Consider the following 58,360-nt stretch of genomic DNA (forward strand, 5'->3'; position numbering starts at 1 on the left):
ACCAAAAAAAAAAAAAAAAAAAAAAAAAAGAGCAGGTGTGCAGGCTACAGAAGCTCATGGATACCGTAAGTAGAGCTTATTGTGCAAATTCAGTGGTGTTCTCAAGACCAGCACGCCGACAGACGTGCACACTGTGTTTACAGCCTTCAGATGGGAGCACAGACACCACTGGAAACGGAACCAGAAGCTATTCATGTGACATTCTGACAAAGAATCTGCCTGTAATCTAAACATTGGAGCAAGGCTGGATTCAAAAGTAAAAATCTAATTTATCCGGTCGATCAAACTGCACGGCCGCATAGCACCCAGGCTGGGGCAGGGTTGGGATTGCTGTTAGTGAGATTTACCATGAGATCCAGAGCAAAGAATGTGGAAAACATAGTTGGAAGCGTGTTTACAGCGTGGGCTATTAAGAGAGTTCAGCACCATACAGAAGCCCCGTGTTGGGTAGCTCACAATTGCCTGGAGCTGCAGCTGCAGTGGGGTCCGGTGCCACTGGCTTCTTCTCATGCATACATCAACCTACATGCACACGAACGTCATCAAAGATAAAAAAATCAACATTGCCGGGCGGTGGTGGCGCACGCCTTTAATCCCAGCACTCGGGAGGCAGAGGTAGGCGGATCTCTGTGAGTTCGAGACCAGCCTGGTCTACAGAGCTAGTTCCAGGACAGGCTCCAAAGCCACAGAGAAACCCTGTCTCGAAAAACAAAACAAAAAAAAAAAAAAAAAAAAAAAAACAAAAAAAGAAAAAAGCCCCGAGCATCACCTGAACAATAAGAAAGGGCCTTGAGGTCTCACCCATCAACGGGCTTGGGAGAAAAATTGCAAACAGCACATGAAAGACTCTCCACACAGAATTCCTGGAAACAGAGGGCACCAGGGATGTCCTGTTTGTAGAGAGCCTTCTAGGGTTGCTTGCTCAGGTGTAACTGTGCGGGCTTTCAAAGGCCACCGCAGTCGTGGTCCAAAGGTACCAAGCTACGTCTTGGGCTGTGGTGATGGCTCTAGTTTCCATCTAGCTCTTACTGTTTCTTAATGTCCTGAGATGTGAGTCTTGGCCACTACCGCGGCGAGCACAGCTGCGCCTTCTCAGCCATGGCAGACTGAAGTGCCTCTGAGACCGCAAGCTCAAATGAATAGTTCCTCATTTGAGCTGTGTCTGTTGGGTCACCTGTCACCGCAGCACAGAAAATAACTGATGTGATGTGGGAATGAAGCCAAGGAGAGAGAGTTAGGGAGAGGGCTGGGCCCCAGGGGACTCATGAGGTCAGCAGCGTTGGGCCTGGTGCTCCTGCCTCTGCCCCCAAAACTCACTGTGACTGGCTGCTGTATGCATGGCTGTGGTCTCTGACAGTGTCCACGAGGGCTGGGCTGGTGATGTGACTGGCCTGAAGTCCTCTCCAGTGCCTTCTTGGGCATCTTTCGTATCCTTCTTCCTCTGAAAAGAAAGATCTCCTAGAGCATGGCAGCCTCCTCTTTACTCACAGCCCTGCCCTGATCAGAACCTTTTTTTTATTTATTATGTATACAATATTCTGTCTGCATGCAGGCCTGAAGAGGGCACCAGACCTTATCACAGATGGTTGTGAGCCACCATGTGGTTGCTGGGAATTGAACTCAGTACCTCTGGAAGAGCAGGCAATGCTCTTAATCACTGAGCCATCTCTCCAGCCCCCTCAGAACCGTTTTTGAACAAACTAGGAGACCGATCCCAAAGAGCCTAGCTCTGTGGTTCCCTCTCCTTCCTGTCCACTCTGGTGTGCCAACCAAGTTCCTGCCAGTAGCACACAGGATAATCGGTTGGCTGGTCAACAGGGTCCCTGTCGCAGGGGAGAAGCAGATATCTACCTCAGGGGACTGCTTCTGCATGATGAGGCTCTTTCAAGTCCTTTCTGATGACACGGTGACCCTTTCCCCATCTATTTTTTGTTCTTATTTTTAAGAATAATTTTACTTTTTGTGTATGAACATTTTGTCTGAATGTATATCTGTTTACCACATGTGTGTGCCTGGTGCCTGTGGAGGTCGGAAGAAGGTGTTGTATCCCCCGGAACTGGAGTTAAAGGCGTTTGTGAGCCACCATGTGGGTGCTGGCAATGAACCTTGATCCTCCTCAAGAGCAGCCAATGCTCTTAACCACTGAGCCTCTCTCCAGCCCTACCCATTTATTTCTTTGTTAGTATAGGGCTACTTTATAATCCTTCTAAAATCTCATTTCCTTTTTTTTTGGATTAGATTTCTTCTTGATTTTCCCATAATTAAATAATTTTTGTTAACAACAATATTAGCCCGTGTACTAATTGGGCAATTTTCATACATTATATGTAATCCACACCACAGCCTGACTAATTTTATGGACGAGGGGAGAGGAGCTCAGAGAGACCAGTAATAGGCTATCATCAACACACTGCAGAGATTTTTTTTTCCTGACATTACCTCAGGAGGATGGGAATTTTCCTTACCATTGGAAATGAAAAGGAAAATATTTCCATTTACCTTTTGCTTTTTAAACTTTCAAAGCAGGCTCTCTCCACCCCCTTTTTGAGACGATAGGTGGGAAAACCAAATATTTGGATTCTCACAAGCCTACGTTCTGAAAGGCAATGTGACAGCTACTCTTGGTTTTCAACTTGACTACAGTCAGAAGTAACTAAAGGCCAAGAAGCTGGGTGCATTTGGGAGGGACTTCTCTTGGTTGGATTATTGTAGGTGGGAGACCCACTTTAAATCTTTAATACACCCCTTACTGATGTTTAGCTGTGTTAGTTCATCCTATCAGTTCTGTTTCTTCAAGAATACTGCCTTGTTTGTATGCCTGGTGTGTCAGAAAGCAGAGCCCTTTATGTGAAAAGGCTCACAGTTTATCCATCACGAAAGGAGGTTAAGAAAGGGTTTGTGTGCCGGGTCATGGTGGTGTTTAATCCCAGCACCCTTGGGAGGCAGAGGCAGGCGGACTGTGTGAGTTTGAGACCAGCATGGTCTACAGAGCGAGTTCCAGGGCAGCCAAGGCTACACACACACACACACACACACACACACACACACACACACCCTGTGTCAAAAACAAGGCAAAACAAAATCAAGAAAAAAAAAGCCAAAACAACAACAAAAGTTGTGGACCCTCCCCAGGGAAGAGCAACTGGGGTGTAGATTATTAGGGGGAGAGGGGACTGCTCTGGAAGGCGGGAGGGGGAGACTGAGGACCTGACCATTGCTTGTACCAGGAGTATCATCTTATTTATTTATTTAGAGAACGAGACTCACACAACCCAGGCTGGCCTTGAATTTGCTGTATAGCAAAGGACAGTCTTGAACCTCTGTGTCTTCTGCTTTGACCTCTCGTGTGCTGGGACTAGAGGTGAGCATTTTCATCCACAGGGATGAGTTTGGAACCCAGGACTTCCTGCTGCACACTAGCCAAGCACTCCATCGATCGTTTCACTCCCAGAGATATGATTTAACATGCTTCTTTCATTTTTCTTATGTAGCTAGCCACACAAGTCCATGTGACATCCGTGGCTTTTATCCCTGGAGCCTGGACTAGCCCTCCACTGCTGGCTAACCGGAAAGGATATATACAATTAAGTAGTGTTATCAGTATTATCAAATGAGAACCCAGATGGGCTGATGGGCTGATGGCACAGAGGTAGGCAATGCCTTAGTGAGAGATGAAGACCTGAGTAGCCAAGGATCGGCAGGACAGAGAGAAAGAGATGGGATCAATAGGACGTGATTGGTTGATATGGGCTGAAGTCCAAATACCTCCCCCAGGTACTGGCTCTGGCCTAAGTCTTGCCACTGTCCTTGCCAGTGTCTGCCTCGGTTCTAGAAGGTTCTTGCTTTGTCTAGGCTCTTCCCTGGCCCCATGTTTTTGGTTGGAAGTATTATGCTGGCTTCTGCTTGGAGGGACATTCTCTCGCTCTAGTAATCGGCTTTCTTTGTCTCCTTGGCTTGAGAAGGAGCCACTTGAGGGGAGGCTCTGGGTCTCCTGAATGCCAGTTCCCGGCACAGAGTCTGGTGCTTACATGGGTTCACCGAACCAAGCAAGCAATCAATTGAAAAAAAAAAAGGAATGGAGTTCAGGGGAAGGAGGTGAAGAGAGAAAGATGGGGATGTTGGTACCCAAGTCAGACCTTGTTATAATCACTCCTCTCTCTGATGTTACAAGAAAAATCCTCACTGGAGAGCAGCTGTAGGCTGATCAGAGCAGCAGTGACCGAAACAACCAGGTCTCAGAACATTCTAAGTTCCATGCTTGGCATTGTCCATCGGCCATCTGCAGTCGACTGGGGTGTAGGGTGGAGCTTCTACTTGAGAGAGGGAAAGACTATACTGCTTAGTCTAGGGTTGCCTATCCCAAGCCCTGTGCTCTAGCCCACTTGTGAGCTGTGCCTTCCTGCCTGCTCCTGCTGATTTGCATTCTAAATTCTCTTCATCTTGACTTTGACCTTTTATTTTACTGTTCTTCCTTTGCTGTTTCCATTTCCTTATCCACCAGGTCCTCAGGAGAGCGAGGCGTGAGCCCAGGGCAGAAGTCTGGGCTTGCATTCCTATCAGCTCCTTTGTGGCTTGCAGGGAAAGAAAATCTTGCATTGTGCTTCCTTTTGTGTTGAGTTGTATTTTTAGGTCCCCATCCTCACCCTCTTCTGTTTTTGTTTTAATTTTTGAAGAAATGACTTGTTTTCGGCAATGTTCAAATATCTGATGTCAAGCTTGGGAGAGTTAAGAGCAGGAGTTTGGGAGTCAGGCAGATTTCACTCCGTGTGGCATGACCTTGGGCAAAGTCCTGTTAGGGCTGCTGTGTGGCATGACATTTGGCAAGGTCCTTTTAGGACTCCCTACAAAGCTCCCTCTCTGACCCAGTGATAGGTATGAGCTGGAAATCCCGCTTCTCTGCTTCAATGGTACTTCATGTTCCTCAAGCCTCCTCGAGGACAGCTCCAGTCACTAAGATGCACCCACTATACAGGTGGGGCAGCTAGGGAGCCTGTCTCGTTCAGCCTGTCACCTCTGAAGTCACTGTGGTTTAGGATGGAAGCACCTCCCCTCTGCAGTAAGTCACTTGAGTAGCCTTTTTTGATACTTTGTTATTGGCGGTGATCTGGAAAACACTAACAGATGCTGGCCTTCCTACAGTCTTACTATCTATTCCTTGGAGCAAGCAGTGAGCCAGGAAGCTGGGCATGGGGTCTGCAGTTAATACACAAGAAGCCCTCTTTCAAAGGAGAGGAGAGCGCCGTGGTACAGTCGAGGAGGACATCAGCTCATTTGCTGTGGGCTGGAGTGAGCACCGCAGCTGGTTAGGCCGACCATCTCATGCTGATCACAAGCTCCGATGGGCAATTATAAATGTCTTTGATTAATAAAAAATGGGGTGATGAATGAATAGTTAATCAACGCAGTCTGGCAGGAAGCCTTTCTCAGAACCTGGGAGGCAGCTGGGGGTGTGTGTGGGGGGGTGCGTTTGTTCCTAAAGGGTTGGGGGAGCAAGGAAAGGGGTTCTTGGGGTAAAAGGCAACCCATGACGGTTTCTGTCCTGATCCCAGCTCCCTGATTTTATGGTGGGGTTTTCTTGGCAGCTCTGACTATGAGCTTGGAGCGGGCGTGAGCTGATGAGTGAGTGGGAAACTGTTCTGTGCCCACCCAAGTGGGCAGTGTAAAGAGCCGGAAACACGATGTGCATGCATCCAAGAGCTCTGAGCTGTGCCCCTTGATACCCACGGCTGGACCAGTGCCTGGGACCTGTGTTAAAACTGTCTTGGTTAGAGGTGGCCGAGACAGGGTAGCCTAAAGGCTACCCCGTCAAAACAGAGCAAATGAGACCCTGTCTGGATCCTAGACAGCTGTTGAGGAAGGAAAAAGAAGACACACACACACACACACACACACACAGAAGTGGTGGAGACAGGGGGCGGGTCCCAAGCCCTTCCGGGAGGGGGCGAGCGAGAGGCGACAAGCAGAGGACTGGGAGGGGCGACGACGGCAGGGAAGCCCAGTTTTGGCGCGCGTTCGGAAAGAACTGTCTTGACTAGCAAACTGAGGAGCGTGAGTACGACCACGAGTAGGACCGGGTAGGAGGGCAGGCCGGGTCAGGGCTGCCTGGGCTGGGCAGGGCAGCGGTCTGGTGGCGGTAGGGCTTTGGGGACAGCGATCTGCGGGAGAGCGGCTGCGGGATGGGGCCCAGACCTCTGGGCCTGGTGGAAGTTGATGGATGTTAGCAGAGGCAGCAGGGAATGGGCTTGTGATCCTAGACAAGGTTCTTGTTGGGATATTTTTACGTAGTGACCAACTAACTAGCCTGGCGACCTTGAGACAAGTACACAAAACCTTGAGAAGTTTCTATTTCACTTTGGCACACTGAAGAGATCCAGCTGCTACACCGAGCATTTGTATGATATACCATGCCTGCTCTTGTAGCAGACTGTGTTCAGATGTTCAGGTTACTGGTTTCTACTTTAGCTATTGATAGCCTCTCTCCCCCATACTTTGGGCAGAATAGTCTTTTCCTCTACGGCATGCTTTGCCATCGAGACCTACCTTTCTTCGCCTCTTCTTACTCATGCATGGTTTCACAGATGCCTTGAATTAGAGGGGACGTGAACAGTATTGGTTTTGTTGTCATTTGATTTTTGTTTTTCCATGTTTGGGAATGAACTCCAGATACAAGCCACATTCCCTTGTCATGTATGAAAGTTTTCACTTCCCAAAGCATCGTGCCCTTCTCCTGAGGACCACTTCCCACCGCTTTTCCACAAGCTTCCAGTACCAGGCTGTTTCTGCCTTCTTTTCCAGGATCCAGACGTTTAAACCATTCCATGGTTCTCCTGGCTCAACCCAGAGACAGCTGGAGCAAGAGGCCTCTTTGGACTTGAGGGCTTGCCAGAGGAATTTTCCACACATCACTACCAGCGGCCTGTCTCAGAAGTTAAGGGGAGGCTTTGTGGATCCACTTCACCTCAGACCATGGCAAACCAGGGCCTGCCCCTTTACTTGGCCACTCTCTTGACTGGGCTGCTGGAATGCATCGGTTTCGCTGGTGTCCTCTTTGGCTGGACTTCACTGGTGTTTGTGTTCAAACAAGAAGGGTATTTTGCAGAGCCCTGTGAACAGGACTGCACGCTCAGGAGCAATGCAACCGGGCCCCCTGGTAAGGACAGCGATGGTTTCTTAAAGGAAGTTGAAGAAACTGGTTCCTGGGAGGTGGAAGAGCGTGGGGAGGACCCCATTCCCAATTCATCTTGCCAGCCTTTCTATGAGGGAGGGGCTGTCAGAATCCTCTGTGCAGAGGGTGTCAAGGAAGGAAGTATCGGATTTTGAAGGGGCCCTTAGAGACCACTACATTGTAACACAACCTGATAGCTAGTTTTCTGATCAGCAAAGCAGTTCAAGAGGAGGGGAGCGTTGTGTGGGAACTAACCTGGTGGGAAAGTTAGGCGATTCTGATTTTGGCTCACGTTCCTTTCCCAGGCTCCAAAGCTCAGGATGAGAAGTTCTCACTCATCTTCACCCTGGCATCCTTCATGAACAACTTCATGACCTTCCCCACTGGCTACATCTTTGACCGCTTCAAGACAACTGTGGCCCGCCTGATAGCTATGTAAGTCTAAAACTCCAGCCTGGGCAGACGTGAAGAAGGGCCTCCCTCTTCCTACACCCTTGGTTCCCTTTTCTTTGCGCCTTCCCCTATAGGCAGTAATGTATTATCCTGTTACATGCTCCACTTCCTGAGAGGCCAGGCTTACAAAATTAACAATATGTTCAGCGATGCTATCAGCTTTCCTTGTCTTATCTGATTTCCTTATCTGATTTCCTGGAATCTTTCCCAGTCTCTTTTCCAGCAGGGCCTCACGTCTGGGTAGCTCAGGCTGTGTATTTATTCTCCCCTGTGCATCATTTTCTGGGTAACCCCAAAGGTGGAACTTCAGGTTGCCTCTGACTAAGATGACTCTTGCCATGGGGGTTTCCCTTGCAGATGAGCCAAAAACCTCAAGCTGCTTTTGCAGGGTCCTGCTGCCTCCTGATTACTCTAATGCTCCTGGCCAAGTTCACTGATAAGCAGGGGCTGCTGATCTCTGGTGTAGCCTAAAGCAGGGGTACAGATGTGAAGAGCCGTCAGCTGGGAAAACAGAGCAAAGCAAGGTCCTTATACTTCAAGCTTTCTGGAGAATAGCGAGCTAAGTCAGACAAGCTTGAATTTTTGTCTCCTTTTGCCTCTTCCCCACCATGCATCCTTTGAACTTCTTTTTTATGGTACGGCTTTCGTTATCTATGTTTACAAAGTCCTCCACCTCTCAGAGGGCCCTGGAACCTTAGGATTTTTTTTTTTCCAAGAATCACTTGAACTTGGCTGTTTTTTTATACTGCTGGAAGTGGAACCCAGGGCTCCATGCCAGCCAGGGAAGTGTCTGCTTCTGTCCTGGTTACTTTTCTATTGCTGTGGTCAAATAATACAAAAACCAAAAAATAAACAACAACAACAAAAAAAATGACCAAGGAGATTTATAAAAGAAAGCATTTCATTGGGCATCTGGTTCCAGAGTCTATGATGGTGAGGGAGGGCATGACCTTAGGTAACTGCACAGCAGATAAATGCTCACATCTGGATCCACAAGCAGGAAGAGGGAGTACAATTGGGGTGGCTACAGGCTTTTGAAGTGCCACAGCCAGGCACCCATGACACCTCCTCCAACAAGGCTGTGCGCGTGTCCTTTCCACCAACTGGGAACCAAGGGACATAAATGTGAACCTATGGGGGGCATTTTCTTTGAAGCCACCACAACTTCTAAGCCACACCCCAGCTGTGAACTCAGCTGCTTTGCGTTTGGAATCTACATCAGTCTGATCCAGGTACATCCAGCCTTTCTCTCATTGCAACACCAAGTTGTCACCTGAACTCTCAACGACCAGAAAGTCCAGTCACACACACACACACACACACACACACACACACACACACACACACACAATCTTGAAAACATTTTTGCTCTGTCTATGATTTTGTGAGTTCAAATGCGTAGTAGAAGTTCTTGGTTGCATGTGGTCACTAACCATTTCCTTCTCCAGAAAAGAACCACCGAGGCCCAGAGAAAGGCAGCGCCTCGTCCAAAGTCCTCTGTGGAGGAGGAATTAGAATCCAAGGTTTCGATTTGCAGATTAGGCATCAGCCCCTTTCCCAAGTGGTTGGCCTCAGGACAAGGGGGCCTGCTTGGGCTTTGCCCACCGTGCTCCTGAGTCTTGTACACATCACATCGTTGTCAGCTGAGCTTATTAGCCAGCACTTCCCGGTTTAGCCCTAGAGCCTGGGGGGAGCAAAATCCATGTCTTTATGACTTTCCTGTGACGAGGAAAAAAATACCGTGATAAAAGCAATTTAAGGGAGGAAGCCCTTTCTCATGGTTCCAGGCTCCAGTCCATCATGGTAGGGAGGTCCCAACAGCAGGAGTCCAAGGGAGCTGTTGACATGCATCTGTGGCCATGCAGAGGACGAATGCTGAGCTCACTTTCCTTGTTTTATGTAGTCCGGGATCCCCTGCCATGGGAATGGTTCACCCAAGTCAAGATGGGTCTTCCCATATCAGTTAATGTAATCGCCTCAATGCCAGGCGGTTCTAGGTTCTTACCAAGTCTACAATTGAGATTTACTCTCAAACCATCTGTGGAGACAAGTCCACAACTCAGTCTACCAGGACTGACTTCTCCGGTGCTGAGAGGCCTCTTAGAAGTGTCTGTGTCTCTGGAGTTCCTTGGCTGAGAATGCAGTCGAGTTCTATCCAATGTTGGAGGTCGAGCAGGTTCCTGGTTGATCCTTAAGTTTCTTCTTTTAATTGGATGCTTCTGTATTCCAGATTTTTCTACACTTGTGCCACACTCATCATTGCTTTCACCTCTGCGGGTGAGTGCCCACAGGTGGGTGGGAGAGACAGGCTGGGGGAGGGGGTGAGCAGAACAGGTGCCGAAGGCAGAGGGCCTGTGGTATTTTCAGAGATGCACGATTTGAAAGAGTCCCTAAGAGTTGCCGGGTTGTTGCTTGTCTGTGAGACGTTTATTCTACTGAAAAAAGAATTGTATCTACATGGCATTAAAATGCTTTCTTGTTGTTTTGTAACCTGCCAGGTAATTCTGAACATATCTTCAATTAGCAGAATCAAAATTGACAACCCTGTTGCACACACACACACACAAAAAAAAAAAAGAAAAAGAAAAATACCTCCAATGATTACTATAAAAGTCTGGAAATGCCAGTTGTCTGTCTTCTTCCCTTTGTTATGGGGAACAGAAACTGACATGAGAGAGAGAGAGAGAGAGAGAGAGAGAGAGAGAGAGAGAGACTGGGCCTAGCTTGGGCTTCTGAAACCCCAAAGCCCACCTCCCTAGTGACCACTTCCTTTAGCAAGGCCACACCTCCTAGTTCCTGTCAAGTAACCCCACTCCCTAATGACCTAGCATTCAAATATATGAGCCTATAAGGGCCATCCTTATTCAAACCGTTACACCAGCCCAGCCCAGCCCAGCCCAGCAAAAGTCGCTCTTCCTCCAAAAATCAGGACTTTTATTCTGGAGTCAGTATTGAGGCTACGGTGATTTTATCGTGAAACTGGTCCCCAGTCTTTAGCTCATTAGGAGATGTACATTTGTTAACGGCAGAAAGTGAATGGCAAAAAGCGTGAGTCATCTCTAGAATCATCTCTTTCCAGAGCTTCCCTAGACTGAGGACAATGGTTTCGTAAAGGATGCTAAGGGTGTCCTAGTGGGCAAAGGTGCTTGCCACCAAGTCTGATTCCCAGGACCCACATGGTAGAAGGAGAGAACCAACTTCCAAAAGTTGTCCCCTGGCCTTCGCAGATATACCAGTGTGTGTGCACATCACACACACACACACACACACACACACAAATGTAGACCTGCTGCCAAAAAAATCCAAAAACAAACAAACAAACCCCCAAACTGAGATTGCTAGCACAGACCTAATATACCAACAAGCTTTGGATTACCTGGTGCAACAGGGTTTCTCTGTGTAGCCCTGGCTGTCCTGGAACTCTCTCTATATATCAGGTTGGCCTTAAATGCAGAGAGATTCACACACCTCTGCCTCCTGAGTGCTGGGATTAAAGGTACAGGACGCCCCTGCCCGGCCAAATTTGTTCCTCTTCAAAGTCATGTTTTCAGTGATTTTGAGTCGTGTAGAGATGACTGCAGAACACTAACATGTTGCTCACATGTCAGTTTTGCTGACTTGTTGGGTTTTGTTGTTGTGTTGTTTAGAACCAGGAGCACACTTAATTCCATGCAGCATCTCTAATGCCAGTCTTGCCACAAAGGCAGCGCTCAAAGTTTCACAGAGGGAAAGGTCACAGGCATCTCTCTCAGTTTCACAGGCCCCAGTGAGGCAGGGCAGAGTCTCTTGTGTCTGTGCAGCAGGGAGGAGAGTGGGGCAGATTCAGAAGGTAGCCCAAGGTTATTGTCCTGCATGGTTTTGAGGCTGGACTTGGGGGACCGATTCCCGCAGTGATGGAGCAGGCGTCTGTGGTATAGCAGAGACCCAGGACCATCTTTGGTGAGGAGAAGAGGGTCTCAGGACATCTCAGCAGGCACGACTGGGTAGTCTGTTGACCATTCCTTAAAGCCCTCAAAGGATACCAGCAGGCTGCTGAAATGAACTCCAAGTATTTCTGAGAATCTAAACCTGGTAGGAGCTGGAGCCTCCTGGAGCAGGGAGGAGTGTGTACAACTTCAGGGGCTCTGGGCTGCAATGAGATCACCACTCCTATGACTTTTATGGTTCCAGACACTGCCCTGCTGCTCTTCCTGGCCATGCCCATGCTCGCGGTGGGAGGGATCCTGTTTCTCATCACCAACCTACAGGTGTGAGCTTGTTCCCCTTATCCCAGGAACCTGGGAGGGATGGGGACATCATTTGTTTCCAGAGGGGTTGACCCAAACCAGGGTGGGAGGAACTGGGGAGAAAGTGGTTGGGATATTAATCATGTCTGGCCCAAACTGGGTGCCAAGGAGGGAAAATAACTGTTCCGTGATTAAATAAATCAGCTTGATTTGTCCTTCCCAGATCGGGAATCTCTTTGGAAAACACCGCTCAACTATCATCACCCTGTACAATGGAGCGTTTGACTCCTCCTCCGTAGTCTTTCTCATCATTAAGGTAAAAATACCCATAGCTGGGCTCAGGGGACAGTCCAGGGACTGACTCCTGTGTGAGCACAAGCACCCACGTTAGAGTTCCAGAGCCCGCGTGAAAAAGCAGAGTGTATGGATGTGTGCTTGTAATCCCGGCGTGGGTGTCGGCAACAGGCGATTCTCTGGGCTAGCTTCGTTCACGTGGCAAATCACAAGGTCAGCGAGAGACCCTGTCCCCTGAGGAATGGTGCCTGAGGCTGTCCTCTGGTTTCTGTACACTGTCACCTACATCGTCACACCTGTAATACTATCACTCAACACTTATTGAGCCCCCGAGCCCTTATTTATTCTACATCCTGTCCTGCAATGGTGTCTGCCAGCTTTCAAGGCATAATTTAACTCCCATTCCTCAGGTGACACAGTTGAGTCTCAGGTACCGCGCTGGTAACCATGGGATTTGAACTTGCACCAAGGCCTGTCTTTTTCTGGGGGTGAGCTGTGATCACTGAGCTCCCCTCTTTACGTTAAGACTATACTCTCTTAGCTAGGAAGGAAAATGTGATCATGATATCCTTGAGTCAGGGAAGGACAGAAACTGGGGACTCTGTCGGAGGGGGCATTTCCTGAGTGAGCTGCAGCTTTGGGAAGGGGTAGGAAGGGCCAGTGGGGACCTTGGAAACCACACAAAGGTCTTTCTAGTTCTTCCAAGGGCTAGCCATGAATGTCAGAGAACAAACAGTTGGCAAGGATGTTAGTAGCCCATTAACAATCATTCTGCTAATGGTTTTGTTTTTATTAAATTAAATTAATTAATTGTTGTTATTATTTAAGACAAGGCCTCTTCAGCTGGCCCAAGACTCACTGTGGAGTCCACTTTTTTCTCAAACTCGTGATCATTCTTCCTCAGCCTTCCAAGTGCTGAGATTATAGTCATGTGTCACGATACCTAGCTTCGAGTAATTTGGTTTTGAGACAGCATCTGACTGTGTAGGGCAGGCTGGATGGAATCTTGGAGCCCAGGCTAGCCTCAAGCTCTCTGTCTTTCTGCCTTAGGCTCTCCGGTGCTGAGGTTACAGGCAGGAACCACAGACCTGGCTTTGCTAATGATTTTAGTGTTTGTCATTGCTAACAGCTTTATCTTGCTACTACCTTATGTCACCCATGGGATGGGTTCTGATTGGGCTAAGGTAACCACGGCAAGCTCTGTCTCTGCCACCAGTGACGGATGGAGCTGGGCTTGTCATGAAACCCCTGCAAATGAGATGAAGCGGGTGTATAGTGCCTAACTTGAGGGGACGTTTCCTCCTTGAGGAAGGGTGAGGGCAGAGTAGAAAGAAAACCTTGAGGCTGGGACTAACCCAGTAGTTAGAATGCCTGCCTCGCATGCACAAAGCCTGGTTCAACTCCCAGCACTGTACAATCAGGCTGGGTATCACGCCTGCAGTCCCAGCACAAGGCAGAGGAAGGCTAGAGGACCAGAAGTTCAAGGTCATTTTATGCAGTGAGCTTCGAGCCTACCTGGCCTATCCAAGACCTTTTCGCAACAACAAAAGCCTTCTTCCCCTCTTTCTCTGCTCTTCCTCTTTGAAGGCTGCAGTGGGATGGAGGGTGTGGGAGGTGACACTGCCATAACCCTTTGATTACGAGGTGACCAGTGGGGATGCAGTGACCCAGTGGGGAGCAATAGGAGGGAAAGCGGTGGACCCCAAACTGCTCAGGCTGGCACTCTCTCTGGGCTTCGGTCAGACCACCCCTGGGCTCAGGAACCTCACTTAGTCCCGTGAGCACCTTGGGCAGAGTCTGAGTTGCCCGGGGCTCGCTAGACCCTCTGTGGCTGGTGCAAGAGCCACGTCCCAGGTTCCCTTGCCTTGATGTATCTCCTCTTCAGAGCGGGGAGGGAAGAGCTGGGGCAGGAGTGGGAGTCTTAGTTCAATAGGTCTCAGCTGCTTTCTCTGTGGCCTCTGAGGTTTGTCTCACTTCGCGGTTTCAAACCTGGAAGTTGAGGAATTTAGAGGTTCCCTTTGTTGTGTGAGTCACTCCGGGGAACCCAGGGAGAGTGGCCCTGTGGCTTCCCACAGATGTCTTTTATAAGCTGAATTCCTTTTTTTTTTAAATAGTCTTTTTATTATTATTTTCTACTAAAACTTTCTTTTCATTTACATACCAACCACACTTCCCCTTCCCTGACCTCCTCCCACCCCCTACTACCTTCCACCAACCCTCTTCCCATCTCCCCATCCACTCCTCAGAAAGGGTAAGGCTTCCCCTGGGGAGTCAACAAAGTTTGGCATATCAAGTTGAGGCAGAACCCTGCACCCCTTCGAGACTGAGCAAGGTATTTCTCCATAGGAAATGGGCTCCAAAAAGCCAGTTCATGCCCTAGGGATAAATCCTGGTCCCCTGCCAGTGGCCCCACAGACTGCCCAAGCTGCACAACTGTAGCCCACATTCAGAGGGCCTAATTCTGTCCTATGCAGGCTGCAGGCTCCTAGCTGTCAGTCCAGAGTCCCTGAGCTCCCACTAGCTCAGGTCAGCTGTCTCTGTGGATTTCCCCACCGTGGCCTTGACCCGTTTGCTCATTTAATCCCTTCTCCCTCTCTTCGACTGGCCTCTGCGAGCTCAGCCCAGTGACAAGCTGGACTCTTGTGTGAAGGGTTGGCCGGAAGGACGTCTTGCAATTGGAGAGGAATAGCATTACACTAAAAGATCTCAGAGAGTCATGTGAGGAGGTGCCACAAGGCTGCTTCCTGGGCCCTAGGGGAAGGATGGTGAGGACCAGGAGTCCTTGGGCAGCTCCGGGAGGGCAGGAAGGAGGCTGTGCTGGAGCTTTTTAGAAATGCAGCTTCCAGCTTCTGCCGCCTACACTTTTCACATGTGATAAAATACATATAGCATAAAATATGCTATCAGGATTTTAAAAAACTATCTATTGATGTGTGTGATGTGTGTGTGTGTGTGTGTGTGTGTGTGTGTGTGTGTGTGTGTGTGTGTTGGGGGGTGGGAAGAGCATGTTGGCGGAGGTCAGAAGACATCTTGAGGGAGTCCATCCATCGTGTGGGTTGTGGGCGATAAACTCAGATCACCAAGCTTGATAGCAAGCACCTTCACCCAATAAACCATCCTGCTGACCCATAACCAGTTTTTAAGTGCTCAAGTTAGTAGTATTAAGTATATTTATGCTGCTGAGCAACAAGCCAGCACCATCCTTCATCTCCAGAAATTTTTATATTATAAAATTGGAACCCTGTACCTGTTAACACAAGTTCCTCATTACTCCCACCCCCGTTCCAACCTCTAACAATTGCATTCTACTTTCTATATGAGACTGACTATTCCAGGAATCTCTTGTAGGTAGAATGATACAGAATTTGTCTTTCTGTGACTGGCTATCTTCACTTGATGTCTTGTTCTCAAGGTTTATCCGTATTGTGCCATGATAGCCTTCCCCCTTTAAAGGCCAAATAATACTCTGTCAAGTAGCCGTATGACATTTTGTTCATTCATTCGCTTACCCACAGACACTTTTTCTCTCCACCTTTGACCATGGTCTATAACACTCTTGTGAGCCCTAGTGTTATTCTGATGAGTTGTTCCTCTCTCCATAGCTCCTTCATGAACGCGACATCAGCCTCAGGGCTTCCTTCCTCTTCCTGTCTGTCTGCAGTGTCTGGCATGTTGGGCGCACTTTTCTCCTGATGCCTCGGGAACATATCCCCTACCCACTGCCTCCCAACTACTGTTATGGGTAAGCATGATTGGCCAAGGCCTCACCTCATCTGAGGCAGGAAAAAGGAACGATTGTGTGTGTTATAGAAGAGTGTATTAGTTAGCTACTCATGCATGACAAGGATACCATGCAGTTATTTTTCCTTTCTTCCTTCCTTCTTAAAAGAAATCACTAATTTTTATTTTATGTGTATGAGAGCTCTGCCTGTGTAAATGAATGTGTCTCATGTGTGTGTTTGGTGCCCACGGAGGTCATAAGTAAGTATCAGGTCCCCTAGAATTAGAGTTACAGATAGACGTGAGCTGCTGTGTGTGCTGGGAACCAAGCCTGGATCCTCTGAAAGAGCAGAAAGTTCTTCTAATGACTGAATCATCTCTCCAGATCCTAAGAATTTATTTCTTACATCAGAGCCAGACTTGGATGAACTTATCATTCATGCCTTTGATCATCTGATTTGTTAGCTGGGAGTTGGCTGGTCTGCCATGCCCTAACTGACATTGGGTTTGGAGTGACAGGTATGGAGGTGTCATAGTCTAATGCTCCAGCAGGCTTGCTTGGGTGTGCACACACAGTGGTTCCAGGGTTCAGAGAGGGGGCAGAAATGCCCACGGTTCTTTGGAGCTTCAACTTGGAATTGATGTGTCACTTGTATGCTATATTGATGTGTCACTTGTATGCTATGTTGATGTGTCACTTGTATGCTACATTGATGTGTCACTTGTATGCTACATTGATGTGTCACTTGTATGCTACATTGATGTGTACTTGTATGCTACGTTGATGTGTCACTTGTATGCTATGTTGATGTGTCACTTGTATGCTATGTTGATGTCACATGTATGCTACATTGATGTGTACTTGTATGCTACATTGATGTGTACTTGTATGCTACATTGATGTGTCATTTGTATGCTACGTTGTGTCACTTGTATGCTACATTGATGTGTACTTGTATGCTACATTGATGTGTACTTGTATGCTACATTGATGTGTACTTGTATGCTACATTGATGTGTACTTGTATGCTACATTGATGTGTCACATGTATGCTACTTTGTGTCACATGTATGCTACATTGATGTGTCACTTGTATGCTATATTGATGTGTCATTTGTATGCTATATTGATGTGTCACTTGTATGCTATATTGATGTGTCATTTGCATGCTACATTGATGTGTCACTTGTATGCTATGTTGATGTGTCACTTATATGCTACATTGATGTGTCACTTGTATGCTACGTTGTGTCACTTGTATGCTACATTGATGTGTCACATGTATGCTACATTGATGTTTCACGTTAATGTGTCACTTGTATGGTACGTTGATGTGTCACTTGTATGCTATGTCGATGTGTCATTTGTATACTACAATCTCTCGGCTGAAGCAGTTCACGTGTCTAGCCTAGGTGATGATGAGAAACGGGCATAGTCCATTGCCAGGGACAAGACAGAGGAGGTGGATGCCACAGTCACGTCAGCTGCCAGCTATAGGAAGCCGAGGCGCCGTCCTTAGTTTCTGCTCACTTGCTGTTGTGATGCCCCATGTGCTCTTTGAGTTCCATTCTCATGGTCACCTTTCCCATGCCTTGCCTTTGCTGTCCAACTCTGAAAAATGAGGCTCTGAGGGGTAAGCTGGAGCCCAATGAGAAAGAGTCAGAGCTGAGATGTGTAACAAAACCCACCCTCTTCCATGTTTCCCGTGTACTCCAAACTCGTCTGCCTATGAGGATCAATCAGATCATTACAATAAAAAAGAAAACAAAAATGGAAAGCTGGCCCTTAGCCAGTAGACATTCTGATGTACTTGGCCTGGGCTGCTACTTGTCCAACAAGGTTCCATGTGCGGTACAATAAGGATCCCCTTCACTGTTGGCTCTGGTCTGGGTTTGATCCAGCTCGCTCACAGTGCTTGGCCTTACTGCCCGGGCTTCTGTTTCCTCAGCCTGTGCTCTAGGTTTGGCACTAGAAAGGAAGAGAAGGAAGCGGCTGAGCATGAAACCAAGGAGCTGCAGTCAAAAGAGCTTTCATCAAAGGAAGGTGAGTTCTATTGGTTTTCCCACGTCTCCCACAGACACTGGCATCCCCGTGCGTGTCGCTCTTAACTCCGGGACATCTTCCCAGGGGCTGAGAATGAGGCCGGGCCAGTCAAGGGAGACCAACCTTTGTATATTTTTAGTGTTTCTTTCTTCCCTTACCCAAGCACTTCAACTCTCCTTATGCTGAAATCTACCTTCCAGTGCCCTGATTCACACATCCTGGTCTTGACTCTCCTGGGATCCCAGGGCACCAAGGCTGCCATCTGCGTCTCCATTTCGTTACGTCTCTTGGATCTGACCCCTTTCCATCTGTCCCCTCTTCATCGCTTCCTCCTTTCCCTCTTTGTCTGCTCTGGGTCTTTGGTTATGAATATTATAAACCATCTCTGGCTGCAGTAGAAGTAAAAATAGGAGGAGGGAGGAGGGAATGGAGGGAGGCAGGTCAGAGGGCAGAAGTAGCAGCTGGGCAGGAGAAAGCAGTTTCCAGAGCAGGGCAGTTAATAGAATTACATTGTATTTGAGATTGTTTTTTTCTTTCTTTCTATATGAGCAGATTTTAGCTGTTCTTGGCACACAAAAAAATGGGCAACAATATGAGATGATGGATATGTTAATTTGCTTTGCCATGGTAACCATTTTACTATCTATATGTACCCGATGACAGCATGTTGTATGCCTTAAATACACACAATGAAATTTATTTGTTAAAAAAGAATAGGGGCCGGGGATATAGCTCAGTCAGTAGAGCCCTTGCCTAGCATATGCAAAGTCTTGGGTTCAATCCCAGCACTGCATATATCTGGACATCGTGGTAATGGGATCAGAAGTTCACTGTCAGCCTTAGCTACATATTGAGTTCAGTGCCAGTCCTGGCTACATCAGACCCTGCCTCAAACAATAAAAAGAGTCAGAGGACTGTGGAAGGCTCACATAGTCAAGAGGAAAGTGAGTTGCCAGGCTACAGAAGTATGAAACCAGGCTGCCCCTTGGCATTCATGTAGTCTTTAGCCAGCCTACCTTCTCAGGTCAACTGGTTGAGGAACAGAACATTTAATTCATGGTCTCAATGGAACCAGGAGTAGCAGGGGAGTCCCAAGGAAATGAGAGACTCTGGGGCCAAAAGAAAGGCAGGGGACACAGAACAGGCCAGAGCAATAGCTGTTCATCACTAGTCTGCACTATGTCCTTGTCTTTCATCTTACCAACCTGGCTGAGAAAGATCAGGAAGGTACAGTCACTGAGTAGACTGTGAGAGACAGATCAAATTTCAGGACTTGGAAGAACAGGAGGAGAGCTGTCCGAGGTGGAAGGACAAGATGACAAAGCAGGGTGGAGGGGCAGAGGGAGTTTAGGTCGCTCATGGAAGACAAGCACGGAAGGTGAGCTCAGGCCTGAGACTGTCTTGTGAAGGGCTACTCTGGCCCATCCAACCTCTCCTCTTTCTCTGTCACTGATGCCCACATCTTTGTTTCTCCATCAGAGAGCTCTGGACCAGGGCAGCAGCAGCAGCAGCAGCAGCAGCAGCAGGAGCAACGGTCTTTTCGAAGCTGTGCACTGTCACGCCGGTTCATCTTGCATGTGGTGTGGCTGTCCACCATACAGTTATGGCATTACCTCTTCATTGGCACTCTCAACTCTCTATTAACCAGCTTGGCTGGTACTGACAGTGTGCAAGGTATGTGGTGGGCTTCGAAGCTGTCTCCCGGTTGGTCTCAGGTAGGGACTCAGGAATAGGTGCTGTGCCTGTGGAGTCGTGTGCTCCAGGAGGGTTTCTGAGGGCCTGGGCAGTGGGGCTGGGGAAGAAAAAGGCAGGATGGGAGAGTCTTCTCTTGTACATTACCCTGGAAATTTCTCCCTGCCCAAATCCTCTCTGCAGTCAGCACATTCACAAATGCGTTCGCCATCACCCAGTTTTTCGGGGTGCTGTGTGCCCCCTGGAATGGCATGCTCATGGACCGTCTTAAACAGAAGTACCAGAAGGAAGCCAAGAAGACAGGTAAGACTGGGAGCCAGGAGTGAGCTCTTGGCAGACTTCCACACTCTGCTTATCTTTGCTTTAGTCTTTCTCCCTGAACTTGTTCATCTAGCACTCAGCCCTTGGTCATCCATTTTGTGGCAGGCACAGTACCAGACCTGTGAGGACCTATCAATGGATGAGACAGGTGTATCTTGTCCTCCGAAGCTGTTCCTAATCCAGAGGGTGGGGCAAGGTAATCAGGTAGTTACCATCTACGCATTATGGCAGATGGTCTGTAAACAACGGAGTGTTGTGTCAACGATGAGACAAAATCACACCCACAAATCCATTCTGTATCTGTCTTTATTGTTTACAGACTACATGAGAGAGTCAGCACTTCATTGTATAGTAGGCTTTCTGTTAGGTGGTTTTGTCGTCCCCCCCACTACCCCATGTGAAATGTTCTGAGCACATTTGAGCTAGCATACACTGAGCCATGATACCCCATAGGCTAAGTATATTAAATGCCTTTTCAAATTGACGGTATTTTTGGTTTCAGATGTAGCTTCACTGTGAGTCCCGGAGCCTCTGCGAGCACGCAAAGGGATTTGGATACTGAGCAGGGTATATTTCCTGTTCTGGGTGAAACAAAGTTGCTAGGGAAGGCAGAGGGAGTGGCTCCTAAACCAGGATGGAAAACACAAAGACTGGAGGAAAAGCAAGGGGCCTGTTGGTGGCTGAGGGGCACCATGGCATGGCAGTGGTGAAAGAACAGGCATTCAGGAATCTGGATCCTTCCTGCAAGCGATTGAAGCTAATCAGAATGCAGAGTGCACGGGACTTGCAGGAAAAACTTGGGGAGATCATGAGAAGGATCCTACTCACTGTGCCTTAGAGGGTTAGAATGTGATCCTTAGGTGTGACTGGCAGAACAGAAGGATGCTGGACCTTTTACCCCTTGGGAGCTGGAGGATAAGGGATAGAGGAAGAGAACACTGGTTTGCTGTTCGCGTTGCCTGCTCCCCCTCCCTGCTCTCTACACTCTAGCCCTGCAGCAGTATTTTGGAATCAAGCTTAGACAATATACCGTATTTACTTGCAAATACTTCATAGACTCTCCTTAACAGAGTCCCTCTTAAATAAATATTACCATGAAAATCCCCATTGATTTCTTAATATTTTCTAGTACGCATCTGCTTTTCAAATCTCCTTACGGTCCTCGGTATATTATTTCATGACTGGCTTGTTCAGTGTCTCCTTACAAAGTCCACATGAAGTTGAAAGGACAAAGTTCAATTGATGTGTCTTTGGCATCTTTATTTTTAAACATTTATTTGTTTAAGACAGGGCCTGCTCTAGCCTAGGCTAGCCTCCAAGTTACTATGTAACCAAGTCTGGCTTTGAACCCACTCTGTAGTCGAGGCCTTGGACTCCTGGTCCTTCTGCTGTCACTTCCCAAGTGCGGGGCTGAGAGCCCGCCCCCCCCCCCCCCCCCCCCAAGCCCAGCGAATGGACCTTTCTTCCTCTTCTTTCTCTGGGACCAGGAACGGAACTCCGAGTCTCACGCATGCGCAGTTAATGTTTTACCACTGAGTTCTATCCCTCACCCCGATACTCTTCCTTTACGATTTATGTTAGTTATTTGTTGAAGAGAGTGGAATATTTTTCCTGTCAGATTTCCCACATTTGGTCTTGGCATCCTTTGGGTGTTTCGTGAATGGGTTCCTTTGATTGGACATTTCCTGTAAATAGGCAGATTCGAAGCTTGGAGGAGACTCAATTTTTCTTTTCTGGCAAGAATTCGTGGGAATGGAGTTGTGGCCTTTCTCTGGTTCCTTTGCAGGCCCCTGCTAGCCCGCTGTCTTTGCTGTTACGGTGCTGACATAGGTCAGTTGCTTCAGAATTTGACAGTCTGATCTATCTGTTATGGAGCTTCCCATCAGCCTGAGCAACTAATGATTTCACAACCACTGTGATCAATTTGAGACCCATGATCTGATTAGAGTGCTACTTCCGTCTCCAGCTTTTAGCAGATACGATTTCTCCAAAAGACACGATTTCTCGGACTGTTCTTCATGCTGAAGGAGACACCTGCCTTCCTCCTGTTTAATCAGGATGTTTAAAACTTATTTTTTTGAAAACTTTATTTTTGAGAATTTCATATGTGTATACCATGAGATAGAATCATACCCGATTTTTTTTTTTCTTTTTGAGGGAGGATTGCTTTGTTTAATTTTTTTTTTTAACCACACAATGTATCTGATGCGTGCTATGCTCCCATTCTTCTCTGCCTTCTTCAGTGCTGGAGACGGGGCTCAGGGCTTCTCCTGTGCTGTGCTGTGCTGGGCAAGCGCTGTCCCTCAGAACCACAATCCTGGTCCTCACTAGTCTTTTATAGACTACACCCCCCCCCCCCGAAGTGCTGGGATTGGGGTGTGTACTACCATGTCTAGCTTAAAATTTTTTAATTCTGTTTATATATTTATTTGTGTGTGTATGTGGGGGGGTGTATGCCGGAGTGTATCTGTGAAGTTCAGAGGACAATTTGTGGGGTTCAACTCTTTCATTCCACGGTGTGGCTCTGAGCTATGGAATGAAGATTGCCAGGCTTGGTGACAGGCACCTTTACCTGCTAAGCCATTTTACAGACCCTCATCAGGCCTGTAAAATTTTACAGTGTCCTTGTGGGACCTTCAGACAGGACTTACTAACTTTAGACAGTGTCCTTGCCTTCTAATGCAGGGAGAGGATCGGGTTTGTTGAATTGGACCTGTCTCCTGCACCAGGCTTGAAACCGCTCATCTGTCCAAATACTCTTAGGTCTCTATAAGAAACAGCCTTTAGAGACCTCAGCTTGGGTGCTTGCTCACTCCGTGTATGCTCATTCTTCTTAAAAGCAATTTTTACAGTTAGCATGCAGTGTTGTAGGCTTCCTTGTGGCATTTCATACATTTGCTATATACTATTCCTATTCATCCCTCATCCCTACTGCCCCCTCGGCCCCACCTCCTCTTCCTGCCCCCCCCCGTCTCTTTCTGTGTTTTTGTCATCCTCTCATAGGAAATAATTCTGCGCACTCACAGTCTCCTCTTTTTTTTCTTTCAAACATCAGTGACACATACTCATCTAGGCACATGCGTGCACACTCAGGTGTGTGAATGCTCCATTCTTTTCACCTGAATCAGTCTCTAGCTAGCGCCCCTTCCTCATATGCTGACCCATCCCACTCCACAATTTCTTCACTGCCAGCCCACTTCCCTTTTCCCCAAGCTCACTCACGCCAGTGTGAGGAAGGCAGCTTGCACCCCCCCACATGCACATGTACATACACGTACATATACGCGTGTACATACATGCACACACATGCATACACATGCACACACGTGTACATGCACATGCATACACGCACACACATACACGTGTACACACATGTACACACACGCACACATATACAGACGTGTACATGCACATGTACATACACACACGCACATATACGCGTGCACACACATGCACACACACATATATGCGTGTACACACATGCACACACATGCACATACACACACGTGTACATGCACATGTACATACACATACACACACGTACATATACACGTGTACATGCACATGCATACACGTACACACACGCACATATACGCGTGCACACACATGCACACACATATATGCGTGTACACACATGCACACACATGCACATACACACACACGTGTACATGCACATGTACATACACGCACACACGTACACTCACACATGAGCATGCACACACACACGTGTCCAACTAGACACGGAACTATGTTCATCGGTCTCATTTTTGTTGTTGTTGCTATTTCTGATATCTTGGGATTGCTTTGCTTGCTTTCTTCCTGTTTGCACTTTATTGAAAACACTTCCTAAGTTAAGCATTTACATTTCCTCAAAACTAAAACTGGGAAACAAGATGTTGAGTTCCCTCTCTGCTTGTTTTCCTTTATTTCCCCCTTTTTGTGAGCATTTTACTGTTTTCCTTTAAAACACAATAAGCACCTATGTAGACATATTTCTGTATGCCTCCTTCCTTGGATAAAAGGCAGACGCCATTCGCACAGCTGTGCAGCTGTCTTCTCTACGCCTCTCTGTTCTGAGACCCGTCTCGCCCTGTAGCTGCCGCCCAGCTCTCTGTTATGTGGCTGGCTCAGACTTGGTACCATTTCCTCCGTTGGTGACAGTTCAGATTGTTTCCGGTCCTTTGCTATCACCGGGTCACCAGTTGTGCTATAAATGACAAAGATAATGATAACAATAATAGGCATCATCATTGTCTCTGATTCCGGGTTGCAGGGAACAAGAGTGGTCTGCAACCTGTTCAGAGGTCACTCCATCTGTGAGTCAGTTAGGGAGCCCCAGGAAACTGGGAGGAGCAGGCACATTTGATTGACATGTAGGCGGAGAGTCAGCAACACTGAGGAGCTGGTGTTGAGATGAGACCTGGTTCTGTTTGGACAGTTCTGATTTTTTTCCTGCTCACACCCTCTCTTCCCTTCTGAACCAGGCTCCACCCCCTCGGCAGCTGCTCTCTGCTCCACGGTGCCTTCACTGGCCTTGACGTCTCTGCTGTGCCTGGGCTTTATCCTGTGTGCTTCCATTCCTGTCATCCAGCTGCAGTACGCCACCTTCATCCTGCAAGTCATCAGCCGCTCCTTCCTCTATGGGTGCAACGCTGCCTTCCTCACGCTGGCGTAAGTGATGTTGGGGCAAGGGAGTGGGGTGGGCCTGGAGGTGACCAGGTCCAAAAGCATGTGAGGAAGGGGTGCTGGCTAGAGACTGATAGGTGGGAAGGACGGAGTGTTCATACACCAGAGGCTTTGTGTACAGTGAGAGTCTTTGTCTTACTCAGCCCTCACTACCCGCTTCTATCCTAACTCTCCCAGAGAAGAGTTACAAAAGGGATTTTCCCTTCTTCGTGCGTGCCCTTGGCACTCTGTTCTTGTTTCCTTCAATAGCACTGCATCTGTCTTTCCCAGGCACAGGCTGGGTCCGGGACCCTTCTGTTTTCCCAGGGCCCATTACAGTGCCCTGGTCTTATGGTTAGAAGGCCTGAGCAGAGTGGGAGAAGGGAAGGCTTGTGTGGGTGAGTGAACAGCAGGCCCAGGATAGGAGAGCTGGATGCTCAGCATTCTTAAATAAATTCTGCTTGGAGCCAGAGGGCTGTAAAACTCACGAAACCTCTGTCTGTCTTCCCCTAGTTTCCCTTCAGAGCATTTTGGAAAGCTGTTTGGGCTGGCGATGGCTCTGTCTGCTATTGTGTCTTTGATGCAGTTTCCCCTCTTCAAACTCTCCCCCCAGAACATCGCTGTTTACGTGAGTACCATCCGGGGTCTCTTTCTGGCCAGTGTGCATGTGGGCCCTTGACTAGAAAGGATACCCAGGCTGGACCTACTGCACATGGCCCCAGCAGGGGGCATCCTAAGCTGATTCAAGAGACCTGGGTGTGTTAGAGGCTTCCACGGTGCAGAGCCCGGAATGTCCAGGGTTTCACTTTTCAAACTAGGGTGATGGGCAGAAACCTGCCTCAAGCTGGGGTTTCTTAAAATCGAAGGGTTAACCCTTCGCTGAGAACCTGTGCTTTTCATAGGTCTGGAGAAAAACAGTCATTTGTGAGTGTGTGCATAAGAATATGTTACTCCAGAATAGGATGTAAATACTCTCAGAATTTCAAGCAAAAGGGTCTCCCACTTCCAGTCAGTGTAGACCAACCTTGGCTTCTCTACCGAGACTACGGCATAGACTACATTTTTCTGAGGCCAGGAGCTTCATGCTTTCATCCCTGGGCCCCATACCTAGGGAATGTTAAAGGGCTAGCCCTAGAAGGTCCTGGCTCTTTAACTCTGGGGGAAAATTGAGGATCAAAGAGATTGAATGACTTACCAACTCAGATACTCAAGAGTCACACACAGCTAAAATAGAAGTCTCTGCCCTTGAGAGTCAGAGTTCTGGCCACCGATGACCCTACTTGGCCTCATTAAAAAGATCAGAAGGGCAGGAAAGATGGCTTAGTCGTCAGGGTGCTTGCTGCCAAGTTTGGCAACTTCAGTTTGATCCCTAGGACCCATGGTAGAAGGAGAGACCCAACTGGTACAAGTTGTCCTCTAACCCCCAAATGTGCTCCATGGCACTGGACTCTCTCTCTCTCTCTCTCTCTCTCTCTCTCTCTCTCTCTCTCACACACACACACACACACACACACACACACACACACAAATAAATAATTTTTTTCGAGACAGGGTTTCTCTGTAGCTTTTTGGAGCTTGTCCTGGAACTAACTCTTGTAGACCAGACTGGCCTCGAACTCACAGAGACCCACCTGCCTCTACTTCCCAAGTAGACTAAAGGTGTGCGCCACCACCGCCCAACCTTAAATATGATTCTTTTTTTAAAATACATTCTTTTTAAAAAAGATTTATTTACTATGTATACAGTATTTTTAGTATTCTGCATGTATGCCTGCAGGCCAGAAGAGGGCACCAAATCTTATTACAGATGGTTGTGAGCCACCATGTGGTTGCTGGGGATTGAACTCAGGACCTTTGGAAGAACAAGCAGTGCTCTTAACCCACTGAGCCATCTCTCCAGCCCAAATATAATTCTTTTAAGATTAAAGTGTAATGCAGGTTTTTAAATCTATCACTAGGATTAATGAGACTACCTTAAAAACTAAGAAAAATTTCCTCAATTGTGACATCAGGAGACCTAACTCAACATTTAGCTGTCTCCCCAGCTCCTGAGTGACCAGTGCAGGCCACTGAGTATTCTGTAGGCCACTGTTTGCTCTCCCAGGAAATATGCTTCATAGGGGCTGGCGTGTGTCTTATTGGTACAGTGCTTCTGCACCAAGCACAAGGCCCCGTGTTCAGTCCTCAGCACTAAATATGTCCTGTGTGGTGCTACATGCCTGTAATTCCACCATCTGGGAGATGGGTTGGACGTTCAGTGTCAGCCTGAGCCATGTGAGATCTATCTCAAGAAAGAAAAAATTATGAAAATAAACCACAAGTCCTTCAGGTCAGCTTGGTGTGTGTGTGTGTGTGTGTGTGTGTGTGTGTGTGTGTGTCGGGGGGAGAAATATGGCCCAAGTAGGACTTTGTTCCTTCTGCTGGTGATAGGTGCAGCTCACAGTTACTGGACTGGCCCCTTCTTTCTGTCTTCCCAGGTGTCAATGGGGCTTGCCATTTTTCTGACATTGGCCCATCCCTTCCTGGTGTACCGTGAGTGTCGTGCTGAGAAAACAAAACCTTCTGTGACTCCCTAGCTGAGAGGCCTTCACGCTGCAGCCTTGATGGTGCTTTTCTTGAGCCTTCCACACCCTTGAAGATCCAATGTCCACAGAGACCTTGCCTACCCCAGAGAACTGTATTAAGAGCCATAGTTTGTTTGTTTTTGTTTTTTAAACAAACAAACTGGGCGTTTAAGTGCTATTCAGTACTTTTGATCACCAAGGAGAAAATTTCAGTGACTCAGTGGCTTGCATTCACACTGACCTAAAGCAAAACCTCATGTGAATTCTCTTTGGTTTGGGAGTGGGAAGTTATTCCTTGCACAGGGTCTCAGTGGAGGTTGGGGAGATGTCACTGAAACCCATATGCAGAACACCTGCTACCCTCTGGATTTTTAGGATAAATGTAAGGTCATTATGGCCTCCGTAGTTCACCTGACATTTAAGTACCACACAGAGAGCAACTGTGGCTCCCTCAGACACACATTTTTGTAAGAGAACAGTCCATGAGCTTTGGGGAAAGAGGAGCACACAGAGGTCCCTCTTCCACCGCTGATGGATGACCTTGGGCTGGCCCCTGCAGGTCAGAGCATCTCTGTCTCTTTTTTCGATGTGTAAAGGCTAGAGCTCAGAGTCAAAGACCATTTTTGGAACTGATATCCTGGAAGGTTTTTTAAATCAGTGACAGGGAGTCACTTAGCTCTGAAGAGCACTGGCTGCTTCTCCAGAGGACCTGGGTTTGATTGCCACCACTCATGGTGGCTCACAAACTATAACTCCAGTCTCTTCATGGGCATTGCACACTCATGGACGGACATGCATGTTTTGCATACAAAACACCCATGTACATTAAATAAATAATTTTTCTAGGGGACAGTTTTATACAATAATAAACTCTATATTTAAGGCAACCATTGCTTTCACCTCTTTGTGCTTGTGGGGAGGTGCCATCCTTGGGGAGTGGGTGCAGGGTAGAGTGGAGGGGTCTTGCTGTCCACTGTAGGCTGGCAGCTTGACACAGAACTGAGGCACGGGGGTGGGGCAAACTCCTGGGTCTGGGGAGTGAGCTCCCAGAGCCCCTTCCCCCTCTGCATACTCTCCAACCTCAGTAGATACCAGCTCATAGTGCTAGGTGCCTGCGTTCAGACTGTCTCAGGATAATCGCAGTGGGTCGCCAGCACCCGGGAAAGCCCCTCAGGCGCCAAGTCACTTGCAGAGGGCGGCCACTCATTTCTGTCCCTGAGAGTGCGGTGAGAAGGAAGGTAGAAGCCCGTGACTGCCACTTCTCTTTTTACTCAGGATCAGATTAAAGAAAGACAAGTAGAGAGATGGAGGCGGGAGAGATGGGAAGGTCCAGAGCATGGGGTTACCATGGCTGTGATGAAACACCATGACCAAAGGCAAGTTGCAGAGAGAAGTATTTATTTGGCTCACACTTCCCCATCATAGTCCATCACCGAAGGAAGTCAGGGCAGGAACTCAAACGCGGGAGACAGGAACTGATGCAGAGGTCATGGGTGTGGGGTGCTGCTTATTGGCACATTCCTCATGGCTTTCTTATAGACCCTCGGACCACCAGCCCAGAGATGGCACCACCCACAGTGGGCTGGGCCCTCTTCCGTCAATCACTAATTAAGAAAATGCTCTACAGTTGATCATCTGGAGGCATTTCAGATTCCTTCCCTTTAGATGACCAGTCCGCGTCAAGCTGACGTGAAACTAGCCAGTTCTTGGAGTGCATGGCCAGTGGATGAACGGATTTTCCTCTTGGGACCCTGTAGAGAGGCCTCCCTCCCTCTCAGTCTCTTCCTGGAAGGAACCGGCTGCAGTTTCACAGGTGGAAGCCAGCAGCACAGGGTTCCCACGGTTTGGGTTGGCCAAATGAACTTCCAGTGCAATCCTAGGTTGCAGCCAGCAATCTCAGCAGAGAGGGGTGTATAGTGATATTTCATTTGTATCTGAATAAATAAAACTTGCCTGAAGATGAGTAAAACAGCCCCACTGATAAGCCTTACAGACCAGGCAGTGGTAACATACACCTTTAATCCCAGTAGCCAGACTAGTTTGCCCTAGAAACCGGGCAGTGTAAGCCTTTAATCCCAGTCCTAAAGAGGAATATAACACGGGAGAAGACAGTTCACAGTCTCATTCTGAGATTCCGGGAGGCAGGATCTTCGTTTCAGACTGAGGTCGAGGTAAGAGCCAGTGGCTGGCTGCTTTGCTTTTCGGATCTTCAGGTTGAACCCCAATTTTTGTCTCTGAGTTTTTATTAATTGTGCTTCAGAGGGGCAACTGGTGCTTCAGAGGGGCAACTGCCTTCACTGTGTCCCATAGTGCCATGGTGGGCTGTTATCGATTACAATAAAATAGTCCCACACTAAGCCAGAATGGAGTATAATAAAGGTCTCTTTATTTAGGGATAGACACACAGATCAGCAGTCCTCTGCATGAGCAGGCAACAGGAACAGAATCCAGCTGCTAAGGGGCTGCGCACGTTCACATACAGAGGGGAAATTCTACGTGGCTGGACCTCCACTGGGGACAGTACCATCATGTGAAGTTTAGTTAACAATTTCTTAGGGACGTGTGTGATGTTCTTTAAGCCTGTTTTGGTCAGAGAAGTAGATGCAATTAGTCCCATTTTATCATTTTGTAAATTGAGAGGATTATAATTTTGTAAATTGGTGTCATCAAAGTTACCAAAATATGATATAAAAGCTGTTTATGATGCCATCGTGTTATGCCCAGATCACAGAGTCCCCCCAAAACTGATGAGGAGACCGAGTCCTGTATGTAAAAGCAAAAAGTCTTTATTCTTACACAAGTATGCAAACTTGGTCTCTCTGTGTGTCCATTGTATTGGAGTGGTTGGAGAGCCCCGAGCTCAGTTAGGGATGGGTTTTTATGGCAGCAAAGATAGGGGTGAGGGATTTCTAAGGTTCAGGACCCCTGATTGGCTGACATTTGTCTAGGGATGTCCTGGTGAAAAGAGATGGGTGTGTGCTGGCAGGTGATCCTATCTATAATGGTTGGAACATTAGGAATTCCCTTTGGATGGTCTGTTCCTGGGAGGTGGCTGGGTGGTCTCAGTTTGTGGTCTTTCTTGGAACCAGAGTAAACTGCGGAGACTCGGGCCTCTATTGAGCTTATCAAGGCTGTGTCCTACAATCACAGGTTTATGATTCCCCTTGTATTCATCCATCCCATCATTGGCTATCACTTTCCTACACACATGCTTGGGATGTTTCTTCTTGTACTTTCTTTCTGCTACCAGCACAGGGTCCCAGACAACCTGAAGCCATGGAGCAGACCGAGAAAGCAGACTGGAGAGTGTAATGACAGAACCCAGCAAGCAGCCAGATGTTACCAGGGCTCATTGCAAAACTCTCACAGAGGGAGTTTCCAGAGACTGAGGTGTAGAGACAAAAAGTTCCCCCAAAACAGGACCAAAAATAAAGAGGAGACTTCCTAGCAGTCAGACCCCAGTGACTTGTGATGACTTATTCAGACCATCAGAGCCTGACTCCTGAGGACCGCAGGTGGTATTATGAGATTTAAAATGTAACAAGATAGTGAGCTGCCCTTTTGAATTCTGTTCAGACTCAGTCCCATACAAGTGGGAAGCAAGGCCAGGAAACTTTCTTTTCTTTCTTTCTTTCTTTCTTTCTTTCTTTCTTCTTTCTTTAAGATTTATTTATTATCTGTACAGCATTCCTTTCATGTGTGCCCACACACCAGAAGGGGGCGCTAGGTCTCTTTACAGATGACTGTGAGCCACAATGTGGTTGCTGGGAATTGAACTCAGGACCTCTGGAAGAGCAGTCAGTGCTCTTAACCACTGAGCCATCTCTCCAGCCCTCTTTCCTTTTTCTTTCTTTCTTTCTTTCTCTCTCTCTTTCTTTCTTTCTTTCTTTCTTTCTTTCTTTCTTTCAAGACAAGAGTTTCTTTGTGTGGCCTGGCTCTGTAGACCAGGCTGTAGAACGCACTCTGTAGACCAGGCTGGCCTTGAACTCACAGAGATCCACCTGCCTCTGCCTCCCAAGTGCTGGGATTAAAGATGTGCACCCCCACTGCCCGGAAGGTTACTTCTATAAAAGAGCCCCTTTCCCTCCGAGTCTCTAGTATCTCTCTCTCTGTCTCAGAGTTTGCCCCTGTGTGTACGTTCACTGCTCAAACTTTTGTGGATGTTGAGATAGCTCAGGGGGTAAAGGCACTTGATGCCAACCCTGACGACTGGGGTTTGATTCTTGGGGGACCCACACGGTGGGAGGGGAGAAAGGATTCTTGTGAGTTGCCTATGATTGCCACACATTTATGCATTACACCTACACAATAAATAAATAAATAAATAAATAATTTAAGTTTTTGTATCACTTCTGGTCCGGTGAGTGCTCTCACCATGATGCCTGAGGCTCATGGGTCCTGCCATGACCCAGTGTGCGTCTGTTAATCCTCACTGATCAGCTGAAGCTGATTGATTCAGCTGAAGGTGCTGCATGCCAATGCCCTAGTGCTGGCAGCGCCCTCCCTGAGAACGAGCACTTGGAGCAAGGATTCCTGTGGCTTCAATTCGAAGCCTCCCTCTCTACAACCTCTCTGGAGACAGGATAAGAACTCCTGCCTCTAACATTGTTTTGTTATGACATTTCTGTCTTCATCAAAGACAGGCCCCTGTTCTTTGTGAGTGATAAGGAGCTCCCGGATAGGGTATCCTTGCTCCTGGGCACACAAGCAGCCTGTGTGACTTTCATCACCGGGCTGACTCAGCAGCTGGCCTTAAAGTCCAGGACCATGGCTACCTCATACCAGATCCTGTCCCAGGGTTTTGAGTTTTCTTTTTCTTAACCGCAAATATTTGCTTGTGTCTCCCTCAACAGTTTGTTTCCTGGGTCCAATTTGTGTAGGAAAGACTCTGGGTATTGTAGGCGCCAGCAGCAATCCAAAGCAAAAGAAAACAGAAAGAATTCTTATTCACACTGCACTTCACTCTGCCCAACTATAGGGGAGATAAAAATTCCAGTAAGTTTTGCCACAAGCACGAGAATGAGCTGGGTATGGGAAAGCAATGCCTTTAAATCCCGGCACTTGGGACTTAAACTCACTCTGTGAGTCTGAGCTCTTTTATTATACAGAGAAACCCTGTTACAAAAAGAAAAGCAATAACAACAACAAAAGAATGAGAGAGAAATTTTGGGAATAAGGGACTGCTTTGTCTCGGGCCCTGGAATTGGAACCTCCAGGTTCCGGGGCTGCGGTGCGCAGTGTCTCCACTGTGGAGTGACAAGACGATTTGTACTGGAGCTGGGGAGCTGCGGCGTCCTGGCCTCCTGCAGTTGAGCACTTCCACAGCCTTTCTCCAAGGAGGGCAATCCACTCGAAGGCCCAGACAGAGCAAACAATCAGGAAGACTGGCTTTTAGCAGGTGACAAAGCAGAAGGAAGACACAAGGCGCAGCAGCCAGGGCTGCCTCGAGCACCTGCCCCGGGAAGTCTCAGCCTGTTGCTGCTCCTCTCCTTGCCCACCCTCAGGAAGGTCTAGGGGTGATCCCCTCACTGGAACAGCAGCTTTCTTAGACACTTACCCACAATTCCGTCTGTTTCAACTAGACGCCTTAGAATATGTATAAAGGTGTAACTACTGTAAAGTTAATTTTACACCAGGTGGTGGTGGCGCACGCCTTTAATCCCAGCACTCGGGAGGCAGAGGCGGGTGGATCTCTGTGAGTTCGAAGCCGGCTTGGTCGACAAGAGCTAGTTCTAGGACAGGCTCCAAATCTACAGAGGAACCCTGTCTCGAAAAACCCCCCAAAAAGAAAAAAAAAGTTAATTTTACTAGGTGAAAGGGCACTGGTGCTCTGTACTTCTCAGAGAAGGATTTGGTAGAATTGGCAAGGGGAAACCTGCCAAGACCACAATTATTTTTTCCTCCCTGCTATCTGGTTAATTTGGTTATCTCATACTCAGGTGTAAACCTTCTCATTTATCTCCTCACGTGTCCCTGATCTTGTTGCTTTAACCAAATACTCACTTTTAGAATTACACTTATATTATTGTGGGGGGGAGGGGGCACATGCTACACTGTGCATACCAAAGTTGTATAACTTCTGGGAATCAGTTCTCTCCTTCCACCAGGCCATTCTCTCTACCATGTGGGGACCATGCAACTGTCAGGCTCGGCACCAAGACCCACTGAGCCACCTTGCCGTCCTCTAACAACTGTTTAGACTGGAACACAATGATGAGGGGACACAGGGAATTTCAGCACTTCAGGCAGGACCTGGCACACGGCACACGAACCACCTGGCTGAGCCACAAACGTGCGTGCATGTCTCTGGCGACCCCATGGAACAGCAGAGCGGGGGCATCTCCATCTGGCTGGAGTCTGGAAAGCTACCACCTTAGGCTGGGATGGAAAACCATCCTGGGAGCCTCAACTCAAGTTTGTCTCTGCCAGATTTTCTCATTATCTAAAACCTTAAGCCAAAGTCAATGAAAAATATCAATCTTCATATTCATTGTGTGTGTGTGTGTGTCAGGTTTGTTTCTCCAGCAGTCAATGTGGAAAATCCAAATGTGCAAAAATGTCGATGCCTGGGGGGAAGGCTCTTGACTTCCCTGAAGTCCTGGAGGTGGAGAGGAGTTGACCCTGTTCTCGCGTCCTCCAGCCGGGTGTCCTAGAGAGTTAGACAGCCTCTTGGTACAGCAGTTTCTGTGCTTTTGAATGGAGGTTATCATCTCTGCTTAGCGAAGAGTGAGGACCAGTGGGGCTCCCTATGACTATGCTGGCCCCACCGTGACACAGTAGGTTTGCAATTACTTTCACCTATCCTTTCCTTTTTTTGTTAAAGATGCAAAATGTGCTGGGGTAATGATGTCACATAAACGTGGGAGCAATCAGCTAATGAGTGGGCCAGTTTGAGGCCCTCACCATGAGCCGCACATCTGACCCTGTCTGGATGGCCAGGAACCAGATGCTGGATAGCCTAGGGACCCAGGATAGAACCAAACACAACCGGCCACAAAAGAAAAAGAAAGTCAGTGAAGTGCTTCTTAATGATATTCTCCTGTACTCGTCGACTGGAGCTTAGTCCGATCGTCATTAGAGAGGTTTCATCCAGTAACCAGTGGGAGCAGATGCAGATACCCACAGCCAAACAATAGCTGGAACTCAGGGAACCCCCCACAAGAAGGGGAGGAAGGATTGTAGGAACCAGAGGACACCAGGAGAACATAACCTACACATACAACTAAGCAAGGCTCATAGGGGGCTCACAGAGACTGAAGAAACAATCAGGGAGCCTGCGTGGGTTTGAGCTAGGTCCTCTGCAAACGTGTTATGGTTGTATAGCTTGGCGTTCTTGTGGGACTCCTAACATCGGAAGTGAATGGTGTTTCTGACTCTTACCTGCTCTTGGGATACTTTACCCTCTACTGGGTTGCCCCATCCAGCCTTGATATGAGGGTTGTTCTTAGTCTTCTTGTAACTTTTTATGTCATTGTCTTAGTTATTACTGTGAGGAGACACCATGACCTTGGCAACTCTCATAAAGAAAACATTTAATTGAGGGAGCTTGCTTACAGTTCAGGGGTTCAGTCCACCATGGCAGGGAGTATGGTGGCATGCAGGGAGACGGGTTGCCTGAGAAATAGCCTAGTGTCCTACATGTTGCAGGCAACAGGAAGCTAGCTGACACACTGGGCAATATCCTGAGTATATAAAATTTCAAAGCTCACCCCCACAACAAGGGCATATCCACTCCAACAAAGTCACACCTACTAAGAGTGTCCCTATGAGATTATGGTTTATGGGGACCAATTTCATTCAAACTACCACAGCCTTGTTTGGTTGCTATCCCCAGGAGGCCTGCTCTTTTCTGTTGGGAAATGGAGGAGGAGTGGATCTGGGGGAGGTGGAAAATGGGGGAAGCTGGAGGAGTAGAGGGATAGGAAACTCCAGTGGGGATTTAATGTGTGAGAGAAGAATAAATATAGAAAAAAGAATTCTAGGAGTTTAAAGGAGACACAAGCAACAGTTCAATGAATTCAAGGAGAAAGAGCTAAGTGAAATAAATGCCCGAGGGTTGCAAAAGAAAACACAAACATAGAACTGATGGAGATGATGGAGACAATGCAGGACTTGAGAGCGGAATTCAACCAGGCGGTAGAAACACTGAAGAGGACTCAAACTGAAATGAAAATGGAGTGGAAAACCCCAGTAACTCAACTAGGAAACCCCAAGGAAAGCCTTGCAGGTCAAATGGATCAAGCAGAAGATAGAACGTCAGATCTCAAAGATAAAGTAGAGGATCTAGACCAAATAACCAAGCAGAATGAATTAGAAATAAAAGCACAGAAAAGGAACACATAGGAAATTCAGGAACTGTGAAAAAAAATTAAACTTTTGAATTATAGGCATAGATGAGAGAGAAGAATCCCAAGTAAACAGCATAGTCCAGCTCTTCAACATAGACAATGTCCCCAAACTAAGAAAAGACATACCCATACAAACACAAGAAACACACAACACACCAAATAGACAAGACCAGAAAAGAAGTTCCCTATGGCATATCATAGCTGAAACACTAAGCATACATAACAAACAAGGTGTATTGAAAGTTATAAGAGAAAAACCACAATTCACAGATATGGGGAAACCCATAATTATAACAGTTGAATTCTCAATGGGATCTTTGAATGCTGAAGAGCCTAGAGCAATGCATCCCAAGTCCTAAAAGGCTACAATGGCCAACCTAGAATAATACATAATGCATAAAGCTTTCTTTCATGATTGAAAGAGGAAAAACAACCTTTTCAGAATACAAACACCCCCAAAACATTTATATACTACAAACCAAACCTAAATAAACACAGGAAGCATTGTTTGGAGCTGGAGAGAGGAATGAGGTATCAGGGAGACTGTGGCAAGAAATATGAAGCCATAATTATTAAAACACAAAACACCACTGAGAACACAGCACCACCAAAAATCAACAACGCATGGTAACAATTAGCACACACATTAATGATTACTTAAATATTGCCGGGCATTGTGGTGCACGCCTTTAATTCCAACACCTGTGAGGCAGAGACAGGAGGATCCCTGAGTTTGAGACCAGCTTGGTGTGCACAGAAAAATTCTGTATTGAAAAACAAAACAAGCAAGCAAATAATAACTTTAAATATCAATGACCTAAATTCTCCAATAAAAAGATATAGACTGATTCAATGGATCAGAAACAAAATCCCTCTCAGTTGTTTCCATTAAACACAGTTTTAAAGATAGGCAGCACCTTGAAGCTTGGACAGAAGAATCCAGTCAGATGGGAAGCAGGTGTCTGTATCCTAATATCTGACAAAATGACTTCAAATTAAAGCTTAACAGAAGAGATAAAGAGGGACACTTCATCCTAATTAGGGAAACAGTTAACCAGGAAGACACTACCTTAATATCCCATCTATCTATCTATCTATCTATCTATCTATCTATCTATCATTACTAGATTTAGACATTGATTCACACCAATCCCTTACAAATAGATGATTTCAATAGCCTACTTTTTCCAGTATACAGGTCATCTGTACATAAAAAGTAAACAGGGAAGTATCAGGATGAATTGCCATCATACCAAATGATACCAGATAGCAACAGAGTATTCTATACAAACTCCAAAGAATCCACATTCCACTCAGCAGCACATGGAAACTTTTCTAAAATAAACCACGTTAAAAAAGGTTGAACTCATCCCTTGTATCCCATCTGACCACAGTGCGCTGTGATGTAAAACTGACAGCAAATGAACCTCCAGTAAACACGCAAACTCATGGAGATTAAACCATGATGAATGATAAATGGGTCAAAGAAGAAATCAAGGAAGAAATTTAAAAAAACCTTCTGGAGCCAAATGAAAATAAAAACACAACACAACAAAACCACACATTGAAAGTGATCCTACAAGGGGAACTTATAACTTCAAGTGCCTACATTAAAATCAGAAAGCGCACAATAAATGGCTTAGTGATGCAACTCAAATAGTTGGAAAAGTAAGAACAAACTGAATCTAAACTCAGTAGATGGCAAGAAATAATGAGAATCAGAGCAGAAACCAACAAAACAGAACAGGAAACAATACAAAGAGTCAACAAATAAGACCCTTGTTTACCTTTGAGATGATAAACAGCTTTAAGAGATCCTTGACCCAAAGAGGGGATACAAATGAACAGAATCAGAAATGAATGGAGAAATAATATGACAGACACTAAAAAAAAAATACAGAAAATTGTAAGGAAATATTTTTTTTTATTTTTTTTTTTATTTATTAAGGATTTCTGCCTCCTCCCCGCAACCGCTTCCCATTTCCCTCCCCCTCCCCCCGATCAAGTCCCCCTCCCTCATCTGCTCGAAGAGCAATCAGGGTTCCCTGACCTATGGGAAGCCCAAGGACTGCCCACCTCTATCCAGGTCTCATAAGGTGAGCATCCAAACTGCCTAGGCTCCCACAAAGCCAGTACGTGCAGTAGGATCGAAAACCACTGCGATTGTTCTTGAATTCTCAGTATTCCTCATTGTCCGCTATGTTCAGCTAGTCCGGATTTATCCCATGCTTTTTCAGACCTAGGCCAGCTGGCCTTGGTGAGTTCCCGATAGAACATCCCCATTGTCTTAGTGTGTGGGTGCACCCCTCGTGGTCCTGAGTTCCTTGCTCGTGCTCCGTCTCCTTCTGCTCCTGATTTGGATATTTTTGAAACCTGAACTGGGGCTGGAGAGATGGCTCAGCAGTTAAGAGCACTGCCTGCTCTTCCAACAGCGTTGAGTTTAATTCACCACACGGTGGCTCACAACCATCTGTAATGAGATCTGGTGCCCTCTTCTGGCCTGCAGGCATGCACACAGGCACAACACTGTATACATAACAAGTAAATCTTAAAACAAAATAAAACAAAAACAACCTGATGGATGAATTTCTAGATTCAACCAAGCCACCAAAATTAAATTAAGTTGGATCTATCACCTTACACAAAAACTAACTCCAATTTGATCAAAGTCCTCCGCATGAAACATGTAGAAGAAAATACAGGTGGTACCCTACCTGATGTAGGAATAGGAGAGGACCTTTCTGAATAGAAGTCAATTTGCCCAAGAACTAAGGCCAAAAATGAACAAGCAAGACTCCATGAAACTAAAATGCTTCCACACAGGTAAAAAAACAATCAGCTAGGTGAAGAGGAAGCCTACAGGATGAGAGAGAATCTTTTCCAGTTATATACCTGACAGAAGATTATTATACAGGATATACAAAGAACTCAAAATACGGAGTCAAAAAATAAATGGCTCATTCAAAAAATGGGTCTGAAACCTGATTAAGGGGTAATCGAAAACAAAACAAAAAGAATGGCAAGAGATATCTGAAAAATGTCCACTGTCCCTAGTAATTACGGAAATGCAAATCGAAACAATTTTGAGATTTCATTTTATCCCAGCTGGAATGGCAAAGATCAACTGAACAACCAAAACCAAATGCTGGGAGGATGCAGGGGAAAAGAAAACCTCATTCACTGTTGGTAGGAGTGCAAACTGGTTCAGCCACTGTTGGGAGCAGTGAGACCCCAGATCCTGAATTTCTTGTAAACAACTTGTTTTCTCCTAATCTGAGTGCCTACAGCTGCTCTGAGCATGAGACCTTCAGGAGTTCCTGATGGCAGGAGAGTGGTTTCTGGTGGGTTAGGCTGGGGCGTGGCTATCTCTATATAATCTGCCCCTGAACACAATAAAAGAGCATTCTTGGGGCTTTGGTGTCAGTCTGTCTCTGAGTCTGAGTTCTCAATCTCCAGCCCCTTACCCAAACCTCGTGAACGGGGGTCTAGTGCATAGAGTGCAGACTGGGGCCGCGGTGCACGGCAGCCACTATGGAAATCAGTGTGGAGAATTCTCAAACAGCTGAAAATAAACCTACTGTATGTCCAGCTATACGCTCCTTGGCATATGCCCAAAGGACTCAACATCCTATTCTACGCACACTTGCTCAGCCATGTTCACCAATGTTCACCAATGCTCTATTTACAATAGCCAGGAAATGGAAACAACCAAAATGTCCTACAACTGATGGATGGGTGATGGAAAGGTGGTACATGTATAAAGTAGGGAATTCTTCTTATTATTCTGATGTAAAGAAAAATGAAATCATGAACTTTTCAAGTAAGTGGATGGAACCCGAAAAAATCCTGCTATGTGGAGTGAGCCAGACCCAGAAAGACAAATGCTGCATGCTCTCTCTCATTGGCCGCTCCTGGCTTCAGATCTTCAGACATGAGTTCATAGTTTGTAGTAACTACAAAAGCAAGGATGGAAAAAGAGGATCATTGACAGATGTGTAGGGTGTTTGGTGGGGGGCAATAGAAAGGGGTATAGCTGGGTACCAGTGATCTGCCCAGGGAAACGGCAGAGGGGAGGACCTTTAAAGAGGGAAGAGAGGTAAATGCAAAAGAAGGAGGGAGGATGGTAAAACAACAATAATGATGTCTGAAAACTCACAAGGAATTATACTGCTATTTACCTAAAACCCTAAAATACACACAATTACATACACAACCACACAATCACACACACACATACACAGTTTTAATGAACTTTTCTCATCTGGGCTTATGGTGCTCTTTTCAAGAATTAAAGATCACCTAACAAAAACCTAGTACTTGGCTTGGGAAGCCTCTTTTATTTTTGAGTTGTTGGCTAGGGTTGTCCCCAAATACAGAATCTATTGCTATTGCCCTTTGTTATCCCCCATCCCAGAAATAGGAGGTAAGTCCCTATAGCTGAAGACACCACGAACTTCAAAAATGGACCCCAGAGATCCCTTAGCTGGAACTGGACTGAATGTCCCCCACCCTGGGGGTTTACTTTCACAGTACCAGAAGACACTGTGCAACCTTCCAAAGGAGGGCGGCACCAATAGTCCTACCCAGCGATGATACCTATGAACCACATCAATGACGAGCCTTGCATGATAGCCCTAAGGGTGCAGCAATGGCACACATACCTTGGCAACAGCCAAAAACTGTCTAATTGGACTTAGGACCCTGCCAACACAAGGGAAACCATGCCTGGCACCGAAACCTAGCCAGCTACTCAGTGCTAGAGAAGTCATGGTTATTGGAGGAGAATCTAGAACGTTATTAGCCCAGCATCATTCTTAACAACAATCTACAAACATTTGCCCTTCTACCCACAGAGAAGTGTGGTCTTCACTCCTCATCAAGGGCACTACCGTAGGCAACAGACAGAGACCACTACAGAAAACCACAACCAACCAAAGTGCAGAGTTGTGGCGCCCAGTCCCAATGGATACATCTACAAAACTCTCACACCTAAGGTTCATTGAGGAAGTGTGGACAGAAAGATTGTATGAGTCAGAGGATCAGAGAGTTTGCTGTGAGATTTTTGTCTCCTAATAATGTTAGAAGTTACACCAATAAAGTCTCATCAACATGAATGACCATAAGTGCGATGACACCAATGGACATGCCAAAATAGACAAGGGAAAGCCCATGGAACCTCAACCCTACACGAAGAACTATAGGCAACTGTAAAGACTGGGAGAAGAGGAGATGGCTTTTCCCAGGGAAGAGCACACAAACTAGTTATCCAGGGCCAAATGGCAACCCTGAAAACATACATAGGAGTCACATTATACAGATTGAAAAGGTTATATTTAGGAACACACTCACACATACACATAGACAACACACATACACACACCCATGCACACATGCAATAACAGTTTCTTTTAAAAAGCCATGAATTTGAAGGAGAGAAGGGAGAGGATTTGGAGGGAGGAAATAGCAAGGGAAAACATAATTATAATCTCAAAAGTGCAACTAGAATGTAAAAAGAAATAGAATGATGTGGAGCAAAGTAACTGGCTATGATGGTGGGGTGTGTGTCTAGATGGTTCTTAGAGAAGGTTTGTATGAGCAGGCGACTGTTAGCTGGGGTCTAGCAGATGAGATAGAGTAGTACAGACGTGTTATCTGGGTTAGAGCAGCTGGAACCAATTTGATGAGGGTCTATCACTCTAGTGAAGTTGTATCAGTGGTTAGGACCCTGTTAGTGGACAGCCTTGCAAGCAGCAACAATGAAATCAGGTTATTTGCTTGTGAGCAGAGAGACTTCCAATGGAAAGTGTGGGGATGATGGGTTTTGTATATCACCAGTCGTGGTGGCTTGGGTCTGTGAGGCTGCAGCTGAGGAGGAGAGGGAGCAGGAAGGAATCAGGATACCTGGTCTTTCCCCATCGGACACTTGGAGGCTGGACTGGCTCATCTCTCAGGACTTTCCAGCTCTGGGATGTGGTGCATCTTACTCTATCACAAGTGTTGGGACACCTAAATGAGGAAGTGCCAGGGAAGACCTGTTTCACAGAGCAACGGCTTCATCCCTATCTCGTGGGCCGCTTGCCCCTGGGATTGTGTTGACCCTTTTATCACCTTTATCTGCCCCACAAGGATGTTGGCCAAGCCCAGCCAGCAGGCAGTTAGTCATATTCAGACTTTATCTTTTTTATGAGGCTAGGGAGTCCAACTGAGCAGAGCCGCCTGAGTCTATAAAAGGCTACGTGTGTCTTTTATGATCTGAAAGGACTCATCCTCTGTCTATTAGCTGTTCTTCTGTCCTGGTGTTCTATTCTAGCAGGTTCTCGGGCGTATTTCTTGGGACCCTTGCCTATGCCCCTCCCTCCACCAAGTGAACCAACTGACAGGGAGATGGTCCCGAAGTTGTTGGGCAGCCATGCCACAGGATATATTGCTACACGTTTAGTAATGTAGGGCCACACAGTTCGGTAGATCAGAGATATGCATATGGCATGACTGGGGTTTCTCTTTAGGGGCTCTTAAGGCTGAAATCAAAATGTTGCTTGACCGCATTTCTGAGCTAATGAGGTTGTAGAAGAATTCTGTTTCTTGTGGGTATGGCACTGAGGTTCCTGATTTCTCACTGGCTCCAAGAAGGGCTTCTGTTAGTTTTCAAGACTGCCCATATTCCTTGTCATGGTGCACTTCACTCTAAAAGCCAACAATAGGTCCCTTGGGTTGAATATCCTAACAAGAGACCTGTGACTTCAGGAAGAGCCAAGTTGCTTTAAAGGGTTCATTTGCTTAGACAAATTCACCCCATATAGCCCTTCTCTGTCTTTCTGTTCCCCCTACCTACCTCCCTTCCTCTTTCCTCCTGTTTTCCTTTCTCCTCCCATCTGGTTTTTCTCCTCTCTTCTATGCCCCTTTCCTCCTCTTCCCTCCCTTCCTCCCTCCCTCCCTTCCTCCCTCCCTCCCTCCCTCCCTCCCTCCCTCCCTCCTACCCTCCCTCTCTCCCTCCCTCCCTCCTCTCTTCCTTTCTTCCTTACTTCCTTTCTTCCCATCCTTCCATCCATGCTGGGGATTGAACCCAGGGCCTCATGAATGCTGGGCACCACTGAGCCACAATCCCATCACTATCCCCATCTTAAAATTAGTTCTACTGTAGAATATATAACATGACCACAGGAAAAAGGTCCATATCAATAGTCCCAAGGATTTTGTACAGTATACACACTGGGAGGTGGGAAATGGTGAAGACTTTAGAGAGCATTGTAGGATTCTTTCCATCACAGGAGCCTGGAGAGTCATTTCTGGTTCTTAAGGAACAAACCGTTCAGTAAAGTTGGCTGTTTTTTAGACTTTCTATAGGTCATAAAAGAACCTATCAAACATCACACACGACCTATCTATGACTGTAGGCTTCATGACTCCTGGGGCATTATTCAGTGTCCAGGTTAAGACGATATGTTCAGGTGCTGGGAATGCAGGGGCATGCTGGTGATGCTGATGAACAGACAATGTGAGTGATATGTTTGTATGTGTGTATGTGTACAAGTGTGCATGTGTGAATATGTAGATTAAGGGATAATTATTAGCTCACTTCCCTTTTTAAGGATTAGGGATGGGAAGGTGACTCAGAGGGTAGGCTGCTTGTAGTATAACTAGGGGATCTACCTCTGGGTTGAGTTTGGTATTTTGAGCACGCACACATGTGCACACATATAAACACATGTGCATGCATATGTTGCACATAAAGATTAAATAAACCAATATTTCCACACACAGTATTGAAATACGCAAAGTTTATAATTATGAAGGCAGTAGATTGGCCAACCAAGGGGTCCAATTCTGATAACAAGTAGATGGCTGTATGAGAATAATTCCTGTTCATTGAGTTCCTCAGCTCAGTGATTTCCAGGCCCATCTTCATCACCATAGTCTGGACACATTAAATGCTCTAGAAAAACTAATTAATAAGAATTTCTGAGAGAAGGACTTATGTGTTTTAAAAACATCTTTAATACAGACTTTCTTCAAGTTACAGATTTTTGCACAGATAGACTGTAATCCACAGAGACGTGTAGAGTAATAAAAGAAGGAATAACTGCCTCCCTTCTCACTCGTGGATGCCACCAAGGTCCAGACTGGTTGAATTCTTTACACATCTAACTATGGTCTCGATGAAGACTCACAGGAAGGAGCTGCCCAGGTTTCTTCTTGGAAAGCTGTGTTCTCACACTGAGTATTTTCTTCTTGCTGGTGGGTGTGGAGGCAGCACAGGCCTACGGTCTCAGCACTAGAGAAGTTGAGAAAGGAGGATTGCCATAGGTTTGAGGCCAGCCTGAGCTACATAGTGAGTATCAGGGCAGCCAGGCCAGCAAGACCCTGTGTCAAAAACAAAAAGAAAAACCAGAGAGACAAACAGAGGCAACAAACAGAGAAACACAAGCAAAGCCCTCAGATGTTTTCCTGTCTGTCTTGCTTTCTTCCCTTCCTGGTGTGGTCCGCACACAGCTCCTTGGGCTCAGAGGCACAGGGGTAGCTACAGGAGATTCTCTAAAACAGATGTGACACATTTTAGTCGCCGTCCCAGGGGTGGGTAGCCCAGTTGTTCAGATGGTACAATCAACCAATAAGCAGCTTTGTGAAAGTGCCTACATTACAGGCACTTTCCTGTCTAACACAACGGTCTACAGAGAGGGATGCTGGTCAAAAGTGAGCCTTTAACTCTAACAGATAATCAATAGGCTCCCCCAATGCCTCAGGTAAAGTGGGGAAGACTTGAATTGGGGGGAGAGTCAGAACTCTTAGCTCAGGCCAAGAACTCAAGGCTTCCCTCCCCCAAGTGTGGGGAAGTAGACTCCTCAAAGGAGTGAAGAAAGGGCTCTTATCAGCTCATCCTCTCCCTCTGATTGAGACAAACCCTCCTTTGGCCAGGGGACTTCCTCCAAGGTGCCTATAAATGTGGCTGTGAGATGGGCTGAGGGGGGACCCAGCTTTGGAAACCTGACACGACCAAGGAAGACCTGTAAGTGTTCTCCCTACTGGGGATGTCCAGCTTCTGGGGAGGACCCTGAGGTACGCAGAGGGCTGTGGAAGGCTGGCAGGCTTTCATGGGGCTTTCAGCTTCTGCTGGTGCCGTAAGCATCACTTCTGAGCAACAGGCAAACTCTCCTCATCAGGATGAGGATAGGGGGAAAGCGTAACTGGCTTGGGGGAAGGAACCCACGATTTAAGCGCTGTGCATTCCTAGCAAGCTCGACAGTTGTTGCTTTTCCATTTACTCATATTGCAGACGCTGCCAAGCTCATTAATGTAAACAAAGGAATCATCAATCAATCAATCACTGATCTTGCTTGCAGGCTTACAGGAAAGCAAGGCTGAGCTGCTCCTTATGGTCTGCTTCATTTTGCCCAGAAAGGACTTCTTGGGGCTGGGGCTGGGGCTCAGGTCGTTGAGTGATTGCTCAGCAACGCAGCAAACATTGGGATCAACCCCCAACAAAACATAAACCAGGTGTGATCGTGCAAGCCTGTAATCTCAGCACTTGGGCAGCAGAGGCAGAATAGCCAGGAACTCTATGCCCTCCTCAGCTACATCCTGAGTTCCAGGCTGCCTGGGCTACATGAAACCTTGTCATAAGCAAAGCAAAACAAATGAGTTCCTTGGAACAGCATGGACTGGACTCAGCCTCAGCTCTTCCAGGTCATTCTGAGTTCTTGCCTTCTTTTTCCACACTTCCCCTCTCATGGGTCCAAAATGGTCTGGCAGTGCAGTGTGTGTGTGTGTGTGTGTGTGTGTGTGTGTGTGTGAGACATCTGTGTTCTCTATTTCAGGACAAAGCCAAAATGAAATTCGCTCTACTTCTGGCTCTTCTAGTCGGGGGCGCGTCTGCTCTTCATCTGAGTGAATCATCAGGTTCTTCAGGTTTGCTCTTCCTCTTTTGTTCCTGGTGTAAAGATGATGGGAATCACATGATCACTAATCATCCCCAATTTCAGAACCCCTGTACACTAGGGGTGCAGGGACTCTGCAGGACTCCCGAGAGCATCTGTTATGTTTGTAGCCTTGATTCTGCTGTGGTATTTCCAATTTTGTCCTTTTTACATAATTCTAATGATGTCTGCAGTAACAATGGCTTCTTTTTATTTTGAAATTGTATACCAATTTCACACACAAAGAAATAAAGTGAGTTGTTGCTGTATCCGGGACCCAGACCCAAAAAGAATGGACTCTAAGCTACTGTGGTTAGCCTTCTTGACCTCGTGGTGTGAAATGGGTTGTCTCCTCATGGAGATGTGGCTGTGGGTTCCTTTCTTTACAGGCAGGGTTTTGCACACTGGTGTTTGGAGTGGAGTAAGAGATACCCATAGTTCTAGGGAGAATAGGGGAAGGTGCCAAGGAAGGACACTTGAATTTTCTACTTGCCAGAGTCTGAAACTTCTGACTTCAAAAGCCCTTTGGGAGATGACAACTTGCCTAGGGATGTGGAGATCTCAAGACCGGAAGCAGAAGAGTGTCCACCTGGAGAGGAGCTAATATCACTGGAGGAAGAGGAAGGTTCTGGAAGTGACGACACCCCTGGGGTTGAGGGAGCTGTCTCAGGCCAGGATATGGCTGATGAGGATTTTCAGTGCCCCAAGGAAGAGGACACAATCAGTCTGAAGGGCAACCCTGGATGTAAGACTTGTCGGTTCCTCCTGGTGAGGCAGTTTCGAAAGTTTGACAGTGCTCAAGTAAGTGGCTTATGACTGAGGCTGAGAGCAGGGACAGACAGGAGACATGCCTCCATTTCCCACAGCAGTCCACACCAGCAGAGTGTGGGGTGGGGTGGGGGTGTGTGGAAGCATGTGGGGGGAGGGGTGTGTGGAAGCATGTGGGGGGAGGGGTGTGTGGAAGCATGTGGGGGGAGGGGCATGTGGCAGCATGTGGTGTACTTTGCTTGCTTGTTTTCTAATGGTTATGGAGGGAGGGGAAATAGAATAGGAGGGAGGAAGGGAATGGATTTTGGAGACTCAGAGACCATGGCTGTGACCATGGGAACTGCTGTCAAAGGGGTGAGGGACCCTCCCTTCTTCCTCTTTTGTTTTGTTCTGCAGTCAGTTTGCCGGAGATGCTACCGGGGCAACCTTGCCTCCATCCACAGCTTCAGAATCAACTTCCAAATCCAGGCCTCTCTCAGGGCACTCAACCAGGGTCAAGTCTGGATTGGAGGCAGGATCAGAGGCTTGGTAAGAGGAGTACCAGAATTAAATGGGAGCATCTCTTCACCCCATCCCGTATCAACCTTTCTACAGCTTTGTCTGTATTCCCCCTTTACTGTCCCCCAAAGAGTTGGGGATAGACACTCACACAAGACACTGAGGTGCCACCAAGGCTTTAGAGTCAGGTTTGAGTCCAAGTTCCTCCCAGCCTCTCTATCTTTGTGATCAGGGTGCTGTTTCCTGACCTCTAGGTTGCACCTGGTTTCCCTGGTGCCATTTCTTGTTCATGATGTAAGGATGATCATGTCATAGAGAGGCAGAGAATGGTGACGATCCCTATGGGCCAATACTTCAGCTAGCTAGTTATCGTTATGGCCCTGTGGTCAAGGACCTTAGGGATAGTGCTGACTCTGTCCCTCCCTCCCTCCCTCCTTCCCTTCCTCCCTCTCTCCCTCCCTCCCTCCTTCCCTCCTTCCCTCCCTTTCTCCCTCACTCTGTATCCCTTGGCCTCCTCCCTTCTCTAGGGTCCCTGCAAACGCCTTCAGTGGGTTGATGGAAGCTCTTGGAACTTTGCATATTGGGCTTCTGGCCAGCCCCGCTGTGGTATTGGCAGATGCGTGACCATGTGTACTCGAGGTGAGGTTGGTTGGCTATGGGAAGGGAAGGACTCAAGAAGAGTGCCAGGAAGTGAGCCTGGTCACTCAGGGAGAGGCTTTATAGGTGAGGTGTAGGGCTGGTGGGAACCACGAGCTTCCTGGTGTCATGTGAGGGTAGACACAGGACTGAAGTTCTCCCATTCTCCCTTCACAGGAGGCCACTGGCGTCGATCTTTGTGTATCAAGAGACGTCCCTTCATCTGTTCGTATTGAGCTGGTCCCAGCCAGGAGTTCAAATCCATACTCTTCTTGACAACCTCCTCTCTTTTCCTGCCAGATGTCCCCTTCTTTCTCCTACCCACAATAAAATGGCTTTACTGAACCAGACTCCCTCTCTCTTGTGATCGTTGGTAGCTGGGTCTCATTTTGAGCTTTCTGTTTTATCTCATCCTGCCTGTCAAATAGGATGGTGCAGTGGGGGTGCATGAAGCATTCTGATAGTAGGGAAATGTGTGCAGGTGGCTCTAAAGCGCCAGTGGAAGACCCAATGACATAGCATCTGTGTATTGGGTACTGCCAGGACCCCGCCAACAGCTTCCAGACATGTGACGGTTTTGAGTGAACTCTCACCCACACCGGCTCTTCTTTCCTATTGTATTAGTGGCTTTCCCTGTCGCTGTAACAAAATATCTGAGTCTGGGAGACAGTTTACTTGAGTTCATAGGTCAAGGGTACTGTCTACTATGGCAGGGAAGTCCTGGTAGCCAGGCTCCAGGCGGATGGTTACATTGTATCCATAGTTAGGAAGTAGTGGGACAAATGCTCAGATGCAGCTAGCCTCTTCCAAATGCAACCCAGGATCCAAACCCAGGAAATGGTGGGTCTTTACATCTCAATAATTGACCCAATCAAGATACTCCCTCCCAGACTTGTTCAGAGGCTGGTCTCCTAGGTAACCAGAGAGATGGTTGACACTCAATAGTCACCATCGGGCCTATTAAGCGGAACAAACACATAGCATGTACTAGGCTCCATTTCTGTTACCCATTAAGGTGACTGGCATTACAGCAGGTATTTTATTGGCTGCGTGCCTCTCCCCAGATGAATCCTCTCTTCCTCTAGCAAGGCTTCTGCACTTCCCCAAGTTAACTCTAGGATGTGGACTCAAATCCTTGTCTCAGGCTCCGTTTTGGAGAAAACCCTGTATTAAACTCTTTATTATGAGTAAAACTTTCAATAAGGTCTGGGAATCTAAGACACAGTGTGTGTGTGTGTGAGAGAGAGAGAGAGAGAGAGAGAGAGAGAGAGAGAACACATGAGCACGTGCTGGTTGTAACCAATGATTGGGCCCTCACCTGCTGTGGCAAACGCCTTGCATTGATCACACTACGGCAGCAGTATCATTATCTCTGCCATGCAGAAACAGGTTTAGAGAAGTTATACATGGATGAAAGACTTGCTCAAGACAGAACAGCTGGCTGTTTCCAAGGCAGAGATTTGACTTTCTCAGCTCCAAAGCCTGCTGCTTCTGTATCTATTGTTTCCATGCCTGTAAGTCTTGAATGACCGCCTTCACTCTTGACTTCACCTTGGGGCATAGAACTCAGCCCATCTGGAGGCGAAGAAGCTCGGTTAAAGACGGGGAAGGACAGCTTTGATATTACCAGGGAGCTAAGCAGGATGCAAACGGAGATGTGTGAGCTTCTGAATGACTCAGAGAAGGAGGACTGTTTGCTCAATGTTAGTTACTCTGTAAGCTGAAAAGGAGACAGAGCCACATTTTTGTTCATGCAACCACTGTGTCGTCTGCTGTTGGTTTTATCTATGGTCAGCTTCAGAAAGTCCGTGTGTTTGGCTCTGTGGTGGGTGCTGGGAGGATATAGCCACACAAGTCCTCAGGGATGACATCTTCTGCTGTCACTATTCTTGTTTGACTCTTAATAATAAAGATTAGGAGGGGCTGGGACCATCAGTCTGTGATAGAGCAGCTGACTAGCACACATGAAGCCCTGTGCAGGCTTCCAGCTCTGACACACATGAATGGATAAAAAGCTGCGGGAATAAGACACGGTTCTCCCCACCACCATCGCTAAGCATTGCTATACTCTGGGTACCAGACTGAGAGTCAGGTAGACTTTTTGGTCATGCTTCTCAGAGACGGCTCTCTTAGTGGAGTTTGTGGCACCTGCTCCATCAAAGTCTCTTAAAAAGCAGGCGGAGGCTCCAAGGTGGTTTACTATGTTCTCTACATAGCTTTGGACGTGCTTGTACAGGTGCAATGACTATAGTTTTCTTGCCCAGCTCACTCACAAATACTCCAGGTGTCCTCATCAGTGAGTAAGGCTCAGGAGGCTGAGCTCCTAAACACTGCTCTGACCTGGGGATTTCATTCCTTCTCACACTGATGATGAGAATCATCCTTTTGGTAAAATGGAGCTGGGCTGAATTTTAGTACAAGATGAATATTTAGAAATCCACATGAAAAACGGATTTATTATTATTACATAAAACTGTTTTTTAAAGTGAAGTGAGTCTGGGGATGAGCATGGTTGGCCTGGTGCTTGCCCGGCATGCATGAAGCCCTGGGTTCTGCCCCTGGCACCACATAAAGCAGGAGTGGAAACAGACGGATCTAGAATGGCTGAAAGACACTTAAGGAAATGTTCAACATCCCTAGCCATCAGAGAAATGCAAACCAAAGCAACTCTGAGATTCCATCTTACACCTGTAAGAATAGTTAGTATCAAAAACACTGATGACAACTTATGCTGGAGAGGATGTGGGGTAAAGGGAACACCCCTGCAATGCTGGTGGGAGTGCAAACTGGTACAACTGCTTTGGAAATCAGTATGGTGATTTCTCAGAAAATTAGGAAACAACCTACCTCAAGATCCAGCTATACCACTTTTGGGTATACACCCAAATGATGCTCAATCATACCAAAAGGACATGTGCTCAACTATGTTCATAGCAGCATTGGCTATTGGCAAGGTTATTGAAGTCATTGGAATGCCTTTTTTTTTCAGGATTTGTGTGCAAGGAAAACAGGATCCATGTGAATGAATCGATGGGGTTGGAGAAGACAGAAATCCAAGAGGAAGGGCAAAATGGGGTGTGTAAGGGGCACAAAACCCTGAGTTTCAGCTGGTTCCTGACCTGCCATGGGATCTTGGGCAACTCCTTTAAGTACATGGAGATCTGTAAAGAGAAATAATGCCTGCAGAACTTATGGTGCTGCTGGCTCATGAGAAGAGCAACCCCGGGACTCATCCCAGCCATCCAGTGAATTGCCACCTCTGTCATGGGCCCCACGGTGAAGGAGAGCAACAGGGAAGGGTGTCTGCTTCTCCTTTTCTCACTGGGGCAATCTCAAACTTGAAACTTATAGACCAAGTTTTAGAGGTCCTAGAATTGACCAACCTTCCCACTGTCAGGTAGATAAGTGGACAGTCTGGTCTGTCGGTGGAGAGATAAGGGCCAAGACCGTTACTCTGAAATCAGGCCAGGAAATGGCCTCTCAGCTTCTTCTCTAATTATAGGTCCATTGGGAGAGCAGAGGAAGTCAAGGCATGCATAGCCCATCTTGCCCTCTAGATGATTTGTGTCTGCTTCTTTGGAGGTGTGGGCCAGTGTACACATAGCAAGTATGCACTATCCAATAGAACACCTCCAAACTGCATCAACCTCACTTTCAACAACACACAAACTCTTGGCAGGAAGATGTGGCAAAGCCAGGTCTACACACTCACTTTTTTTTTTTTTTTTTTTGGTTTTTCGAGACAGGGTTTCTCTGTGGCTTTGGAGCCTATCTTGGAACTAGCTCTGTAGACCAGGCTGGTCTCGAACTCACAGAGATCCGCCTGCCTGCCTCCCGAGTGCTGGGATTAAAGGCGTGTGCCACCATCGCCCGGCTTCACACTCACTCTTTTCTCTTTGGGCAACAGTGAATGAACTGGAGCTTGATTATTTAAATAAAATTAGTCATTGTGAAAATATTTGCACTTAATTTGATTTCAAAAGAGTTTGCATTAAAGTATTACTTATGCTTAATATTGAATTGTTAGTGTCTTCTTAAATTTGTGGTCTGAGATGATCGTTTCATTGCTTGATCCTACTCCTAACCCTGTTAGTGCCAGAGGGCTGGTAGAAGGTAGACAGTGAGGGTGGGGAGGGCAATGTGGTCTCCATGTTGACCAGAAGACCTAACATGAGGGTTTTCATCCCAGTTCCTGCTTCTTTGCCAGTCCTGGAGCTGCGTTTAGAGGTTGGGATGAAATGATGTCGTCTAGGCCAGTGGTCTCTAAATGATCTAGAGGACATTAGGAAATAAAACGTGTGGAGATGGTTTTAATGGCTGCCTACTCAGTGTGTGTGTATGTGTGTGTGACATCAGACATCTCAAGGATACAGACAAATAGTGCTATTAAACTTTAGATAATGCATAGGGCAGCCCCCACAACTAATACGTGGTCCTACATATTAAGAAAATGTTGAGAAGCTTGATGCAGGTCCATAATACAGAAGAAACCACATACATATTGAAGATGGAAACCACAAAGGTCCTGGTTTTTGAGGAGGGAAGGAGGGAGGAAAGAATGGAAGGGATGGAGAGAGGGAGAGGGAGAATGTGAGAATATTTAGTACTTAGAAATCCCTGCCCCTTGATTTCTTATGAGTCTTAGTTAGGGTTTTTATTGTTATGATGGAACACCATAATCCAAAGCAACTCAGAGAGGAAACCATACACTTCTATATAACTGTTCATCAGCAAAAGCAGTTAGGGCAGGAACTCAAACAGGACAGGAACCTGGAGGAAGGAGATGATACAGAGGCCATGGAGGGTGTTGCTTCCTGGCTTTCTCATCGTGGTTTGCTCAGCCTTCTTTCTTATAGAACCCAGGACCAGCAGCCCAGAGATGGAAGCACCCATAATAGGCTGGACCTTCTCCCATCAATCACTAAAAAAATGCTTGCCTGCAGCCTGATCTTACGAAGGCATTTGTCAGTTGACGGTCCCTCCTCTCAGATGATGTTTTTGCCAAGTTGACATAAAAAAAAAAGCCTTTCCTTCTCTGAAGCCTATTGCTTACATCTGTGAAGCAGGAAAATCCTACAGTCTCAGTGGAGATGGGTGAAGGCGAGGATCAGGGGTGTGCTGTCTATGAAGCACCTCGTAGGGATGTTGAGGCTTACCTCGTCCTCCTTCCCTCCACAGTTCCTAGCTGCTCCTTGAGATCTGCACTTTACTTCCTAGAATCGTCACTTTGGAAAGCTGCTTCTGAATTAAGGGGTATAATTCAGGCTGGGCACTAATTAATACTAATTACATCATGGTGTTATGCATGCCTCTCAAATAAACTGGTGCAGATGGGCTTCTACTTAGGGCAGCAAGACTCAGAGGGCAGGACTCTGCTGTGTTAATAGAGAGCAGGGTCTGGGGTGAACAAAACTGAACAAATTTTTATCAGTTCCATTATCCCCAAGCCTGGCCTGGAGCAATCACCCTGGCCCCTTTTAACTTCCCCAAAAAACAGAGTATAAGGCCGGCTGTGCAGCTGTAGCCACACACAGCCACTGAGTGTGGAGCCATACGGTGAGTGTTGTGCTGGGCCAAGATCAGGGAGGAAGCAGGAGGACATGGGCAAGCAGACAGCTGGGGAGCCTGTTCTTAGGGTCACCACAACTGCCTTCATTGCCTCGTCTTTCCCCACATAAGTGAAGTCAGTTCTGACTCGGGAATGTTCTGTCCATGCAGGCCAGGAATCTGGGTAGAGTGTTGTCTTAGAGAATGGCCATGGAGATCTTAGCAGGGGTTTCTGCAGCTCAGTTGCCCATCCTGTCCACTGCTGACTCCTGTTTCAGATTTTTCAGCTCAGGGAAGAAGAGGGAAGGGAGAAAGAGGAGCTCCCTGACTCTCCCTTTAATTGGGTAATTAAATGACAAGTATCATGTCATGCACCAGAAGCTGTGTTGGACACAGACAGGACAGCTGTGAGAACAAAGGCAGAATTGCCTCGACTGCAAGATCAAGTAGACATGAAACAGCCCCTGATCCTGTCCCTTCTCCTGCTGGGGACAGTTTCTGCTTCTTATATGGGTAAGTCCTTCCCTTTTATTCCCATCGATCATTCTCCCTTCCCCTCTCTCCCACCCTTTTGGTTGTTGTTGCTGTTGCCATAGGGCCAGGGTCACAGAGAGTTCTTTTAGGTTGTTCACACATCTCTGGTTAGCTATCTCCCAGACCCAAAACTGGTTCCTTCAGAAGGAAACAAACAAAACCAAAGCACCTATATTATAAGATAAAGGGCCAGTGATCATTTCAGGCTTCTCACACAAGGTCTTCCCACCCATATACATACCTGTGGTGACAATTAGTCAGAGTTCAGGCTATTGTCCGTCTATGAATCTGGTGCGAGACATCTCTTTTTGCTCAATCTGGAGGAAGTTCCTTCTTGGTGTGTGGCTCCAGATTAGGACTCAAAGCTCAAGGGGACAGTTAGAGCTGTCCGAGGTGCTGGAGGAAGAGGGACTCCGATGTGATGGCACGTTACCATCTTCTTCCTAGAGACCACTCGCCACCATCAGGAGATCCCAAAGAGAGAGCCAGACCTGTGGCAGGATGCCGATGGTTCAAAGGATCAGGGAAGAGATTTGGCTTTGACCCCACAGACAATGTGGACAGAGGGAAAGGAGACTGAGGGTTCCAAACATCAAGACATCTTTGAGGATGAGGAGTCGGACTCAACATGTCCCAGAGAAGAGGACATAGCTCATTTTCAGGGAACTCCTGGGTGCAAGAGCTGTCGCTACGTGCTGGTGAGGACTCCCAGGACTTTTGATAAAGCTCAGGTAAGTGATAGGAAGACATGGTGAAAGGTCAAGGGAGGGGAAAGGCACTACGTTAAAACTTCTGTTCTGTATTCATTTAGACTGGTGTTTCCCAAAGCTGCAGAATTGCCTGAAGGTCTGGTTAAGATATAGGAATGACAGCTCCATCTTCACAGTCTTTGAAGCAGGAGGTGGGGGTGTGTGTCTCAGGGAATAAAGATCTTCTTGGTCTGAGGACTGCAACTTTAGAACCAATGATCTGCATTAGAACACTTTGGTGAGAGAGATATTTGCATTTCATGGAAGAGGAGGTGGAAAATGTGTAAGAGAAAGATGTTGGTGATGGGGATTGGGGTGAAGTGAAGCAGTTTCTTCTAGACATGACTGAGATGATTTGTGAGCCCAGAACAGTTTCGATTGCCTGTTCAAGACAGGATCAAGCCAGTCAACATTCCATCGTGGGTGTGCAGGGGTCCACAAGCACCACCCCTAGGTGACGAGTTATTGGCAATTGATGACTGCTAAGGCAGAGAAAGTCAGTTTTCGTTAGGGTATGGTCATTGGTAGGTTGACTATGGTCATGCATTAATTAGTCTCAGTGGGTTGTATGTTTACTAAAGAGAGGCTATGAGGTTGGAAAGATGTGTGTGTGTGTGTGTGTGTGGTTCAGGAGGAGCTAGGGGAGGGAGTGGGGAGATGAATATGATCAAAATACATTAAATGCATGTATGAGAATCTACAAATAGAATATTGTATTAAAACCAGATAGAGCATTAAAAAACAACTCCTATAAGAGGGAAGAGTCAAAATAACAGACATACCCTTCTGTGCCTCACTCAGATCTGCCATGTGTGCGTGTCTAACTGTGTGTGTGCATGCATGTGCATGCTAACTAGGAAGTCTCAAGATCTGACAACAGTGCTGGATGAATTTTAAAAGAATAATCTTACCCCCAACAAAGAAAAGAAACCACTGTGCTAAAACAACACTCCCTCCCTTGATTGACAATTGGTTGATTTGTGGGTGACTCTCTTTACCTTTCAGAGATCAGGCTCTTCCAAATAAAGATCTATAGCTGCCCCTTAGTCTCCATGGGACGTTGGTCTTAGGACCCTCCCAATGGACACCAACGTCTATGTTCAAGGTACTTACAGAGAAATGGCATAGTATTTGCATATAATCCTTGCCCATTCTCCTGTATTTTAAACTTTTATGCATGTTTATTTATTGTGTATTTGTGGGGGGTGTACAAACTATGACACATACATGTAGGTCAGAAGACAGCTCTTTCCTCCATGCATGATCTGGTATCAAATTCATTTGCCACTCACTGAGCCCTCTCGTTACCCCTCTTGTGTTCTTTAAACCATCTCTATTATTTAGAGATTATTTATAACACTGCGGTGTAAACACCATGAGAATAGATCTTATACTTTATTATTTGGGGACTAATGTCAAAGGAAAGAGTATTGCTCAGAGTAAGCATACCTAAAAATATACCTTTTTCGGGAGCTGAGGAGATGGCTCCGTGGGTAAAGTGAGCTTGTTCTGCAAGCATGAAGGCTTGAGTTCAAATATCCAGTGCCCATGGGAAAATCTGGATATGGCAGTGCATGCCTATAACTTTAGCACTAGGGGGCAGAGCCAGGCAGATCCTAGGAGCTCACTGACCAGGCAGTCTATCCTGTATACTGCTTCAGAGAGAGTCCCTGCTCAAGACAGTAAGGCAGAGGGTGACAGAGGACACCCCATCTGATGTCCTGCTCTGGCTTCCACATGTGCAATCCACACTCGCATGCACATACATGCAATACTCCCAGAGCCCCACATACAAACATACAGACATTTTCAATGTATGGTTGATTGACTATGTGGGCATGAAACCCACAGCTATGGAAGGCTGACTGTATGGTACCGGTGCTTTTTAATTGTAATGAAGGCCAGACGAGATTATGTTTTTGAATTATCATGTGGAACAGTCTGTAAGTGATGGCTATAATTATAATTAAGATTACTACTTCCTATAAGGATTTCATGACCACTGTCAAAGGAGCAAAATATAGGCTTGAGGGAAGCAAGTGGGTTCCTGTGTTGAATCTGTGAGTAGTCGTAGGGATCTTTCTTGGCGATTCAGGATCTTGAGGCAAAAGAGAGTGAATTCTCTCTCCCATTTCTCCCCTCTGCAGTGCGTCTGCAGGAGATGCTACCGAGGTAACCTTGCTTCCGTCCACAGCTACAGTTTCAACTTCCAAATTCAGTGCCTGGCCAGGAAGATCAACCAGTCTCACATCTGGATAGGAGGCATCCTCAAGGGCTGGGTAAGTTAGGGCCCAACTCAGTATAGAAAGCTTGGACTGTCTTGAGGGCTCATTCACTGACTCCACAGTTAAGGTGTCCTTTAAATGATAGGCAAAGGATGCTGGAGTTGCCCTGCACTGTCTTGGGAGAATTGATTACCCACACCTCTCACTAATTCTATTCAGCAACTTCAGGTTTGTGCTCAAAATTAACCATGGGAAATTTACACCAAGAAAACTGGCAATTGTTATCAATTGCTGTCACTGCGACAAAATGCTTGAGAGAACCAACTTAAAAGGAAGAAAGGCTTATCTTGACATAGTTTCAGAGGCTTCAGCTTACACTCACTTGAAGGTGTTGGTCTGGACTTGACACACAGTATGTCATGGTGGGAGTGTGTGGCAGAGAGAACTACTTACTTCTGGTGACAGGGACATAAAGAAGAAGGTAAGGGTTCAGCATCATCACTTGGTAGCTTGCAAGAGATGCAGAATAATAGACCCCATGCCTGAGCTCCAGAATCTGAGTCTGCATGTCAATCAGATCTGTACAGTTGGGGAAACCTGGCCTGTATGGTGTCTGGGAGCAATGGTTATTTTCCCATCCCATCCCATGCAAACACTGAGAGGTGGGTGACGAGAGTATTCGGCTTCTTTCCAGGCAGGCAATGAAGGGGGTCAGCAGTGGCTTGGATCTTCCTACCTTCTTTGGTTCTCTGATTCGCTTTCTCTCTTCTCTAGTTCTTCTGGAAGAAGTTTCGGTGGACTGATGGGAGCTGCTGGGACTTTGGAAACTGGGCCCCAGGGCAGCCTGGGAATGGGGGAGGACACTGTGTGACTCTGTGCACCACAGGTGAGAGGAACAGGCTCCCAACAAGGAGATGCATTGATAGAGTAGAATTTTAGCTGCTGTTGCTTTGAGTTGCCTGGACATCCCTCTTCGAACCTACTAACTCTATGTGGAGAACTAAGACTTGGTCTGTGGGGAGAGCTGAGGTACACAGACTTCTCAGGGCAAGACCAGATGATGGGATAGTGGGGTAGCTTGTGGAGGAGGTTGCTGGGAACCCTGCACTTCCTCTGATTCCCCGTGGACAAACTGGAATGACTTAAGGCACTGGTGATGGCTGAGACAAAATGCTAGCTTCTGACTGCAGATGTGGTGAACAGCATGCGTGGCAGATGTGAGGCACTTTAGTGCAGTGGCGGAATGCATGCTAGAGCAAGAGGGATGTGATTCACTGTGTTCTCTGCTGCAGGGGGCCATTGGCAAAGAGCTTCCTGCAAGACTCGCCTGCCTTTCGTCTGCTCCTTCTAAGCTGGAGGAAGACCCTACCTCTGAACCTCCTGTCTCCACAGCCCTGGCTGCTGGTGTCCCAGCCTCTGGCATTCAGTTCTGTCTCCTGCCTCTCCTGGTCATAAAGTCAGCTTCCCCCTGCATTCCCTAAGTCTTGTTTCTTCCTTTTTTTCTCCCTGGAATTCACTTTGTAGACTTGGCTGGCCTCAAACTCACAGAGATCTGCCTGCCTCTTCTGGGATTAAAGGCGTGTGCCACCACTCACAACAAGTCTTGTTTCCTCGTTGCCCTTTCTGGGAGACTCCTGCTTGTTGGAAAAACCCTGGAAGTTCAAGATGATGGGGCTAGGCAGCCTGCTGCAGGTGGGGAGCAGTGACAGAGCTTGGGGTTTGTGGCGGCCGCATGGAGTCACCCAGAAGCTGAGCAATGAATGCTCTCTGCAGTCTCTTCTTCACTGGGCTCTGATTCACCTTTCTACCTTGAGAGGAGAACAGAGATCTCTCTGGTGGGAGGCTGGTCCTGCCTTTGCTTGATCTCATTATGAGGTGGGGAGTTGAGTGGCTTTCCACAAAGGAAGAGATGGGGCTTTCTCAAGATCTGGTATGCAATAATGTGATTGGATGTGTGGGACACCCTGGGGGTATGGGGTAAAACCCTCTGTTGGAGAAAG

At 47.0% G+C, this 58,360-nt stretch overlaps 3 protein-coding genes across 5 annotated transcripts; all 3 read left to right on the forward strand.

Moving 5' to 3' along the window:
- The first annotated feature begins 5,973 nt into the window (after positions 1-5,973).
- Positions 5,974-27,994, forward strand: Slc43a3 (solute carrier family 43 member 3). Of its 2 annotated transcripts, none has more exons than XM_041639805.1 (13): positions 5,974-6,048; positions 6,796-7,150; positions 7,471-7,600; positions 9,849-9,895; positions 11,789-11,865; positions 12,068-12,160; positions 15,741-15,880; positions 17,808-17,902; positions 19,382-19,576; positions 19,778-19,897; positions 24,400-24,586; positions 25,094-25,208; positions 27,058-27,994. In XM_041639805.1, exons 2-13 carry the CDS (start codon positions 6,967-6,969, stop codon positions 27,154-27,156), a joined length of 1,482 nt encoding a protein of 493 aa, XP_041495739.1. In that variant the 5' UTR covers positions 5,974-6,048; positions 6,796-6,966; the 3' UTR covers positions 27,157-27,994. The 2 variants fall into 2 exon arrangements, with proteins under 2 accessions (XP_041495739.1, XP_041495740.1); XM_041639806.1 differs by lacking the exon at positions 5,974-6,048 and adding an exon at positions 6,059-6,074.
- Positions 27,995-45,316: 17,322 nt separating this feature from the next.
- Prg2 (proteoglycan 2, pro eosinophil major basic protein) lies at positions 45,317-47,541 on the forward strand. 2 transcript variants are annotated; one of them, XM_041639887.1, is made up of 5 exons: positions 45,317-45,374; positions 45,900-46,204; positions 46,568-46,699; positions 47,197-47,308; positions 47,483-47,541. In XM_041639887.1, exons 1-5 carry the CDS (start codon positions 45,317-45,319, stop codon positions 47,539-47,541), a joined length of 666 nt encoding a protein of 221 aa, XP_041495821.1. The 2 variants fall into 2 exon arrangements, with proteins under 2 accessions (XP_041495821.1, XP_041495823.1); XM_041639889.1 differs by having other exon boundaries at positions 45,900-46,171.
- A 5,763-nt stretch (positions 47,542-53,304) lies between these two features.
- LOC121439246 (proteoglycan 3-like) lies at positions 53,305-57,711 on the forward strand. The gene is made up of 5 exons (XM_041639674.1): positions 53,305-53,365; positions 53,834-54,117; positions 56,283-56,414; positions 57,135-57,246; positions 57,653-57,711. Exons 1-5 carry the CDS (start codon positions 53,305-53,307, stop codon positions 57,709-57,711), a joined length of 648 nt encoding a protein of 215 aa, XP_041495608.1.
- The last annotated feature ends 649 nt before the right edge of the window (positions 57,712-58,360 follow it).

This window comes from Microtus oregoni, unplaced genomic scaffold (assembly GCF_018167655.1).
Source record: "Microtus oregoni isolate MIOR12 unplaced genomic scaffold, Mior012 000060F_ref0000265, whole genome shotgun sequence".
Classification (NCBI taxonomy): domain Eukaryota; kingdom Metazoa; phylum Chordata; class Mammalia; order Rodentia; family Cricetidae; genus Microtus; species Microtus oregoni.

Bases quoted from the DNA above. Each gene is read 5' to 3' on its own strand.
- Prg2 (XM_041639887.1), top strand. From the start codon at position 45,317: ATGAAATTCGCTCTACTTCTGGCTCTTCTAGTCGGGGGCGCGTCTGCT. The intron at 45,375-45,899 runs GTGAATCATCAG...TCTACTTGCCAG, and splicing joins CGCGTCTGCTCTTCATCTGA to AGTCTGAAACTTCTGACTTC. The intron at 46,700-47,196 runs GTAAGAGGAGTA...TCCCTTCTCTAG, and splicing joins GAGGCAGGATCAGAGGCTTG to GGTCCCTGCAAACGCCTTCA.
- Slc43a3 (XM_041639805.1), top strand. From the start codon at position 6,967: ATGGCAAACCAGGGCCTGCCCCTTTACTTGGCCACTCTCTTGACTGGG. The intron at 15,881-17,807 runs GTAAGCATGATT...CTGTTTCCTCAG, and splicing joins CCTCCCAACTACTGTTATGG to CCTGTGCTCTAGGTTTGGCA. The intron at 19,577-19,777 runs GTATGTGGTGGG...TCCTCTCTGCAG, and splicing joins TGGTACTGACAGTGTGCAAG to TCAGCACATTCACAAATGCG.
- LOC121439246 (XM_041639674.1), top strand. From the start codon at position 53,305: ATGAAACAGCCCCTGATCCTGTCCCTTCTCCTGCTGGGGACAGTTTCT. The intron at 54,118-56,282 runs GTAAGTGATAGG...TCCCCTCTGCAG, and splicing joins GGACTTTTGATAAAGCTCAG to TGCGTCTGCAGGAGATGCTA. The intron at 57,247-57,652 runs GTGAGAGGAACA...TCTCTGCTGCAG, and splicing joins TGTGACTCTGTGCACCACAG to GGGGCCATTGGCAAAGAGCT.